Below are 72,089 nucleotides of genomic sequence, written 5' to 3' on the forward strand. Positions count from 1 at the left end.
GGTCCTCATCCCCGTTGGGTACGTAGGTCTGTGTCTGCTGTCAGGGATTTCCCTCCCGGCTGCGGTCCCAGTTCTTCCATGATGAGACCTCCGGTATCTCCTGTGGCCCCTAGTGGTACTTCTTCACCGATCCCTTATCATGTCCATAGGGCGGTGAATACTTCCTTTATCAGAGATCAGAGTCCAGAGTTTGCTGCCCAGTTGGACCAGGTACCTATTGCACCATTTCAGGGTATTTCTGCCCCTTCCCCTGAGGTGCGAGCCCGTGTAAGAGCATTGACCCAGATGGCTGTAGAGAGGGCTAGATCTGTTGACCATTTCATTAGCTCAGAGTTCAGAGCGGTGCAGTATCAGGACCTATTGAACTGGCTAGTGTTTGAGCTAGGTTCCATTGGTGGCAGTGGTAGTGGCTAGACAGAGCTGCTGTAGAGGGATGCAGAGCTCAGAATTGACATTCAGGAGTTCTGCAGTTGTTTACTTTGTATATGTACATTATGTTGTGATAGGTTGTAGTAGGCGAGGCTGTTATGACAGCCAATTTTGGTGTGTATTCGGATGGTTCTTTGTATTTGGATTTTCAGTTGTACTAGTTGGATTCTGTTGGTTACTGTAGTTCAGCTGCTTTATATTATTATTCAGTTTTTATATATTGTGCGTTGCTATTATTGTTGTTATTATTATTGTTGTTTCTGTTGCTGGCATTTTTAGACTATAATCATTCACTTAGGATGGATCCAATTATAATGGGGGATGAGAATATTGTCTTAGTGGCAACGCTCTCCTGATGCATAAATATAAACTGCTGGAGCAATCCATTTTCTTATATATGACTATTATGTTTCAGGAGATGCCACCAAAGAGAAATTCTCAGCCCAATAACGGATCTGCTGGGGATCCTTCCATGAGTGATTTGATGAACTTGTTGTGTCAGCAGACTGTACAGCTGGCCCAACAGCAACAACAATTCCAGCAACAGTAGCAACAATTGCAACAGCAACAACAACAGAAACAGCAACAGCAACTCATACAGCAACAACAACAACAAATCCAACAGCAGCAACTACAAATCCAACAGCAGCATGAGATGAGAGGGGCAAATCAAGGTGTTAGTTTTAAGTCTTTTCAAGTAGTGAAGCCCCCAGAGTTTAAAGGAGAAGTAGATTTTGCCGCTGCCAGGATATGGTTAAAGGAAATTGAAAAGGCGTTTGCGCTCACCAAGGTGAGTGAGGATTTAAAAACTGATTATGCTAGTTATTTTCTGAGGAATGATTCGAATTATTGGTGGGAATCTACGCGAGCCCTAGAAGGAGAAGGTCCAGTTCCCTGGGCCAGATTCACAGAATTGTTTTAGAAAAAATACTTTCCAGCCTGTCTCCAAAGTCAAATGGAGATGGAATTTTTGGAGCTGAAACAAGGAAATAGGAGTTTCACGGAATATGAAGCAAAGTTTACGGAGTTGGCCCGTATAGCGCCAGAATATATGAGTTCAGAAGCCCAACGAACGAAGCGGTTTCAACAAGGGTTGAAGCGAGAAATAAGGGGTGGAGTTGTAGCCTTACAACTCAAGACATATACTTCGGTAGTTCAGGCTGCCCTGGTGATAGAAAGTGATCAAAAATTAGCTGCAAAAGAGCAGGGTTAGAAGAAAAGAAAATTTGAAAGTTGACCCGCTAGATCAGAATCAGGAATAGCGAGTCGGAAGTTTCAGCGTTGGTTTGGAAGGAATAAGAATAAAAAGTTTAAAGGGCCGAACTTTCCCCAAGTTAAGCCCGGTACAACATTAGTTAACTCTACCCTGACAAGGATGAGTAAGCCAGTGGTTGATTGTAAGACGTGTGGGAAAAAGCACAGTGGACAGTGCCGAGAGAATGTTAATTGTTTTAAGTGTGGACAGAAAGGTCACTATTCCACGGAGTATAAGTCTGAGATTCAAGGAGTTACTTATTTTAGTTGCGGCAACGTGGGACACATAGCTAGGAATTGCAAGTCAGTGACTCAAGGTAATGTTGGAAAGAGTGTGTCCCAAGGACCGGCAACCAGTACTGCGAGAGCTAGGACTTTTAAGATGACCCAGAAGTCTCCAGTTCATGATTCTGATGTGGTTGCAGGTACGCTTACTTTAAATTCCGTACCTGTTAACGTTTTGTTTGATTCGGGAGCGTCCAAATATTTTATATCTGTGAATTATGTAAATAAAATGCAATTGATGTTAGAAGACTTAGACAAATTTCTAACCATAGAAGTGGCTAGTAAAGATAAAGTACTTGTAAAACAATTTTGTCCTAGTTGTTCCCTAGAGATTTCGGGGTATATATTCCCTGTTGACTTAATACCCTTCGAGTTGGGAGACTTTGATGTTATTTTAGGTATGGATTGGTTGTCTCGATATAGGGCAAATATTGATTATAAGAAAAAGAGAGTTGTTATGTACATCTCAGATAATAGAAGGATCAGTTACCAAGGGCAGAGGCAAGATAAGAAGTTTCTCTCAGTGATGCAAGCAAGAAGATTGTTGAGACAAGGATGTGAAGCGTACTTGGCTCATGTAGTGGATACGAAGAAAGAAACCCCTATTTTGGATGAAATCCCTGTAGTAAGAGAATTTCCTGACGTTTTTCCAGAAGAATTCCCAGGATTGCCACTTGATCGTGAGATAGAGTTTTCCATTGATTTGATACCTGGAGCTGAACCAGTTTCTAAGACTCCATACAGAATGGCCCCGATGGAAATGAAAGAATTGGCTAAGCAACTTCAGAAATTATTGGATAAAGGAGTTATTCGACCCAGTATTTCCCCGTGGGGTGCTCCAGTGTTATTTGTGAAGAAAAAGGATGGAAGCATGAGATTGTGCATTGATTATAGAGAGTTAAACAAGTTGACCATAAAGAATAAGTATCCATTGCCACGAATCGATGATTTGTTTGATCAGCTTAAGGGCGCATGTTACTTCTCAAAGATTGATTTAAGATCTGGCTACCACCAATTGAAGATAAAGCCAGAAGATATCCCCAAAACTGCATTTCGAACAAGGTATGGCCATTATGAGTTTCTAGTGATGTCGTTTGGATTGACGAATGCGCCAACAACTTTCATGGATTTGATGAATAGGGTATATAAGGAATATTTGGATAAATTTGTTATTGTATTTATTGATGACATCCTCATACATTCGAAGAATCCAGAAGATCACGCAGTACATCTGCAGATTTCCCTTCAAAAGTTAAGAGACAAGCAATTGTATGCTAAGTTTTCTAAGTGTGAGTTTTAGCTGATGGAAGTACAGTTCCTTGGTCACGTAATAAGTAAAGAAGGTATCAAAGTAGACCCGGTAAAGATTGAAGCCGTATCAAAATGGGAGCAACCGAAGACACCAACGAAAATAAGAAGTTTTCTTGGATTAACAGGATATTATCGAAGGTTTGTGAAAGATTTCTCGAAGATTGCATCCCCACTAACCAAGTTGACCAGGAAGAATGAGAAGTTCGTTTGGACGGAAAAGTGTGAAGAGAGTTTCCAGGAGTTAAAATGAAGAGTAGTGACGGCTCCAGTGTTAGCATTGCCAGATGAGACGGGAAACTTTGTAATTTATAGTGATGCTTCTTTGAAAGGATTGGGATGTGTGTTAATACAGCATGACAAAGTGATTGCGTATGCCTCCAGACAACTAAAGCCTCACGAGCAGAAATATCCGGTTCATGACCTTGAATTGGCGGCTATAGTATTTGCTTTATAGTTATGGCATCACTACTTGTATGGCGAGAAATGCGACATTTATACAGACCATAAGAGCCTGAAGTATATATTCACGCAGAAAGATCTGAACATGAGGCAGATAAGGTGGTTGGAGTTGATTAAGGACTATGATTGTTCGATTAATTATCACCCAGGTAAAGCCAATGTAGTGGCTGATGCCTTAAGTAGGAAGGAAAGGCTGAATATGGTTAAGATTGCTGAGGAATTGGCACGAGACTTGGAAAGAATGGAAATTGAAGTTCGAGGATCTAACGGAAGTCAAGAGCAACTATATGAAATTACTTTCCATCCGGCCTTGATGGAAAAGATTAGAAGATGTCAAGAAGGAGTTATGGAACAAGAGTTGGATACTTTGACAGGAGAAGAGTTGTGTACTCGAAAAGATAGTCAAGGTTTATATAGGTTTTTGTCCAGAGTTTGGATTCCTGATGTAAAAGAGTTGAAAAACAAAGTACTGCAGGAAGCACATAACTCTAGGTTTTCTATCCACCCTGGTAGTACCAAGATGTACCAGGATTTGAAGAGAAATTTTTGGTGGCCAAGAATGAAGAAAGATATTGCCAATTGGGTAAGTAAATGTCACGTGTGTCAGACGGTGAAAGCAGAGCATCAACGACCGAGTGGATTGTTACAACCTTTGGAGATTCCCCAATGGAAATGGGAAGACATTGCTATGGATTTTGTAGTGGGATTGCCAAAGACGAGAGTGAATCATGATGCTATTTGGGTAATCATTGATAGATTGACTAAGTCGGCGCATTTCCTTCTGATTAATGAGAGGTATTCGTTGGAAAGGCTAGTGAAGTTATACTTGGATGAGATAGTTACCAAATATGGAGTTCCTGTTTCTATAGTGTCGGATCGAGAACCTAGATTTAATTCCAGGTTTTGGACTAAATTCCAAGAGTGCTTAGGAATGAAATTGAATGTGAGCACCGCCTATCATCCTCAGACGGATGGCCAAAGTGAGAGGACGATTCAGACCATAGAGGATATGTTGAGAGTCTGTGTTTTAGATTTTAAAGGTAATTGGGATGAGCGCCTACCTTTGATTGAATTCTCATACAATAACAGCTACCATGCCAGTATAGGGATGCCACCGTACGAAGCTCTGTATGGACGAAAGTGTAGATCACCGTTGTACTGGGATGAGGTAGGAGAAAAGAAAGTACTAGGCCCTAAATTGGTTCAGCAGACTAAGGATGCCATAGTGCTGATTCGGAAAAGGTTAGAAGTAGCTCAAGATAGACAAAGAAAATATACAGATTTACATAGAAAAGACATGGACTTCGAGATAGGAGCTCTGGTGTTGCTAAAGGTATCACATTGGAAAGGGTTAGTACGATTTGGTCAGAAGGGTAAACTTAGCCCTAAATTTATAGGACCCTTTGAGGTTTTGAAGAGAGTGGGAAAGGTCGCTTATGAGATAGCGTTACCACCGCAGTGGCAGCACATTCATAATGTGTTCCACGTGTCTATGTTGAAGCCCTATATTCCTAATTCGAATCAAATTATAGAATATGAACCGATTGAGCTTCAACCAGATTTGTCCTATGTAGAACAACCGGTTCAAATCCTAGACCGTAAGGAACGAGTCCTTAGGAATAAGTCAATTCCTATAGTAAAAGTTCTGTGGAGAAATCCTCGAGTAAAAGAGTCTACATGGGAATTAGAGACATACATGCTTGATAAATATCCTCATGTGTTTAGTTGAGTTAGATTCTGGGGACATAATCTTTTTAAGGGGAAAAGGATATAACGACTCGTGTATTTTTATTTTTATTTTATACTTGGAAGTGTAATAAAAGTTTAAGTAAATAAATAAAAGGTGTGTATTGATTTTGGCAGCGATTATTGATTGTTATTTAATTAATTATGATTTGTTGATATGTGGGATTGGAATTATGTGATTTATTGGTGAGTTATGTGATTTTATTTTGCTTGTAAGAGTGATTTTATTGTAATTTTAATTCCATAAATATTTGGGTTGTCTTTAAAATTGGTTTTCTAATTTTATAATTTCAATAATTATTTTTAGGACTTTATAAAATTGAGAAATCAATATTTCGTTAATTATTCATTTTTAAATAATTTTCTGAGTGTGTTAAATGCTAAAATCCATATTTAATTATGGGAATCTTTAAAAATTATGAAACTTATATTTTATTAAGTTCGTATTATTTTGCGAATTTTAAAATTATTTTGGAAATTTTCGGAAGTCGTTTTAACCGCGCGTTGATTCGTTTATTTGTTAAAGACGAGTATAAATTGTGTTTTAAAAATTCAAAAGTTATGTTTTAATTATTTCGTAGTATATCGAATCTTTTTGGATTGGTTGGAATCTATTCCAATATGTTATCAATATTACTTGGTTCGTTAAAAGTGTAATGTCCAGATATAAACGGGGTTCCGGGGATTCAGAAGTCCGGATTAATAATAAACCAACACGTATCCCATTTTCACAGGACACGTGTTGGCTGCAGTTGTTTTCTTTTGTGCCATTTCAGTCTCTCTTTCTCTCGGTCTCAATATCTCGCTCTCTCTCATCTCTGTCTCTCTCTCGCACTCCATCTCTCTCGTTCTCCCTCTTCTCTTCTCTCTTTCTCTTGATTATTTCCCTCCCCGTTTCCTGTTTTCTCTGTATTTCGGCTGCCCTGTTCTGTCGCCGTTCCTGTTTTCCGGCTAGTTACTCCGGTGAGCCGCCGCTTATTTTGGCTTGGCTGGTTCGATTCATATATATATGCATGTAAATGTGTACATGTTTATGTGTGTGTGTTGTGTTGTTGTGTGTTGTGTTGTGTGTATATGTTTGTGTGTGTGTGTGCTCTGCGCTGTGGCGCGTGCGTGTTGGCGTGGTTGCAGCCGTGTGCTGTGGCCGTGTGTGGTGTTTCTCTATGGACTGGGCTTGCAGTTGGGCTGAACATTTTGGACCTTACTGATTGGGCCTGTTTTTGCAGTTGGGTTTTTGTTGTTGGGCCTTGTTGGGCTGTTTGGGTGTTGTTGGTTTGGACTGTGCAGATTTTTAATTTAATTCCTTTTATTGCAGGGAATTATTGATTAATATTCGTGATATTAATTTTTCGTGTTGGAATTAGTTTTAAAATAATCGGTATAATTTATTTGGGAACCCGTAATATATCAGGCGCCAATAAATTGTGCCGCCGTTGACGATGAACTTCGGTGAGTCAACGATGGACGGTGATGACGATGTTCTGAGTCATAAATTCTATAACTAAATAAAATAAAATAATTATGTAAATTATGTTTGGATTTAAATAACTAATTTTGATTGGTATTGGGTTGTACGGAATAATGTTGTGGATTGTTGGGAATTGTTGACGTCAATTATAATCGACGGGTAGTCTTATAAATAAAGAAGTTGCTGCCAAAATTTTCTAAAATATATTTGTAATCGTACATAATTATGTTTTACGTGTTATCCCTATTTATGCTCGAGAAATGTGATTACATGATTATGTGTATAGTAATAATACGAGTCGGGTTGTCGGATTTGGGTTATTAGGATTTGAGGATATCAAGCATGTCGGTATAACTAATTAGGGTATAGCTATTTAGGGTTTGTAAAGCATTGCAAGGCAAGTACCCCTGACCATTCTTTTATGGTTCAGTGCATATGAATAGCTAAATGTTTAATCTCGTAATGGAACAGAAACGTTTTAAGTTACGTATCCCCTGTAGTTATAAAATCACTGTTTTTAAATTGTTTTGGGGAAAAGTAACTTCGAAAGGTACCTGCCTCAAATGAAATGATTTGTGAAATGGATTTTATATGTGTGCTGGTTAATTAAATGATTTTGAAAATGAGATAGGTACAAGTGTTTTGAAAATTGGATAAAACGGTCAGATATGGGATACATTGGGGCCAGAGTAGCCCTATTGAGGTGGCGTAAGAGGCTAATTCGGTTGCGCGCATTATAAAACCGATTGGTCCAGCAGGTCAGAGACCTAGCTAGTCTCTGAGTTCCGGAACAGGTAAATGGGATGGCAGTTAGAGCCATCTGGTGTTGATAGCCTGATCAGCTGTCTTCATATATCCGCTATGTATCTGATTGGGATTTGTGAATTATATGAAAGCATGATTGATTGATACAGCGGTTTTATAAAATGGTTAGCATGCTAAAATTGGACTCTGGTATTACGCAACATACTACTATGTTGTTTTCACAAAGCATGCTAATTAGTGATATCCAGTTACTTTGATTATCATTATGAAATGTTGATGTTATGATTATAGCTCTGTTCCCATTATTGTTATATTACTATTTTAATCTGTTATTCATATTTGGTACTGCTGAGCGATTATGCTCACCCTTGCAAACTGTTATGTATATTTCGCAGATGCCTAGAAGATCAGTCAGACCAACCCGTGTTTCCGCCCCTACTGGACCTGGCTCCTCTGAGGTAGTTTGTATCAGACCATGAGGTCTGAGGAGTTGCTGAATAAAGTTAGTGTGTCTTAGATATTGAATAAAGAGTTTGTAATAGTGAGAACCTGAATTATATTTGAACCTGGATCGGATCTTGGTTCGGGGTCAAGTTAGTATATTTTAACAATAATTCTATTGTTTATATTTTTGGTAATTGTGTTTAGTGACGTCAACTCCTGACCCCGGGGTTGAGGCTGTCACAACATAACCCGAAAGAAACCCTTCAAAAGGCGAAAGTACCAAATGGACGAGTGAAAGTAGTCTTCTCCTGATCTTCTAGAGCAATGCAAATTTGATTATAGCCAGAATAACCATCCAAAAGACAGTAGTACTCATGCCCAACCAATCTGTTAAGCATCTGATCAATAAATGGCAGAGGGAAGTGATCTTTTCTTGTGGCCTTGTTCAGCTTCCTGTAATCCATGCAAACTCTCCACCCCGTGACTGTTCGAGTAAGAATGAGCTCATTCTTCTCATTAGCAACGACTGTGATACCTCCCTTCTTTGGTACACACTGAACCGAACTTACCCAAGAACTGTAAGAAATGGGATAGATGATCCCTGCATCCAGCCACTTAAGCTTCACGACTTCCTTCATGATAGGGTTTAACCTTCTTTGTACCTGAACAATAGGCTTGCTACCTTCCTCTAGTAGAATTTTATGCATACAATAAGAAGGGATGATTCCTTTGATATCTGCTATAGTCCAACCAATTGTCGATTTAAACTCCCTAAGAATTCTCAAAAGCTTCTCCTCATCGCTACCTGAAAGGTCAGATGTAATAATAACAGGCAAAGTAGATGCATCACCCAAAAATGCATACCTCAAATGTTTAGGTAAAGGCTTAAGCTCAAGAGTAGGGGCTTCCTCAATAGATGACTTGAGGTGCTTAGGAGCTTTGTTAATCTCCTTTATTCCCAGAGATTTAAAAGGCATATCAATCTTCCTCTTCTACGGAGAAAAATTCAGAAATTGCAACTGCTCATCCCCTTCATCATCTTCACTATCGAAATTCCCCAATAAGGCCTTCTTTAAGGCATCAGACCTTAGCAATTGATCAAGTTCTAAAGTAACCACAGAATCAACCAACTCCACTTTAAGCACTCTTCATTTTCCGTAGGGAACTTCATGACATTAAACACATTAAAACTTACATCCTGATCCATCACTCGCATGGTGAGCTCACCTTTCTCACATCTATCAAGGTTCGGCCAGTAGCCAAGAAAGGTCTTCCCAAGATTATGGGAATCTTCTTATCCTTCTTGAAATCAAGAATTACAAAATCAGCAGGGAAGATGATTTTATCCACGTTGACCAAGACATCCTCCATAATACCTCGCAGATATGTAATAGAACGATCGGCCAACTGAAAAATCATATAAGTAGGCTTTGGATCAGGCAAGTCCAACTTCTTGAAGATTGACAAAGGCATCAGATTAATGCTAGCTCCCAAGTCACATAGACACTTGTCAAATGACACCTTTCCAATGGTGCATGGAATAGTGAAGCTTCAAGGATCTTTAAGTTTCAGAGGCAATTTCTGTTGCAGCACAACACTGCATTCCTCCGTAAGAGCAACGGTCTCTAAGTCATCAAGCTTCACCTTCCCAGAGAGAATACCTTTCATGAACTTTGCGTAATTAGGCATTTGCTCAAGAGCTTCAGCAAAAGGTATGTTGATGTGAAGTTTCTTGAACACCTCCAGAAACTTCTCAAACTGCTTATCCAACTTTTTCTTCTGCAGCCTCTTAGGAAAAGGAGGTGGAGGATAGATCTGTTTCTCCCCTGTATTACCCTTAGGAGGAGTGTGCTCAACAATAATCTTCCTTGGTTCCACTTCTGCTTCCTTCTGCACGTCTTCTTCTTCAGCCTCAACTTCAGATTCTGAGGTCTTTGCTTTTTCAGGATTCGCAACCTTACCAGACCTCAATGTAATTGCCTTAACATGCTCCTTAGCTTCCTTCTTACCTAGTACTTCAGTATCACTTGGAAGCGTGCCAGGTTGACGATTCAGTAATGCATTAGCAATTTGCCCAATCTGATTCTCCAAGGTCTTGATAGACACAGCTTGGCTCTTGCACATGAGCCTCAACTCCTCCAATTCAGATTTTTCATTAGCTTGCAGTAGCTGCTGAAGTTGAACTTATTGCCTAGGGGCATATTGCTGTTGCTGAAAACCAGGAGGGTTATACTGCTTTGCTGTGTATGGCTGATAAGATTATTGCACCACATTCTGATTTTTACTCCAGCTGAAGTTATGATGATTAAGGTTATTTGGATGATAAGTGGCTGGAGCTTGTTGCTGTGATCTCTGAAAGTTACTCACAAATTGAGCTGATTTGCTAGAAATAGTGCACTGCTCAGTTTCATGCGCCCCCGCATAGAACTCACCAATAGTAGTGATTTGATTAACTCCATAATTAGCCAAAATATCCACCTTCATCATCAAAGCCTTAAGTTGGGCAGCTATAGCAGTTACTGCATCCAACTCCCAAATTCCTGCTACTTTACCCTGAGTTAGTCTCTGAGAAGGATTCTGGTATTCATTAGCTGCCATGAGCTTAATCAACTCATAAGCTTCATTATAGCTCTTAGTCCACAAGGCTCCTCCTAATGCTGCATCGAGCATGGGTCTAGAAGTAGCACCCAATCCATTGTAGAAACAGTTTATAATTATCCAATCAGGCGTGCCATGGTGTGGGCACTTATTTAGCATCTCCTTATATCGATCCCAAGCCTCACACAGAGATTCTCCAGTTTGCTGTGCAAACTGAGTAAGAGCATTTCTAATTATAGCAGTCTTCGCCATAGGAAATAATTTAGTGAGAAACTTTTGAGCAAGATCCTCCCATGTGGTGATAGACCCTGGTGGTAGAGAATGTAACCAACACTTTGCTTTATCCCTCAGAGAGAATGGGAAGAGTCGTAGCTTGATAGCATCTTCAGTCACCTCATTGAACTTGAAAGTGTCACAGATCTCGATGAAATCCCTGATGTGCATGTTGGGGTCTTCTATAGGAGAACCCCCAAACTAAACTGAGTTCTGTATCATCTGAATCATGCTCGACTTGATCTCAAAAGTGTTAGCCGAGATGGCCGATCTGATGATGCTCGACTGAATATCATTGATCATAGGCTGAGAATAGTCCATCAAAGCCTTAGGAATTTCTGCTTGATCTCCCATCACTACTAAAGCTGGTTCCTCGACTTTCTCTTCTTCTTCTACTTTCTGTTCATCCTCAAAAACTTCCCTTCGAATCACTATAGCTTCTTCCTCGGCTTGATCCAGAGTTCTCTTACGAGCCCGCGAACGCGTATGCATACACGCTCGCTAGAGTACCTGAAACACGACAAGGAAAAGAATAAGTAAGTAACAATGTCCGAGTCAATGAACTTTAACGATCACTGATGAAAAACACATAAACTAAAAGTTAACACTGTGTCCCCTGGCAGCGGCGCCAAAAACTTGTTAGTCGCTAAGCACGCGCTAATTATTCACGCAAGTATATGCGATCGCAAGTAGTATAGAATTATTTCTAGTTCATTCCCACAGAGACTGGTTAAATTAACTATGTGATTTATGCACTTATGCAACAATGATATGGTTATTATTCAATGGTAAGATGAATAACAATTAGGGGTTTTGATTATACTATGATTAACTATTGAGAATTATACTAAAGAACATTAACTAAAGAGAGTAAAGAGAGTTGAATAATATATGACACAAACATGGGATTCCAACTTCATTATATACTTCATTCAATAGCCTTTTCGTTCCTAACCTTAGCATGTAATGGTGATGACACTAATCAGATAACATAAAACTGATAAACGCCAACTTTCGTTGCACGAATACCATACTACCATAAATCCATAAAAGAGATAGAAGCTGAATAGACACCATTTATATTGAGACCCTATATATCTATAGAATTTGACAACATAAGGGTTTAATGCACAAGTTATCTATCGTGATTACATAGGGAAAGTAAGATGGTTAAAATTACCTACGAATCATGCAAAACACTAACACATGAACCTATGCTAGCATGGCAAGTTCTAAATCCTTAAATTCACTTTTACTTCATTAAGAATTAACACGCTATCTTATAAGTTCGTGATGCTCATAAGACGAATAAGCACAACCAATACTAGGTTATCATACAATCACCACACACTAAGGCATCGAACAAATAAACTAAAAAAATCCATAAATAAATCCGCTAGAACCCCACGATAACGATTAGCCCATAATCAGACTCATCATCAACATGGGTTCCGATGAAAGCATGGTATAATAAATGTAGTCTTTATAAATAAATAATAAATAAAGTACGTAATCCTGAGTATTAGGTTCAACAAAATAAGAAACGAGCATCCAAGATTACAACTTAGAACAAAGATTCACAAGAATAAACTAGATCTTCTTCGCCTTCGTTGATTTGTGCTATAGGTCTTCTTGTCGTCTTCTCCTTAAGCTCCATTCTAAAAATGTCTTTTTATTGTCTATAAATAGCATCCCAATTAAGCCAAAAACCCAGAAAAACAGTCTTCTAATTGAAACAGGAAACTGGATTCCCGACCTGGCACGACCGCGTGCTTCACCAGCACGGGCGCGCTGACATTCTGTTTCTCTGGTACGGGCGTGCGCTAGCACAGCGCGGGCGCAGCGATCTTCTAGAAAAACTGGATTTGCCTTCTTTTATTTCTGCAACGAGCTGGTCTTTACGAGCCTTTATTCCTTGGACACCATCCTAACACCATATTAGCATCAAATTAATGCTAATTCACATGAATCCCGGATTAATGCCTGAAATGCAAAAACACTAGATACACATTAAAACACCAACAACTTGAGTAGAAATACACCAGTTCAAAGCTTAATAAAGCGTTATAAAGTGTCATAAATGCCACTCAATAGCTTTTCAACCTATTTGCCATGTGATAATCTTGCCTATCAGGCTTATACGTAGTAGACTTTCAGGTTCTGTGTATGCCAAGTCCTTGGTACTTCAAAACCATCTATAGTTTCCAGCTTGTAGGATCCTCTTCCTTGAACACTTTTGATCTTGTACGGTCCTTCCCAATTTTGGGCAAGCTTTCCTTTCTGCCCTACACCAGAAGCTTCCACTTTTCTTAGAACCAAGTTACCTTGTTTGAAGAACCTTTCTTTCACCCTTAAGTTGTAGTAGAAATAAGCGTTTTTCTAATATTCCATTATCTTGGCATTTGCCTCATCTCGTACTTCATCAATCAGGTCAAGGGCTAGCCTTTTTCCTTCCTTGTTTTCTTCAGCATTGTATGTTTGGATTCTGGGATATGAGTGTGATTTTCCACAGGAACAACTGCCTCCGCTCCATATGCCAACATAAAGGGTGTCGCTCCGGTAGTGACTCTACAAGTAGTCCGATAAGCCCAAAATATTGGGAGTATTTCATCCACCCAATAGTTCCTGGATTTTTCAATCCTCTTTTTCAGCCCATCTAGAATTATACGCTTTGCCACTTCCGCTTGCCCGTTGGCTTGTGGGTGAGCTATGGAGGTAAATCACAACTTGATCTCATTCTCCTCGCAATACTTCCTGAGCTCTTCATTGTTGAACTGTGTTTCATTATCGGTGACCAAGATACGAGGGATTCCATATCTACACATGATGTTTTCCCACATGAATTATGCAACTTTCTTGGTTGTGATCTTGGCTAAAGGTTTAGCTTCAATCCACTTAGTAAAATAATCTATAGCTACAATCAAGAACTTCCTTTGTGCAGTGGCCATGGGAAAAGGCCCAAGTTTATCCATTCCCCACATGGAAAAGGGAATGGGTGAATTGATGGAAGTCAGCATCTCAGGGGGCTGTCGAACAACCGGTGCATGTTTCTGATAACGATCACACTTCTTCACATATTATTTGGCATCGATCATCATCTCTGGCCAATAAAATCCTAAACGAGTTATCTTGCGTGCCAAAGCTCTGCCCCAAGTGTTGACCACAAATGCCCTCGTGAACTTCTTCAAGAGCCAAACGTGCCTCATCAGGCCTAAGACATCTTAAGTAAAGAACCACATAAGACATCTTGTATAAAATTCCATCGATTAAGGAGTATCTCAGGGCTCGCACGACCAACTTTCGGGCTTTAGTTGCATCATTCAGGAGCCAACCAGTCTGATTATGGGCTTTGATGGAATCTATCCATGACGCCCCCGACCATATAGGGAAAACAAGTTTAACATCAATACTCCATATTTTCAAAATACGGAAGTACATACTACCTGAACTTTTCTCTATCTCCGATGAAGTGAACTTAGACAACGCATCTACCTTAGCATTTTCCTCCATTGGGATGTGCTCAACGTGACACTCGTCAAACTGAGTCATCACAGCCCTCACGAGACGTACATACTTTACCATGGTTTCGTCTCTTGCCTCGAATTCCCCCTTGACTTGGGATATTACAAGCTGCGAATCTCCACAAACTTTCAAGTTCTTAACCCCCAATGTTCCCACCAGGCCAAGCCCAACTATCAAGGCTTCATATTCAGCTTCATTATTCGTAGTTGGGAAATCTAACTTCATAGCATATTTGATCAGAAAACCATTAGGGCTTTGTAAGACCAGCCCAACTCCACTTGAATTTGTTTTTGATGCTCCATCAAAATATAGAACCTTCATTATCCTCTTTTCCCTCCATACCCTGAGGTTCAGTATCTTCCTTCCCCCCAACTTCTTGGTTGGGGATGGTATATTCAACTACGAAGTCAGCCAAGGCTTGGGCTTTTATCGTCGTTCGTGGCTTATACTTTATGTTGAATTCTCAATAGCCCATTTAATCATCCTTCCACTGGCTTTAGGACTGTGGATGATGTTTCTCAAAGCTTGATTTGTTAGCACTTCAATTTTATGAGCTTGGAAGTAAGGAAACAACTTCCTAGAAGCCAGCACTTGGGCTAAAGCAAACTTTTCAATAGTCGAATAATTCAACTCAGCTCCATGCAGAATCTTACTGACACAATATATGGGTTTCTGGACTTTAAATTCCTTCTTAACCAATACGGCGCTCAAGGCATTTTCTGAAACGACCAAATATAAGTACAAAGTTTCATTCAGGGCTGGTTTGGCCAACAACGGGGCTTGAACCATATAATTTTTCAATCCTTCAAATGCCTCATGACTTTCCTCAGTCCATATGAAATCTTTTACTTTCTTCAAAAATTTGAAGAATGGAAAGCACTTGTCTCCGAATTTGGAGATGAATCATCCTAAAGCAGTGACCCTTCCAGTAAGTTTTTATACATCCTTGATAGACCGTAGAGGCTCCATGTCCAAAATGGCCTTTAGCTTATCAGGATTTGCTTCAATTCCCCTCTTGGAGATAATCAATCCCAAAAACTTTCCAGATCCCACTCCGAAAGCACACTTTACATGATTTAGCATCATTTTTGGTATCTCAGGACCTCAAAAGCTTCCCTCAAATGGGTTATGTGATCAGTCTTCACAAGACTCTTGACTAACATGTCATCTACATAAACTTCCATAGTTTTTCCAATAAGATCTTTGAAAATCTTATTTACCAACCTTTGATAGGTAGCTCCTGTATTCTCAAGACCAAATGCCATAACACGATAACAAAAAACACCAAAGTCAGTGATGAATGATACATTTGGGATGTCATCCTTATGCATCTTCATTTGATTGTATCCACTGAATCCATCCATAAAGCTTAGCATTTCATGACCAGCGGTCGCATCTATCAATGTATCTATCCTTGGCAACGGGAAACAATCCTTCGGGCACGCATCGTTCAGATCAGTGAAATCTACACACGTTCTCCATTTTCCATTAGCCTTCTTTACCATTACAGGGTTTGTTAAGCATTCCGGAAATTGTATTTCTTTAATAAAACCAGCCTCTAAGAGCTTCTCCACTTCTTGCTTAATCACTTCCTGCCTCTTAGGGGCAAAACTCCTTTTCTTTTGTTTCACGGTCTTTTGATTGTGATCCACTTTAACTTGTGGGTGATTAGTCCCGGGTCTATACCGGGCATATTAGCTGCTGACCCTGCAAACACATCATTATTCTCTTACAAGAACTTCACTAAACTTTCCTCTAAGGGGCTCCTTGAAAGATGCTACAATAAAGGTCACCTTCTCGGGGTCTTCGGGAGCCAAAGGGACCAGAATTAGGTCTTTTGTCGGCTTCCCTCGTTTCTCATCATTCTCTCGAATATCCAAATCTTCAATAGGTAAAACCTGCCCCCCGCACCATCTGCCCTAAGGGAGACCATGTAAAAATTCCTTACCATCTTCTGGTCTCCTCTCTCTTCTCCAATCCCGTTTATGGTAGGAAACTTCATTATCGAATGGTAAGAGGAGGGGACTTCTTTAAAAGCATGTATTCCCATTCTTCCTATGATTGCATTGTAAGTTGATCCAGCATTTACCACTACAAAGTTCAATATCTGTATTACTTGTCTTGGTTCCTGATCTATAGTCAGAGGAAACTTAATTATCCCTTCCATGGGGCACTCAACTCCAACGAAATCATATATTAGCATATCAGTTGGGGTTAGTTGAGAATAGTTGTAACCCATCCTTATGAAGGCATCATGGAGTAAGATGTCCATCGATGCCCCATTGTCTACGAGGACTCTCTTCATCGGGATGTTCCCTATTATTGGTGTTATGACCAGGGGGTCATCATGAGGAAATTTGACACCCTCTAAGTCAAAATCATCAAAAGTCATTGTCACTCCGGTCCTGGTTCTTTTCGGAGCTTCCCCCACTATGTGCATGACTTCTCTGGCATAGGTTTTCCTTGAGTTCTTAGATAATCCGGAAGCAGTTGGTCCTCCAAAGATCGTGTTTATTACTGGGCCTCGGGGTTAAGGTCCTCCAAAGATTGTGTTTATCACTGGCCCCCGAGGTTGGGGGTTTACCCCTGATCATCCTGATCCTTTCTACGATCATCCAAGTTCCTTCTTCCATTATTACTCCTATCTCCTCCATCTCCAGTATACTTGCTCAGCCTTCCTTTTCAAATAAGGAATTTAATTTCATCCTTCAGTTGTTCACACTCATCGGTGTCATGACCAGCATCCTTGTGAAATCTATAATATTTGCTCTTATCTAGCTTAGCAGGATCAACCTTCAAGGGTTTGGGCCAACGAACATCCCTATCTCTCTCATCTCGATTTCCATTAAGATCTGGCTCCCAGGGGCATTCATCTTAGCATATTCAGTAAACTTTTGTCCAGGCCCCCCTTCCTTGGGGTTGAATCAATGTCTTTCACGGTTCTAGGATACTTGTCCATAGCATTATATTCCAGATCAGTCTATCGCTTCTTTCCACCAGCGGGCTCGTTATTCACCACCGTCTTCCTCATACTTTCCTCCACCTTGATATACTTCTTGGCCCTATCTTGGAGCTGTAACATGTTTTCAGGGGGGGCTCTTGGCTAAGGACATCTTGAAAAACTCATCTCCAGTTCCTTGCTACAGCACTATCGTAGCTACTTTGTCATCAAGGTCTGGAACCTTCAAAGCGTCCTTTGTGAACGGTTCAGATAGTCTCTCAGGGACTCCTTTGCTCCTTGCACAATGCTTATGAGAGATGCTAAACATTTCTCATGCACTCTTCCATTGATAAATTGCTTGATAAAAGCTTGACTTAGATCTCTGAAGGACCCAATAGAATTTATGGCAAACGACTGTACCATCTTTGAGCCATTCCTGACAGGGTTTGGGGAATGGACCGACACTTAATAGCATCATTCACGGGTTGTAACAACAGTGCGTTAGAAAATGTTTTGACATGATTAAAGGGATGTCCTGTACCATCATATGCTTTGATGGTGGGCATTTTAAACTTCCTTGAGATGTGTAAATTCATTATTTCTTCAGTGAATGGTGGAGTTGGATCATTAGGATCTCCTAAAGGTAGAAGATCACTTGGATCAGCTCTGGGGACAACAGCCCTTCTTGATATTGGACCATCCAAGTCTATGATTGGAGGAGGGTCTCTCCGCCTCGGTGGAAGTGGGGGTCTTGGGGTCAGGTGCACCTCTAGATCGCGCTTCAACCTTTGGATCTCAGCTTTATGAGCCCTGATCCTCTCCTGTACTTCTTGGGGATTCATCCCTCGGGTGCTCCTGGGACGATGATTAGCATCAGGCATCAGTTCTTTACCAGCACACTTTCTTCTTAGAGCCACATCATCATCCAAAGATTTGGAGTCTCTTTCAGTGTAAGGCCTAGAAAATTCTTGATCCTTCGGAATAGGAGTCAAACCACGTATGTAATGGGGCTTCTGCCCTTGTGCTTCACTCCGATTGGAGTGGACAACCTCTGGGTATAAGGGCATCTCGTATGGGGGTAATGGTCATAATTGTTGAATACTCATACCCAACGGGTTGAGGATTCACAGGTGCTTGTAGCTGCTGAAATTGGGGATTCATCCCTTGAAGAGTAGGAGTATTCGTCCCTTCAGGTTGTGCCTCAGTTGTTCGCACCAGAGTTCCTCCTTGGGTGGAGGCATAAGTTGAATGCGGGGGTATCTCTACTACTGGCAAAATTGGTTTGGTTGTCCCAACCGGTGTTCCTTCAGGGGCGTTGTTTCTTCTCCGTGTGTTTACCCTGGTTGTTGTTATGATCTTCCAACAGACGACGCCAAATGTTATGGATTAAAAACAAGGTCGTATTTATTGCTAGGGTTCGTGAGCTTCGAGGTTCGATTTAACTGCTCTCCTGTCTCGTGACTCAATCTGCCTTCACAAATGCCTACGTAACTTGCTGTTTGCCAAGGATCAAGTCAAAAATGTAGTTCTAATTTGTGGGGTGAGACCCCTTATATAGGCATGGGATGCCTTGAAATAGATTAGGGTTAGGAGACTTGGTGAACAAGTCTCAGAATAAGAGCGAACTTTAGAGTCCTAGGAAGTAGGAAACTGATTCCTTATCCTATAAGGCCTCTTGGAGGCTGATCCACAAGGACTCATATCCTTTCTAGGACTTTTAATAATAACTGATTTTTCCGATTTTTATTAATTATGAAAATAATTAATATTCAGGGCTTTTGGGCCTTCATAAATGGGCTTTATTGTTGGCCCAACCTGGGCATAATTAATGTGATATTAATTACGTAATCAGGGTTTATTTTTCTCCCTATCAACTAGTGGATCATATTTGACTCAGATCCGATGGATCACAAACTACCCGGTTCGAAAAAGGAAAATACGATACTGGCTCATATTCGGTTTGGATCCGGACTTCCAATACCCGAGATCGGTTTGTATCCGAATAAAACGATACTGGATCCAAATCTGGACAGTACGAAAATAAAATGATCCAAGACTTGAGCAAAAGGAGACCTGGTATATCCTGGATCATTTTACACCCCTATCTATTTATGCTATCTTATAATAACAAAACATTAAAAATTTGGTTGGTTGATTGGTCGGTGGCTCATTCTAATTCTAATTGATATTGAATTCAACTTCCTCTACAAATTAAAATTATAATTTAAATGAACTCTTTATTATATTTGATATTAAAGTTAAGTTTTCAATAAATTTAAATTCTAATTTAAATTAATATCTATAATATTTTAATTGATACTGAAATCAACTTATTCTACTAATTTATTTGTTTTGTTAATTTCTATAACAATCTTTACTATAACAAACAATTTAAATATTATATAGATATTATAGATATCTATATTGATACTATCAAAATTTAATTTATCAAAATATAATTCGACTAGCTAAAAAAATCATATATACTGTTATGGATTAAAAACTAAGGTATATTAATTGCTGTATTTTTTACTAAGGTTCGGGAGCTCAAGACCTTTAATGGCTGCTCTCGTGTTTCGTAGCTTAACTATGCCTTTACGAGATGCCTACGTATCTCTGTGAATTAGAGAATCAAGCCAGAAACGTAGTTCTGATTTATGGGGTGAGACCCTTATATAGATGTTGGGAGTCCTTGAATTGGACTTGGGTTAGGAGACTTGGTGGGCAAGTCTCAGAATTAGAATGGACTTTGGAGTCCTAGGAAATAGGAAACTGATTCCTTATCCTATCAGGTCCCTTGGGGGCTAATCTTCAAGGATTTATATCCTCATTGGGACTCATCTTGACAGCTGATTTATCCCTTATTAATTAATTACGAAATTGATTAATATTCAGGGTTTTGGGCCCTTTCTAATTGGGCTTCGTTATTGGACCGTATCTGGTCTAATTAATTTTAACACCAATTATATTCCTAGGCTATTTTTGGCCCCTATCAAGGGTTTTGGGCCTCTTCTAATGGACTTAACTGTTAGCCCAATGTTAATATAATTAATGCGATATTAATTACGCAATCAGGGTTTATTTTATTTCCTATCATATACTATTTGTCTGGGTTAAAACAAAATTATCATATTGAACCGGGTTTAAAAAATTAAGATTAAATTAAAATAATTAATTGAATTTTATCGGTGTAATTAGGCTCAGGTTAAAAACCAATAGTATAAATCATTGATTCAGGTTAAAATGAAGTTAATATCAGACTTTATATATTATTGATCAAAACTAAAACTTAACTTTTAATTAAAATATAATCATTGTTTTGTAAGAAAATCGTAGAAATATCAATAAATCTATATCGTTCAATAAGTATTATAATCTTTTTCAAACAACTCTTATTAAAAAAATTATGAACATATACAGATATTAATATATTTATCACGATACCATATTATTTAAAGAATTTAATTGAGCAAATTTAAAAAAATTTCAATTCAAATTAATTTTTTTAAAAAGTTACATAATCTTAAAAAAATCTGTGCATTACACGAGTTTTAAAGTAGTATAATATAATAGCCCAACATGATAGAATTAGTGAGACATTTTATTAACATAAAATGATTGATAGCAGGAATTCTACATATTAGTTCGCACATTGCAATACCACTATACTACTATATCTTTTACATTTTCAATTAAGCACTTAATATATTGGTTTAATTATAATTTAGCCCTTAAATTATAACCTGATGTATACATCAACCCTTAAACAAAAAAAATGTATATATTGACCTCTTAACTATAAATTTTGTACACTTCAATCCTTTTTCTAAAAATTTCCAATATTACCATTAAAGATTGTATACTTTGCACCTAAACTATGAGTTTTGTACACTTTAACCGTTTAATCATTTTTTATATTCTTGTTTTGATTCTTTCAAAAACATTTAAAATTACTTATTATCTAATTTTTTAATAATAGTATTTCTCATATTAATTAGTTTATACAATCAAATAAGTTTTAATTTATATTAGTTATTGTTTCGTATTACCTGAGATATTAATAGTATATTATAATTTTGCATGTTTTTATTATAAGTAAAATTTATAATTCTAGTAAGTTTTAACGAAAGTAAAATAAAATATAATAATACGTACTTAATTAGTATATTATATATATTATATTATTTAATAAATAAAAAAAATGACAAGAAAATGATTGGCAAACAATTTTGCCCTTGAAGTATCTGATTATGGATACAATAACCCTTGAGATTAAGGGCAATATTGAATGAAATTCTTACAAAAGGATTAAAGCGAGCAAATCTCATACTTAAAGGGTTAAAATAAATGACTTTTTTCTTTAGACATTAATGTGTACAACGTGTGATACTTTAAGGGTTAAGTTATAAGTAACCTAATATATTTGTGTGTCGCTAAATAGTAAAATTTTAGGTTTTTGTTGCAATTCATGAAATAACATTTTTAATAATGTTTTTCCTTTCATGTATATTGATTTACTTAGCTATATATTTTTAAATAATTAAATTTGTAATAAAAATAATAATTTAGATCAATATTTAACATATAAAGATAGTCATTATACGAATAAATAAATAAATTAAGACATGACATGTATTTAGTAAATACTGTAAAATATTTTTAAGTGACCGTCTTATTAAAGTCACCATATTATATATAAGAATTAATTAACAACGTCAACTAATCATATTCACACTTATACAATAAATAAATAAATAAAATTTATAATGCGTGTTTATTCAATAAAAAATATATTGTTAGAAAGTATGTGTAATATAATTTTAAGAAAAATAAAATGCTAAATTAAAATAATATTTTTAAATAAATTAAAGAAATTTATACCTGAAAGAATGTTTCCGATTGTCCATCTTCTTCGATATTCTTTTTAGCAAGTAGTGTCTCATTTGTGAGTTAACAGGGTATTGTAGCTGGATTTTTAACCAGCAGGACATGACAACTTGAGAGCTCGACAACAGAGTTGACTATTGGTACTGGCCATAAAACGTAGGGCTGAGCAAATCCGAACCGAAACCAAAAAACCGAACCAAACCGTGCTAATTCGGTTCAGTTCGATCCTGATTTTTCATAAATTCAGTCTATTCTGGTTAGGTCCGGTTCTTGTAAAAAATATTTCAGTCCGGACCGAATAGACTGGATACGCCAAATTATAAATACCATAATTTTATATTATATATTTTATATATATATCTTAAAAGTTATAATCATTATTATTAATTTGTAATTGTATTTATAAACTCTTTGAACTCTACGTATCACCTTACTTTAGTTATATTTCAGATTTTATAATTTTTGGTTTAAAAGTTTAATAATTTTTTTTTAAAACTGCGGTCCATTCGGTCCAAAACCAGACCAAATTATTTCGGTTCGGTTCGGTCCATAATATAATTTTGGTCCAATTCGGTCCAAGAAAAAATGATAATTTGGTTTTTCGGTGTATTCGGTCCGGTCTAGTTTTGGACCGAATGCTTAGCCCTAGTAAAACCTGTACAACAGCTGTATGACATGAAGACCTGTATGACATAAAAACCTGGTCATTACCCTCCCATGAAAATAGGGCGAATAGTTGAACTCTAATCCCTACTTTGTAGCAACTTACACCAGGAGTAGAGGTTGGAGAACAAAAACCGTGGGAGCTGCTAATGAGTATATAAATAGATAAGATTACTTACACGAGGGGGGAGACATATCTACACAATACATAATACCCAGGTTATCTTCTCCATTCAAAAAACTCTCTCAGAACTCATTCAATACTACGTCTACTCGCTGGAACATTAACCACTACAGAGTGACTTTAATCACCTATAAATACACGCCAAAGTGAAGAAAATACATCTCTTAGCTGATCTACAACATACATACTTGGATAGACTTCTGCAATAACCCAAACACTCGGCCAAATGACGAACTCAAGATGGAAGCCAATTGATCAGCATCACATATTTCCTCAACACTGAAGATACAGTCTATGCACTCATCTTGCTCAATGATGGATCTATATACCTCATTTTGTTATCATATAGTTGATTATAACCGCTTAGATTCATCCATATATCATTATAGTGGAGCTATTTCGGTCGGGTACCGTGTCACCCACAGTTTTTTCCCTTTTACGGGGTTTTTCACATCATCATTTGCTTGTGTCGATTAATTTTATCGTTCATGTTCTTACTTTCTTTCTTTGATTACTTAAACACTAAATCGTATTAGACTTAGCTTTTAACCCGCTAATTTTGGTAAAAATAATTGGCGCCGTCTGTGAGAAATTAGCTAAGAATTTATACGATTTACAATGATAATGACAATATTCAACGCAGTGAGGCTTCACATCAAGTGGATAACATGAATGTAAATATGGAGATGATGACATCTCTCAAAAACTTATAGTTAGTCATGGAGGTACTACAATTAGAGAATGAGACATTGAGAAAAGAATTAATTACTGTCAAATTGAAGAATAACGTGATATAACGACTAGACATGGATGAATTATAATATATGGGGAACAACGTGAGATTGATAGATGGAATATGATTATCATGGGCAAGAAGCAAAAATCTTAATGAGTGAAACAAGTAATGAAGATCAATACAACGAGGATGCAGAAGAAGGACATGATACAAACTGTGAGAAATCAAACACAAAGCCAAGGCATGGAATCTTCAGAGTCACAAAGGCATGATCAAGAGTATGATCAGTGGAAACAACAAAAGATGAAGAATATAATATAAGGATTCACGATGCTCTAAAGCCCTTAGAAAAGGCAACTCCTGCAAGCTCTGTTGTTTCTCCATTTTACAGACGACATCATCCTGATCAATCTACCGTATGCAAGAAGTCAACGGTTTGAGAAGGCGACAAGCAACCTGTATCGTATTGTCCGAATTTATATAGAACATCTACGCCAATACTTATCAAGATTCAGCGAAAACAAGGTGACAATACACAATTGTGACATGGTTACGACTATAGAGGCGTTTTGACAAGGATTAACAAAGGATTCACCCCATAATGAAGAGTTAATTATGTACTCCTAAAATGCAATGAAGGACATACACATAAAAATTATTTTACAAATCAGACATGAAGAAGACAAACATGAAGATTCGGACAACTACTCTCATCTTAAGAAGAAGTAAACGACACACAAGTCAAGAGACTACAAACCCTAATCTAGGGGAAAACGAGAAGAGGAAAAATTAGTTCTATACAAGTTGTACATATTGTTATGGCATATTCACGTATTAACAGGACGTACATCCAGAAATGGACGTATCCAAATACATTGGCTTATTGATAGATGCACACATCGACAAGATGGTCGATACTACGCATGCACATGAGTTTCTTACACTTCTGGAAATGTTAGACAACTTCAACCTGATTCGACTATAATCTGCGTATAAAAACAAGTTAACAATTACAATATAAGAGGATGCAAATTGATGACTTGTGATGTCTTATAATGACAATATGAGTTTTGGGAACACGCTGATCATATCGATCACTTAACAAAAGCTTTTGAGCTGATATCTCCAATATATGTCGAGGACTTAACATCTCCAAACAAGTTGTGAGAATTTGGAATACAACCTAGTACCATATGGAACGTTGTTAGGGTGGAAAACACACGCTAATAATGCACGCAAGTATACGCGTTCGCAAGTAATATAGAATACTTTCTAGTTCATTCCCACAGAGACTCAGACAAATTATGCTCAATTAACACTTACTCACCAATATATAATTACTTCTCAATGTTAAGACAATAATACATAAAATTGATTAACTAATTATTAACTAGAATTAACTACGAGAATTGAACACTTAACAGACACTTGAATTAACAATATTAAACACACATGAGATCATAACTTCATTACTACTTCCTTCAATAGCTATTGTTATTACCCTTAGCATGTAACAGTGATGATATTAATCGAACAACACTAAACTGATAAAAGCCAACTTTCGTTGTATCAATACCATTCTACCAAACATCCACAATTAAGATAGAAGTTGAATAGTCATCAATTATGTTGAGACCCTATACGTCTACAGAATTTGACAACATAATGATTTAAGCATAAGTTATTCCTTATGATTACACAGGGCAAGTAAAACGGTTAGAGTTACCTACGAATCATGCATACACATTCATGAACCTATGCTAGCATGGCAAGTTCTAAATCTCAAGATCCACCATCGCTTCACAAGAGATTAACACCCTATCTTATATGTTCGTGACGCACATAAGACGAATAAGCAAAACCAAAACTAGATATCATACAATCATCACACACTAAGGTATTAAACAACTAACTAAAGAATTCCATAACAAATCCGTTACGACCCCATGATTACGATTAACCCATGATTGAACTCATCGTCACCATGGGTTTATATGAAAACATGATAATAACACACGAGAATAATTAATAAAACTACTTATATTAAACCAGAGTACGTCACAAGAGTAAATAGGTTCAAAGTAAAGAAAACTAGCATCCACTGTTACAACGAATAAAAGAATCACAAGAAACTATGCTTCCTTTTCGTTGCGGTGTGCTAAAACGGTCTTCTAAAATGGTCTTCTTCCTTATCTCCTTGCTCCTCGATTAATACCACGATTCAATTCACGTGAAACATCTCTGAAAACTACTTATATAGAAGCCCCACAAAACCCAGCCATCTAAGAAGTCAGAAGTCCAACATAACAAGAACTCTAAAAATCATATTTTTAATTCGTGCCCCTGAGCGGCCGCCCAGCTATCCTGAGCGGGCGCCCAGCATCATGAGCGGCCGCTCAGCCAGGCTGAGCGGGCGCCCAACACCTTTCTGGAAAATTAATGATTTTGCTCTCGTTCTCTGCTGGCTGAGCGGCCGCCCAACACCTTTCTGGAAAATTAATGATTTTGCTCCCGTTCTCTGCTGCATTCTTCTCCTATCTTCCCACTTGCAATGCCAAACACATACTAAGGCTTATTTTTGATGAAATCACCCCACAAATACAAGTAATACCCTGAAATACACAAATACTAGAAAAACGCATCAAATACACAAAATACTTGATTTCAAGACATCAATTCAAGCCATTATAAGACGTTCTAAGTGGTAGAAAATGCCACTTATCACACCCCCAAACTTAAATCGATGCTTGTCCTTAAGCGTCACAGACTCAAAAACAAAACAAAAACATGCATGAATGCAATCTATATGAAATGCAGCGATCCCCCTCACTATGACCAAACCAACCAACTTATTATATCTCAACAAATGCAATTAGGCGAATAAAGATCAATCAAATCATGCAAACTAACATCCAACCAGAAATGTGGTGTGTGCTGATGCTTAACAGATATGCTTCGAAACTATATCAATTATCATAACTCGACTATCCTCAAGGTAATCACATGATTATACTAAGAATAAATTCTAGGCACAAAATGACTTAAGCACTTCAAGATTAGTGGAGCTTATTACGGAATCATGCTTTTTATTCAACACAACAACAAATGCTTATTTGACCGTGCAATGAGTGAGGTCCACAAAAGACTTATACAATGACATCCATTTAGCAAACGTTAGGTTAGCGGATCCTAGACTATAAAAGCCTTAGGTCACATGGCACAAAGTCCCCTAAGAACTTAATAACTCGAATACCAAAGAGCCCACTCGTGATCAATTATGCATTAACTAATTATATTTTCTATTTTTTTCTTTTTTTCTTTTCTTTTTTTTTTATTCTTTTTTTCCCAAATTTATGAGCAAGTGCGTTTCGCTCCATCTTGCTCAACCCTAGACTACTCGCATAAAAATACGAGCCGGCTACTAGCCATTTGATGCCCAGTCACAATTAGCAATGAATTCCAAGTTTTACTCCAATTTTTTTTCTTTTCATGCCTTTTAACATTAAGAACCTATTATAAATTCTAAGCATAAACAATAGATTAACCTCAAAAAATATCAAACCATGACAACAATCTAGTCCTTAAATATTCTCTAAGACTTAGTGAAATTACAAGTATTTCTAGCATGCATGTCATCCTACAAGACTCAACATCACTCTAACGCTATCACTACACTCGCATCAATATCACAAATCAATTGGTAAAGCTACGCAAAAGGGATCAAGGTAAATGCATGAGCTAAATGACATGATATATAAAGCTATAAAATAAAATAAAAAACTATATGGTAAAAATATGCAATTATATGAACTAACTATCATGCACATGCAACTATATGACACACACACAAAAATATTCCTTAACTACCACCCCCAAACTTAAAATCTTCACTGTCCCCAGTGAAGGTAGTAGAAAGGAACACAGGGTATACCTACTCGGAGAAATCATCATCATCATCACCCTTACAGGGTGGAATATCAGGAGGCGGATAAGCAGAGTCCTCACCAAAAACGGGCCACTGGATGTCAGCTCCAAGGCCTCTAAAAGCAGTCCCAAGTGCAAGGGTGAACTCCTGAGCAAACCTACTCTGCGTCTCGTACATAGCGTCCATCCTCCTCGACAGCCTCCTATACTGGACATCAGCCATCCAAGCACCCTCCTGAGCTCTAGAAGAGCCTGCCTCATCATGCCCCGGCCTAGCCATGGTAGCACCAGCTGCTGGACGTCCTCTTGGAAGACGATAACCCAGCCCATGCTCCTCGGGCTCTCCACCCGTCCACTCCTATATCGCATTCAGAGTCCCTGAATCAATAGGAGCGGCCGGCATCTGCAACTGCTCGTGAGAAGGCCAATGAACTCCCACTGCTCGGCATAGCTTCATGAAAGTAGATGCATAAGGGATGTTCATATGCTTCGCTCCCCTCAAAAACTTCAGAATTCCTTGGTAGATGAACTCACTAAGGTCCACATAATACTCCTCATTCAAAATACCCCATAACAACCTTGCTCGCTCAACTGTAACCTCATGTGCATGTGAAGTAGGCAGAATATTAGCACAAATAAAGGCATTCCATGCACGGGCATACCTGTTCATCGCAATCGCCAGAAAAGAACGATACTCATTAGTCCCAGTCTTGAACTTCCAAACCGTGCCCGGTTGACAGAGAGTAGCACAAATCAATTCCAAATCAAACTCCTCAGAGGGCTTCTCATTCCAATTCTCCTCCGTGGGCTTCCGCTGTCGCTGCCCAATCACACGGCGAATCGCTTCAGGATGATAATCCATCGTTAGCCCACGCACAACAGAAAACCCATTCTTTTCAGCCTTTGCGTTCGCATAGAACTCGCGAACCACGCTCATCGGAACCGCCTCCGGCGACTCACAAAAAGAAATCCAACCCTTTTCAGCGATCATTGACAACAACTCACCATCCCTCCCCGATGGTAAGAATCCCCTCTCCTTCAAAATCGGCCTACCCAAAAGCCTAGTATACTCCTCTTCAGCAGCCCTATCAAACAAATGAGGTCTCGCAGCAGTACCCCTCGAAGAATCAACTGTAGGAACAGTACTGCTGCTATCAATAGTCCTGGATCTCTTGGGTGCTATTGAAACTGAGAAAAAGTGTTAAAGATTTGTGTTTTGGAATATGGGAGAGAGTTTTAAGGTTAAAAGTATATGGGGAAGTATATATGATAGTTGTATGTATATATAGGGTAAAGATTAGGGTTAAAATTTGATTAGGAGTGTGGTTGAGGGTTAAAAACGTGGGTTTATAGGAAAAGGATTCGTGTGTAGTGGGCTGTGTTTTTATTTTTTGGATTTTCAGATTTTTTTGGATTTTTATTAGTCTTAAAAAATTTCAGGCAGACGGGTTCTGAGCGGCCGCCCAGCTGAGCTGAGCGGGCGGCCGTGGGCGCCCAGCATCCTGAGCGGGCGCCCAGCAAGGCTGAGCGGGCGCCCAGCAAGGCTGAGCGGGCGCCCAGGTGGTCTCTGGAAAAATATTTTTTCTTGCCCTTTTTTATGATTTTTTTGTGTTTTTGGATAGGTTACTGACCTTTAAGGGTTCCTATAACAACAAATCTCGGGTTGTCTCCTAAGAAGTGCTTCTTTTACGTCATTAGCTTGACGTATTGTACCTTGCTCAAGTTGACAATAAAACGGCACTAACCACTTCCCGGTTTGTCGTGTCCCCATAGTAATGCTTCAAATGCTGACCATTAACCTTGAATGCTTGGCCCGGATCATTCTCAAAAATCTCCACCGCTCCATGTGGAAACACAGTTTTGACAATAAAAAGGTCCAGACCACCTTGATTTCAACTTTCCAGGAAAAAGTCGGAGACGAGAGTTGAATAAAAGAACTTGCTGCCCCGGCATAAATGACTTAGGATATAGCTTCCTGTCGTGCCACCTTTTCACTTTTTCCTTGTACATTTTGTTGTTCTCGTACGCTTGGAGTCGAAATTCATCAAGTTCATTTAACTGAAGCATTCACTTCTTCCCAGCTGTATCTAGATCAAGGTTCAACTTATTCAACGCCCAATAAGCCTTATGCTCAAGCTTCACAGGTAAATGACATCCCTTACCATAAATAAGTTGAAACGGGGACATCCCCAGTGGAGTCTTGTATGCTATTCTATAAGCCCAAACAACTTCATCGAGCTTTAAAGACCAATCCTTCCTTGACAGACAAATAAATTTCTCTAGAATGCGCATTATCTCTCTATTAGACACTTCCGCTTGACCATTCGTTTGCGGATGATAGGCAGTAGCAACACGATGATTCACATTGTAGCGCTGCATCATAGAAGTGAACTTACGGTTGCAGAAATGCGACCCCTCATCACTTATGATTACTCGTGGCGTTCCAAACCTTGTGAAAATATGCTAATAAAGAAAATTCAACACTACCCTTGAATCATTCGTCGGTAGAGCCTTGACTTCTACCCATTTTGAGACATAATCGATTGCCAGCAAGATGTACTGATTATTACAGGATAAGACAAATGGTCGCATGAAATCGATTCCCCAAACATCAAAGACCTCGACTTCAAGCATCACATTTAACGGCATCTCATCCTTCCTTGTAAGATTCCCCACTCTTTGGCAACGATCACACCTTAAAACAAATTGATGTGCATCCTTAAACAAAGTAGACCAGAAAAAACCTGCTTGTAGAATACGAGCTGCTGTCTTTTCACCACCATAATGTCCACCATAAACTATGGAGTGGCAGTCTCGTAATATCCCCCCCCGTCTCACAGAATGGGATACATCTCCTGATGATCTGGTCAGCTCCTTGTCTAAACAAATATAGTTCATCCCACATGTACCACTTCACCTCATGCACAAACTTCTTCTTTTGAGCTATATTCATATTAGGAGGCATTATATTGCTGACAAGATAGTTCACAATATCTGCGAACCATGGCTCTTCCTCCTGAACTGCGAACAACTGCTCATCCAGAAAAGATTCGTTGATCAATGTCTTATCATGTGAAGTAGAATCGGGATTTTCCAATCTAGAGAGATGGTCAGCTACTTGATTCTCAGTATCTTTTCGATCCTTGATCTCTAACTCAAATTCCTGTAGCAAGAGCACCCAACGAATAAGTCTAGGCTTCGAATTCTTCTTGGAAACCAAATAGCGAATGGCCGCATGATTAGTGAATACTGTCACCTTTGTCCCAAGCAGATAAGATCGAAATTTTTCAAAACCAAAGACTATAGCCAAGAGCTCCTTCTCAGTAGTGGTGTAGTTCATTTGAGCTCCATTTAGAGTCTTACTAGCATAGTAGACCACATGAAAAAGATTATTCTTGCGCTGCCCAAGAACTGCTCCCACCGCATAATCACTCGCATCACACATCATCTCAAACGGCTCTGTCCAATCAGGTGCAGTAATAACCGGTGCTGTTATCAAACTCTTCTTGAGAGTCTCGAATGCCGACAATCATTCATCATCAAATTTGAAAGGCACATCCTTCTCGAGCAAGTTGCACAACGGCTTAGATATCTTCGAGAAGTCCTTAATGAAATGCCGATAAAAACCCGCATGACCAAGAAAACTACGGATTCCTTTCACAGAAATAGGGGGTGGAAGATTTTCAATGACTCCCACCTTGGCTTTGTCCACCTCAAGACCCTTGATAGAGACCTTATGTCCAAGAATAATGCCTTCACACACCATAAAGTGACATTTTTCCCAATTGAGTACTAAATTAGTTTCCACACACCTTTTGAGCACCAAACGAAGATTATTCAAACATTCATCATACAAATGTCCAAAGACGGAGAAGTCATCCATGAACACTTCGACATTATTTCCAATCATATCAGAGAATATAACCATCATACATCTCTAAAAAGTGGCAGGTACGTCACATAAGCCAAACAAAACTCTGCGAAAAGTGAATGTGCCAAATGGACAAGTGAAGGTAGTCTTTTCTTGATCCTCTGGTGCAATGCAAATCTGATTATACCCCGAATAGTCATCCAGAAGACAATAATACTCATGACCGGCCAACCTGTCAAGCATCTGATCAATAAATGGAAGAGGGAAGTGATCCTTTCTCGTGGCCTTGTTCAACTTTCTGTAATCCATGCATACCCTCCATTCCGTGACTATTCGAGTGGGGATGAGCTCGTTCTTCTCATTTGCTACCACAGTAATACCTCTTTTCTTAGGTACACATTGCACGGGGCTCACCCAAGAACTGTCAGAAATAGGATATATGATTACTGCATCCAGCCACTTCAGAATCTCTTTCTTCACCACTTCTTTTATGATAGGATTAAGTCGCCGCTGTTGCTCAACAGTTGGCTTACTACCTTCTTCTAGCAGAATTTTATGCATGCAATATGAAGGGCTGATCCCTTTGATATCTGCTATAGTCCATCCAATAGCCGATTTGAATTCTCTCAAAATCCTCAAGAGCTTGTCCTCCTCACTACCTGAAAGGTCAGATGCAATACTAACAGGTAAAGTAGATGCATCACCTAAAAATGCATACCTCAAGTGTTCAGGCAATGGTTTAAGCTCCAAAGTAAGTGCTTCCTCAATAGATGGTTTCAGCTTTCCTTCAGCATTTTTAAGGTCAGAAGTACCAAGAGATTCAAATGGCATGTCTAGCTTTCGTCTCCAAGGAGAAGCATTTAGATATTGTAGTTGATCATTGCCATCCTCATCATCACTGTCAAACTCCCCTACTAAGGCTTTCTCTAATGCGTCAGACATTAGCATATGATCAAGTTCTGAAGTTACCGCAAACTCAATCAAATCCATCTTTAAGCACTCCTCATCTTCTGTAGGGAATTTCATCGCTTTGAATACATTGAATGCCACATCCTGATCCCGCACCCTCATAACAAGTTCACCTTTCTGAACATCTATCAAGGTACGTCCTGTAGCCAAGAAAGGTCTTCCCAAGATTATGGGGATCTTCTTATCTTCCTCGAAATCCAAAATGACAAAGTTTGCAGGGAAGAAGAGCTTATCCACCTTTACTAACACGTCCTCCACTATGCCTCGTGGATATGTAATAGAACGATCAGCCAATTGTAGAGACATGTAGGTGGGCTTTGGATCAGGCAAATTCAACTTTTTGAAGATAAACAATGACATCAGATTGATGCTTGCTCCCAAATCGCACAGGCATTTATCAAAAGACAACTTGCAAATGGTGCAAGGAATGGTGAAGCTACCTGGATCTTTAAGCTTTGGAGGTAATTTCTGTTGCATCACAACACTGCACTCTTCCGTTAGAGTAACGGTCTCAAGGTCATCCAGTTTCACTTTCCTTGAAAGAATACTCTTCATGAATTTCGCATAACTAGGCATTTGCTCCAGAGCCTCAGCGAAAGGTATGTTGATGTGAAGTTTCTTGAACACCTCAAGAAACTTACCGAACTGCTTATCCAGTTTTTGTTGTTGAAATCTCTTAGGGAAAGGTGGTGGAGGATAGAGCTCCCCTGTATTACCCTCAGGAAGAGTGTGTTCAACAGTAGTCTTCCTTGGTTCCGCCGCTTTCTCCTTTTGCTTCTCTTCATCACCAACTTCAGCTTCTCCGTCTTTTGCTTTTTCAGCATCAACAACTTTTCCAGACCTTAAGGTAATAGCCTTGACTTGCTCTTTAGCTTCCTTCCTTGCCTGGCACTTCAGTATCACTGGGAAGTATGCTAGTTGACGATTGAGCACTGCATTGACTATTTGACCGATTTGATTTTCCAAGGTCTTGATAGAAACATCCTGACTTTTGCACAACAGCTTGAGTTCCTCGAAATCAGCACTAGAAGGTGGAGCAGCACCTCCTTGTTGAGGATTTGATTGCCTTTGAACATACTGCTATGGTTGCTGGAATCCAGGTGGATTAAACTGTTTACTTATGCCTTGCTGATATAGCTGCTGAATAGTATTCTGAGTATTGCTCCAGCTGATATTGGGATGATTTCTATTGTTAGGATGATAGCTACCCGGCATAGGCTACTGCGGATGCTGATAATTGTTCACATACTGAACAGATTCATTAACAAGAGAACACTATCCATAGCATGAGAACCTGCACAAAGCTCACAGACCATAACTATCTGATTGACTCCATAGGTGGCTAAAGAATCGACCTTCATAGACAGCACTTGGAGTTGCGTTGCAATAGCTGTAGCTGCATCAACTTCTAGAATACCTGCTACCTTCCCAGGCATCATCCTTTGAGTTGGGTTTTGATGCTCATTTGCAGCTATAGTTTCAATAAGATTATAAGCCTCAGTATAGCTTTTGGCCCACAAAGCGCTTCCAGCCGCTGTATCGAGCATGGGCCGAGATTGGGCCCCCAAACCATTATAGAAACCAGTGATCACCATCCAGTCAGGCATACCATGATGTGGACACTTTCTCAACATCTCCTTGTAGCGCTCCCAAGCTTCGCACATAGATTCTGTTGGTTGCTGCGCAAACTGAGTAAGAGCACTCCTCATAGCTGCAGTCTTCGCAATTGGATAAAACTTTACCAGAAACTTTTACGCAAGATCTTGCCAAGTAGTGATGGACCCAGCTGGTTCAGAATGTAACCAGTCCTTAGCTTTATCCCTCAGAGAGAATGGGAAAAACCTCAGCTTGATAGCCTCATCAGTCACACCATTATATTTGAAAGTACTACAGATATCGACAAAATTCCTGATGTGCATGTTGGGGTCTTCAGTTGCAGCACCTCCAAAAGAAACAGAATTCTGCACCATCTGAATAGTGCCCGACTTGATTTCAAAAGTTTTAGCCTGAATAGCCAGATGTGGGATGCTTGACTGAATGTCGTCAATTTTAGGCCGAGAAAAGTCCATAAGAGCTGGATCTGTCGGAACTATACGATCACCCATGATTACTGGTTCTTTCTACTCACTCTCTTTATCTGAATCTTCAAAATCTATCTTATCCAGAATATCAAGAACTGAGTCTATTTTCTCAGCCGTATCTAAAGTCCTCTTGCGAGTACGAGAACGTGTTTGCATAAACGCTCGCTAAAGTACCTGAAACACAACCGGAAATAATAAGTAACACGTCTTAATCAATGAGTCCTAATGACCACTGATGGTAAGTACATAAACTAAACAAATACGCCAAGTCCCCGGCAGCGACGCCAAAAACTTGTTAGGGTGGAAAATACACGCTAATAATACACGCAAGTATACGCGTTCGCAAGTAATATAGAAAACTTTCTAGTTCGTTCCCAAAGAGACTCAGACTAATTATGCTCAATCAGCACTTACTCACTAATGTATAATTACTTCTCAATGTTAAAACAATAACACATAGAATTGATTAACTAATTATTAACTACAATTAACTACGAGAATTGAACACTTAACAGACACTTGAATTAACAATATTAAACACACATGAGATCATAACTTCATTACTACTTCCTTCAATAGCTATTGTTATTACCCTTAGCATGTAACAGTGATGATATTAATCGAACAACACTAAACTGATAAAAGCCAACTTTCGTTGTATCAATACCATTCTACCAAACATCCACAATTAAGATAGAAGTTGAATAGTCATCAATTATGTTGAGACCCTATACGTCTACAGAATTTGACAACATAATGATTTAAGCATAAGTTATTCCTTATGATTACACAGGGCAAGTAAAACGGTTAGAGTTACCTACGAATCATGCATACACATTCATGAACCTATGCTAGCATGGCAAGTTCTAAATCTCAAGATCCACCATCGCTTCACAAGAGATTAACACCCTATCTTATATGTTCGCGACGCACATAAGACGAATAAGCAAAACCAAAACTAGATATCATACAATCATCACACACTAAGGTATTAAACAACTAACTAAAGAATTCCATAACAAATCCGTTACGACCCCATGATCACGATTAGCCCATGATTGAACTCATCGTCACCATGGGTTTATATGAAAACATGATAATAACACACGAGAATAATTAATAAAACTACTTATATTAAACCAGAGTACGTCACAAGAGTAAATAGGTTCAAAGTAAAGAAAACTAGCATCCACTGTTACAACGAATAAAAGAATCACAAGAAACTATGCTTCCTCTTCGTTGCGGTGTGCTAAAACGGTCTTCTTCCTTATCTCATTTCTCCTCGATTAATACCACGATTCAACACACGTGAAACGTCTCTGAAAACTACTTATATAGAAGCCCCACAAAACCCAGCCATCTAAGAAGTCAGAAGTCCAGCAGAACAAGAACTCTAAAAATCATATTTTTAATTCGTGCCCCTGAGCGGCCGCCCAGCTATCCTGAGCGGGCGCCCAGCATCCTGAGCGGCCGCTCAGCCAGGCTGAGTGGGCGCCCAACACCTTTCTGGAAAATTAATTATTTTGCTCCCGTTCTCTGCTGCATTCTGCTCCTATCTTCCCACTCGCAATGCCAAACACATACTAAGGCTTATTCTTGATGAAATCTCCCACAAATGCAAGTAATATCCTGAAATGCACAAACACTAGAAAAACGCATCAAATACACAAAATACTTGATTTTAAGACATCAATTCAAGCCATTATAAGACGTTCTAAGTGGTATAAAATGCCACTTATCAAACGTCCTTGTAACTATTTCTCTTCAATAACTTCAGTACAATATGTTCCTCTATAGACTACTTTCTTCTTTATGTTTTAGTTCAATAAGTATGTAATATGTTTATATTCGATAATATATGATATCTTATTTGCAACCAATATGTCTTATGTGAAAGTATGTTTGATTATAATGTTCAATACAACATATGTCATATATGCTTATCTGTAATACCTTATGCACAATATTTTTATACATGTGCTGGATTTATTATGGATTGTTGTGCAAGACATGCATTAACATAACAAGACTAAGTCACATTGATAATCCTAAGATTTAGTTGACTTGTAATCTTATGTAATCTATAATGATATTTCTCGAGTCTGTAAATTTTTTAAAATAGACTAGACTGAAGTATTTTTCTGTAAGTAGCCAACAAGCTAGGAATGAATCTCTGGAAGAAGATCATGCCTTAGAGTGAAGATAAACTGCTTGGTGAAGAATAAAGATGTAGATTGAAAAAATTTCAAAGTCAAATGTCAAGATGTCACAGATCAATTTATATCGAGAAGTATACCGAGAAGTCAATTTGGCGTATAGAGAAGTTACCTCACTTATAGAGAAGTCACTTTACCTATAGATAAGTCACTTTACTTGTAGAGAAGTCAATCTGGCTTATAGAGAAGTGGAGATGTCGATAAGTCAATTTGACATGTAGAGAATTGGAGATATCGACAAGTCAAAAACACATGTAGAGAAGTGGAGATATCGACAAGTTAAAAACACATGTAGAGAAGTGAAGATATCGATAAGTCAAAATATATGTAGAGAAGTGGAGATATCGACAAGTTAGAATACATATAAAAAATTGGAGATATCAACAAACCATTTACACATTTAAAGAAGTGGAGATATCGATAAGCCATTCTATATCTCTATACAACATGAAGATCTCGATAACAACTTCAAGAATTACAGAAAGCATCAACCCTGAAGATTCAAGTTAATCTGTTAATAAACCATTTTATTATTAAACTGGAATGTTTACAAATGCAGCTTGAGAAGTGCAAGATCAAGGGCTAAGATAAACTTGACAAAGGAGGGTCACAGACCTAGAAGATTATATGTAGATTTATTGTACTTATAATTTAAATAGACAAAACGTCTTTAGAAAATGTGTTAGTCTATTTTAATGCAATCTTTGTAAACTATGCATCTTGATCTATAAAACATGTCACGGGTTCTTAGTTCAAAAGTAGCGAAACAGATCTAGAATTTCTTGTATTCTCTCAAGAAGTAGTCGTGTTCTAAAATATTTTTAGAACACGGATTTGTAGCACAGTCGATTTGATTTTTCATATAAAGATCAAGTAAGTTTTGATAATTGTTTTTCTGTGTTTTCTTTAGTGTATTAATTATCAATACTGTTGTGCAAGACATGCCTATGTAATAACTGAAAGGAATATGTCCTAAGTCCAATCATGAATTAGGATTTAGGAATAACTTCCTGTGTAATCTGTTTTGATTTCATTGATATTAATAAAAGACTTGTTTTGTTTTTATTACGGGCTCTATCTATTTAAGTGTTTAAATAAGATATACCATAGTTTAGAGTAAAGCTTTTTATGGATTATGATGAGATCATAATAGTGAGACCTAAAAGATGATAACTCTAAACTTAAATAGTTCCTGGTATAGGATTACTAACTGGTAATTAATAATCCACAGAGATCGGTACATACTATGCTTGCTTCATTATGAAGGATGTCTGTTCTCATAGATATTTGTGTGGTGACACTATAGCTAGTATGTATGTGCTTATTATAGAATAAGTTAACTGAACATGACTCGCACAGTTGAACCACTGATGGAGTTCACTCACGTGTCAGCAGTTGTTCATATAGTGATAGTTGTACAAGTATCCTTAGACTTGAGGTCATCATAGTCATCTTGTATACACTGAACTATGCTTTGGTTTAGTTCTTAGTCTCCAGGGACAATTATTAGGGCTCTACTGGGTATAGGAATTTGTACACGAAGATAGTGTATGATCAATATAGGATCTACCCCTTTCAGTGAAGGAAGCGAATGTTCAAGGCTGATCCACTTATGCTAGTTCAGGAATCTCTGGCCAGAGTGAATGAAATTAGAAAGGAGTTTCTAATTTGCAAGAACTACGCATAGTAAATGGTAAGCAAGTGATTAAATTAGATAGGCTTGACACGAGATCCATGCCTTATATTTAATCGGGACATTGTAGGGTAGAAGGAGTTTATTGTACGGTAACTATTCACTGAATAGGTTCTTGGTATTCTTAGCAGTGAATTCATATTATCCGGATAGTCGCGATATGCTGAGAAGTATCCCTCACGATGTAGAATAAATGTGATTAATTAATTAATCATATTTAATAAATTAGAGAATTTATATAAATAATGATAAAATAGTTTTATTATTATTTATTTCTACTACCGGCTTAATATTGAACCTACAGGGTCACACCATAAAAAGAGAATGATTTAATGGTGGAGGAATTAATTAATAATGACTAATAATTATTTATTTATGAAATAAATAATTAATTGGCAAATTTAATAATTGATTAAATGAGATTTAATTGATTATAAATTAATTTAGAAAAGTTCTTAATATTATTAATTAAGGATTTAATTTTTGGAAATTAAATCAAGAGAGAGAATTATTTCTAAAGTGTTTAGAAAAAGGATTAATAATTAAAAGGTATTTTAATTATTAATGAGAATAATAAATGGGATAATAATAATAATATTTATGGGAAAATTTCAGCTGAAAATTTTGCCTATAAATATACTATTATAAACCCTATTTTCATTCGTACCCAAAAACCCAAAAGTTTTAGAAAACCAAATTCTCTCCACCTCCTCCTCCTTAACATCGTTTTCTTGGTGGATACCGGTGGAGTGCTTCACGTTTGAGGAGCAGCTGCTAAGGATCTCCGATCGTTGCTCTTGGATCGCATATTAAAGGTTAGTAATCGATCCCTCTTTTTTTACCACGATTTATATGCTTTTATTTGGATTTTATATGTGTAAAAGTGTTTTACCATGCCTCCGCTGCGATTAAAATCCAACAATAACAAGATTAGATCACATTGAAAACCCAAAGATTTAGTTGTTTGATTATTAACTTTGTGTTTTGTATTGTGTTACTTGAGTCTGTAAAATGGTTAGAAGATTAGTCTGGAGTGTTTTTCTGTAAATATATTCAAGCTAAGGAATAAACTCTGAAAGAAGATCAAGCCATAATCATGCCTCAGAGAAAAGTGAAGAAGCTTGGAGTTGAATAAAACTTTTTTATGAAAAATGTTTTAAGTCAAGATATCGACAAGTCACAGATCAAGCAATATAGAGAAGTCATTCGAGAAGTCCAGAATAACTTATCGGGAAGTCCAAAAATGGCTTATAGAGAAGTCTCAAAGATATCGACAAGTCAAATGAAGATGCGAAGATTGGAGATATCGACGAGTCATTTCTGCATTTAGAGAACTCAGAGATATCGACAAGTCAAAATGAAGATGTGAAGATTGGAGATATCGATAAGTCAATTTCTCAGAGATATCGACAAGTCAAAATGTATATAGATAGCTCTGAGATATCGACAAGTCAATTCTACATGTAGAGATCTCAGACATATCGATAAGTCATTTAACGTGCAAATATCAAGAGACCTCGACAAGTCAAACATACCTATAGAGAACTCAGAGATCTCGATAAGTCAGTATACTTATCGAGATGTCATTTCTCTATAGAACAAACTGGAGATCTCGATATGCCTCTCAAGTATAGAATGCAAACAAATTCAAGATTCAAGATTATCAGTCAACAAACGATCTATCAACTAGATTGAAAAGTCTACAAAATAGTTGGAGATAATACAAGATCAAGGGCCAAAATTAACTAGACAAAGGATGGTCACAGAAGTGCAAAATTCTGTACAGATTTCCTAAGCTAGATATTGAAATAGAAAAAGTTGCTTTAGAAAAGAGTTTGGTACATTTGAGTGCAAGTTTTGTAAACCTGTGCAGCTAGTGTATAAAGCATGCAATGGTCCTTAGTTTGGAAGCAACAAACATATTTATATTTTCTTGTATTCTATCAAGAAAGAAGTCGAGTTCTTGTATTTTTAAGAACATAGAATTTGTAGTAAGATAAACTTAATTAATACAAATTAAGTGAGTTTTGAAATATTGTGCTTATAATTTTGTTTCTGTTGAACACAATATCTTTACAAATCATAAACTGTTTTGTTCATCTAATATCCAAACTTCAAAAAGGCTAAAAATTATAAGAAACATATTCACCCCCTTTGTGTTGTACTCAATATCTAACAAGTGGTATCAGAGCAAAAATTGAAAGTAAACAGATCAAGATCTTAGAAGTATGAGTGCACAAAAGATAAGCAGTATCAAGATACCAGCCTTTGATAAAATCAACTACACACTTTGGAAAAAGAAGATGATGTTGTTCATAAGGACGACCAACCCATTATGTGGCACCCTCCAAACCCGGGTCAGAAGTTTGGGGTCCACACCACACACAATATACATACACCTGTATAAGAAATATTATTTATAATGACCCTGCTTCACAAAACCACGGATCGCAACAGGTTAAAGTATGAAAACAAGCCACAACCTTAACTTTTATTACAACGTACCAAATCCCAACTAATTTAACTTACAATTGATAATAAAATCATTCTTACAATCTGACTATCTCTATATCGCATGAAACTTCTGCTAGCTTGATTCAACTCACTGGAACCTTAGCCCGCACTTTGGACTGAGGAACTTTACCATCATCCACATTCTTTTCAACTATAAAATATATAAAAGAATCGCAAGGGTGAGCTAACTAGCTCAGCAAGTCATAATAGTGATAACTGAGGTTAAACAATGATCAAATGAGATGATTCAAAGGAATCAAGTTGCTTTTTAACTCATCATTAGAATTGGATATTCATTTTAAGTTTTAAAAACCAAGGTTAGGCTGCTGATCAGTCACGCACTAACCCCGAGCAAGCACACAACACTGCTCTAATTACTGGATCCAAGGCACACATTGGCCTAACTTGACCATTGGTATGGTCTGACCACGAATCTGGTCCACATATATATAGAAACTATCAAATCCTAAAGCAGTTCAATTTGATAAACGATATAATTCAATAAAACAAGTTCATAATCAATGATAGTTAAACACTTGAATAAAAGCATAAGGAGGCTTATGGATATCTCAAGGGGATTTCAGGGTATGTATAAGAAATGGTTTTCAATTTGTACCAGCATCCGGTATTAGGTCAGAAATGATTTTTCAAAGTATAGTTCTTTGATGTAATAAAGAATGGTCGCAGTATAAAAGTTTCTGTGTTTTCAAACAATTTAGTTTCAGTGTTTGGTGTTTGGTAGTTATACCTTTGGGGAGTAGTATCATATTGGTGTGATTTGATATCTGAAGATCAACAAAGGATGGTTTCCAAAGAATAAGGCTTACAACTCAAGATCAAGAAAGAATCAGGGTTCAAGGTTTAGTAGTTTAAAGCACTTGCAGTATAAACAGGAATTATTTTGATAATTAGCAACATGTTACGAAACAATTCGAAAACATTGGTAATATATCTTGAAGAAAAGTTTAGGAATACTTGCCTTACAAGGCTTTACAACTATTACTGATCAATTCTGGGCCAATTCTACCGCTTAGGGTTTTATGTCCAACCACTATATCATTCTGGATTCAACTTCAACACTTAAGTCCTTTGATTGAGACCTTAATGAGCTTTTTGACTCACCATCAACTATCTTTCGTCCAATTCCAATTCTCTGGCATTCCGACTAGAACCTACAAGGTCGGAATATCCTAACTTAGACATTCGATTATGCTTGACATATCCTCGCTAACAATCTACCCGAACATTAACAAAATCCGACTCGTAACATACTTCATATAATAATACACGTATCACTTAGGGCTCACGTTCTCGAAAATCGGTTCAGTGTTCGTTTTCAGAAAATACCCATACTCTTTATTTTATGAAATCAGGGTTATCGATTTAGAAAAATATTCCATCACATTGTACAATCAAGTTTTGTATAAAACACACACACACACACACACACATATATATATAGTCATTCAACATCCCGATAATCATCGAATACATTCTCGTATTTACGTAGTTCAGTTTCCCGGAAATTGAGCAGCACTTCCTTTATTTATCGGACTAGCCCGTCGAACAATTCGACGTCACTTCACCACAATAATTCACAACAACCAATATTCACAATATCCCAAACGTCAATTCAATACTATTATTATTCGCATTTTACATTTATTTGCTAAATTAGGACTCAGAATATAATCATCATAGTCCACCGTCGGCTCGCCGAGGCTCATCGCCGACGGCGGTAAAACTTGCGGGTTCCCGTTTATAACGGACATCCGACACGAATTTCACCAATTAATTAAAATTTTCCGCACGAAATTCATTTTTTTATATCACGAATAATACTCAACACAACCTACAAAATTATAAGAAATCAATTTCAGCAACAACCGAGTCACAATCGCAGCCAACAGAAGCAACGCGAACAAAATACAACGCAACCGGAAACATACAGACATAGTCGGAGATAAGCCGGAAAGAATTAGAAAAAGAACATGGGCGACAACAGCACACCCCTCCCCAACTGAACACACACACCCACATACACTTTACACACACACGATCCAATACATACACACACAACTGTAACACATGCATGGATAGCATGTCACGCGCCACCACCTCACCGGAAAACGGCGAAGGGCGGCGGCTGAAACAAAGAAACGGGGGACCAGGGAAGAGAACAACGGCAAGCCTGAGAAATTACCGAAATATGGAGGAATAGGCACGTGAGAAGAAGAAGCAGAAGTCGGGGAAGGAAGCACAACAAAAGAAAAATATTGGGGGAGGAAAGAAAAACGAGAGAGAGTAGGTGAGATGAAAGAGAGAAGGAGATGGTTGTGTATATCTGTTTTAATTTATTTATTTCGCAAAGAAACCAGCAAGGAACACGTAGCTATGTAATATTCTTGCTCCTGCTCTTGGCTGCCACGTAGTAAAACAGGATAAATATTAGTTCCCTGGATTCCAATTTTTGTCCCGCATTCCCCATTTAATGAACCATCGCGCAAATAAAATAATCTCGAAAATTTTCAAATAAATTTTTAAAATGTCACGAATAATTTAAAGTTATAGAAAATGAAATTTTCAAAATTTTTAAAGTATTTTTAAAACACAACTCGTACTCGCATTTCATGGTTAACGAACCGGGCTACTCTTAAAACAAATTCTAAAAATCGCGAAAATAGTCTTAAAATATTAGAAATATCCCGAAGTAAATAAAAACGTAAATTTCGAAATTTAAAATAATTTTTAAAATACACTTTATACCCGCTTTTAACAAATAAACGAAACAATGCGCGGGTAAAATTAATCCCGAAAATTTCCAAAATAATTTTAAAATTCTCGGAGTATTCTAAACTCAAATAAATATAAGTTTTATAATTTTTAAAGATTTTCTGAATTAAATATAGATTTTACAAATAAATACAATCAGTAAATCATACAGGGTTAAATAATTGATGAAATATTGATTTTTTAATTTTATAAAATCCCAAAAATAAATATTGTCATTATAAAAGCATAAAAACAATTTTAAAGATAGTTCCAGTATTTATGCAAATAAATTTGCAATAATCCACTTTTGAAAGTGAAAACAATTCAATACGATCCCATAATTAATCGCACGGACAACCCGTTACACTATAAATCACATATGGATAATAATCAAACAACACATAGCGGTCAAAATCAACACACATATTTTATTTAATAATTTCCATAATAATCACATATTTAAATAACTCAAAAATACACAAGTCGTTATATCCTTCCCCCCTTAAAAAGATTCTGTCCTCAGAATATGGTCTAGTTACACAAGTGAGGATATTTGTCAAGCATATCTGACTCTAATTTCTAAGTAGACCCTCCTACTCGAGGGTTCAAACGTACTCACAATAGGTATGCATTCATTTTCAAGGACTTGCCTTTGACGATCAAGAATTTGGATTGATCACTATATGCAGAATAACTTGGACAAGAGCCCCCATTGGCTCCTGATCAATCACTTAATTCAAACTCAATACTTATCACTTTAACATTGACAAGTAAAATACATTAGGTGTAAACACAGGTATGACGGTCATATCATTTATGAACAACTTTATCTATATTTATCAATACCTCGAATGATTCACAAATTTTAGGATTTAGCTTGTCCCTTCTATTCAAACTTATCCAATATCCTTCAAGACGACACTTTTACTAACACTACTGGTCCTATTTCTATACTCATACTTTCTCTCAATACAATTTCGTCTTCTTTCTTTGTCTACTTCGAGCTGCTTCAACTAATAGCACTACGCTCTTGGTGTGCCGATTTAACTTAGAATTTAACAACTTTCTTTTTCCCACTTTATTCTAATAGAGATGGGAACCTACACTTGCGTTCACATGAAGCTTGATACAGTGGCATTCCAAAGCTGACATTGCTGATAAATGATCGTTCCAGTGTTTCTTTAAAACTTCACCTCTCAACATATCTTACATTTCCTAAATCATTTCCGTACTTTGACTCTCCGCATAAGGATGTTAGACGGTGCTCGTTTTCCACTTGGTTTCTAAATGTTTAAGCATCTCTTATCTTTTTTCATCAGTTAAGGCTGAAAAGTAATCTTATATATTCACGTATTATTACCTTTAAGTATTTAAGCTTCAGATTCCACTATTTCCCATTCGTCTATTAATTTCTCGGTGGTCTTAATTATACCCGATCTTCTCTGTCGGCATAATGCATCTGTTACCATACAGCTTTGCTTAAGTAGTTGTTAATGGATTAATTCAGACTCTCTTATTCCTTGAGTAACTGAGGATGTTATCAATAAATACAGTTTACTTACCCAAATACTCCTTATACACCATATTCCTTAATTTCTTATAGCCACTTGATACACTTGTCATTTCACATAATATCATCAGAGCTTGCAATGCTCTGAACTCACTTTAATCGTAATCTCTGATATTTTCTCAGGTCAGATCTTAAGTTAATTCTCAATACATAACACACTTTTTAAATTAGGTCTTATAAGTAATCAATTCTTTATAGGGTCTCACTTCTTCTTATTCATTGTTTTGTTAAACTCCCAATAATCAGTACATACTCTTATAATTTCATTCCTTTTCTCCATGAACATCACTGGTACCTTTCACGATTCATTTCTTGTAAAACCATTCCCTGGATCTGTCTTATCCATTAGGCCTCCAATAGTTCACCTTAATTCTTTGACATGCCCCACACTTTCTAATCCATTTTGAAATATCCTTCTTATACCTGGTTATCACTATTTTTCTTTAATTTCCATATATTTTGGCATCTCTTTAATAGAGTATATACTCTATATTATGAATTCCCTGTGGCATTTCATTTCTTAATTCTTCTACTTGTAACTTTCAAGTGCTGGAAGAGAACCTGGGGTTATCGTGATCATTCTCCTGGACGCATAAATTTCCTCTCACTACTGCTAACATCTTGATCCATTATCTTCTTTTGACATCTCATTGTCTTTCTCTTAACAACTTTGACTGAAAGGTCATACTATTCATCCTTGCTCTTATTTGGATTATAAACTCTGACTCCCAATTCCAACTTCAAAAATTCCATGGAAAATTCTTCCGGTATAGTTTCTATGTCCGTTATTGCTTTCCTCTATCTTTGCTTTTCCTCGTGAATACATACTTCAACCTCTTATGGCCCATATAGATCTTACACCTTTCTCCATACATATCATGTTTCCCAAATCTTTCAAAACGAATATTATTATTACTGTTAATCCCAATTTATGGGTAGGATACTTCTGCTCATCAGGTTTCGGTTGTTTGGATTCATATACAATAACTCTATTGTGCTGCATCAACATACATCCTATTCCCTAATGAGAAGCATCACTATAAACTACCAAACCTCCTTGATACTTTTAAATTGATAAAATAGGTGCTGAAACCATTCTTTCACTTAACTCTGCAAAACTTTCCCTTCATCCTTCTCCATTTCACAAAACTTCTTGCTTTTCCCGGTTAGCTTCGTCCAAGATATTGCAACTTTTACAAAATCTTGCACAAATTTCCAATAGTAACCGACCCATGATAAAACTTCTTACTTTTGTTGGTGTTTCTGGTCTTTTTTTTTTCATAGTAATTTTAACTTCTACTGAATTCCTTTTGATCTTCTCTACATTGACTATTTATACTAAGAACTATATTTCATACAACTTCTTTCTTCTCCAACTTCCCAGTCATCATTAAATGTTTTGCATGGTCCTCCATTGACTTTAAGTATCATAATTATAGCTTACTCGGATATTCCTTAAAGGTGCTGTCCATCCAGTTCAAATATTACTGGTATATTGGTTAATATAAATGACAATACGAGAACAGTACTTAGTTCTGAAAATTATCCCTAATACATCCATAGGTTTAATCTTCAATTGGTGAAATACCAAGTCTTAAATCAGTCTTATAAAAGTACTTTACTTCCTTCGTTTGATCAAACAAATCATTGGGTCAAGGTAACAGATATTTGCTCTTGATAATAAACTTGTTGAGCTCTTGCTAGTCGACGCATAATCACATACTTCCATCTTTCTTATTAACATTTAATACCGGGGCACCTTATAGGGTACCCTAGGTCTAATCGCTTCTTCTTCTAGCATTTCTTGCATTTACTTTGCTAACTCCTTCACTTTAACTGGCGCCATTCTGTGCGGGGCCTTGGACACTGGCTTCATTTCAGGTGCTAAGTCAGTCATGAACCCAAATTTTTTGTATATCCGAAGGAAATATTGATAACTCATCCAAAACATATATTGAAACTCCTTAATTACTATAAAATCTTCATACTTTGTTTGCTTCCGACTTTTATGTATTCCATAATCACCATAATGCTCATATCTTGATCACCGTAATCATCATTAATAAATTCGTTACCTTCTTTCATCTTCTGAACCTCCTCACCTTCCCATTTGGCATCCTTAGAATTATCCTTTCATCACGACGGTCTGTTTGGACATCACGCTTTAGTAGTCAATCCATTCCTTAGGATAATATCAAATCCTCTTATCTTCCATGATATCAATTCTTCACAACTTATTTCCAGGAATCTCAATTTCACCATTAGTACTTCCTTATTCAATACTTTCACATTCTTAACTTGTTAATCCTTTGATCCTAATCTTATCAACAAAACCTTGAGAGATAAACCATTAAGTTTCTCTCACATCTTTTAATATTTTAACGTATAAGGTATTCACCCTAATCATCCATGTCATCACGTACGTATTATGAATAACATATTTCACAAGAAAATCGCAATTTCTCGTTCTCGGAGACGTATTCCTCATTGGAGTAGATTTCTTTGACTCTTAGTGGATTCTTCACTGAGGCTAGTGATTTGTAATCCTCGTCATATGCCCGTGTTTCCTTTCCATGCATAAGAGGTAGATGGAACTTTGTCCACTAATTGGCTCTGTATCAATGGAATCTCATCAAGGGTTATGATATCAAGTGAACAATGAATTATGATTTAGAATTGGATATTATATTTTAATTTTAAAAACCAAGGTTAGGCTGCTGATCAGTCACGCACTAACCCCGAGCAAAGCACACAGCACTGCTCTAACTACTGGATCCAAGGCACACATGATTAAGGATACGTTGATTTCTGCTTGAAAACCTCTTGCAAAGAATGACAGTACAACGAAGCAACTAGAAGGATTCACAATTCAACAAAATTAAAAGTTGAAAAGAAAGAAGAAACAAGGATTTAAATATGAATGAGACAACCACATTGGTACTTAAGATGGTCAGTCTTTCATACCATATGACATACAACACATGATTAGGTGGCGTCCCACCCGACTCTTCGTCATTCTGACAAAGTGTTTCACCATAACACTGTTTGTCCCAATCAGAAAGCAAAACTTGAGGGAAACAAATAAATTTGAAAGGAATGGAATATCCTCCTTTTCGATATCATAGAAAATAGTTTATTTGAGAAAAGAAGTTCATACATTTTTAAGAATTGAGAAGGAATATACGCTGTAATATTGAAGACAAGAACGATACCGTTGGTTACCATCCATATTTCATTTGTATTCACTTTTCGAGCTTGTTCGATCATATCCCAATTGCATCATATAACAACTTTAGAAAGTCCGCTGAAATGTCTTCGCAAATTAAGCATTATGGTAGATTTCTACTTGTCACGTCTTGCGTCTTTAATATCGCACCCACACGGATAATACTTTAACAATTCTATCATAATAGCATTCCTACCTGGTAACTTCGAGATTCCTCTTTTAATTTAGAATAACCACGTACCATTTGACATAACGATCCTTTGTTAATAATATTCTACTTTTAGAGAGGTCTGGAAATTTTTTCAATCTTCTTTGATCACGCTCCGGCTTCTTGTTAAATCAATGAATTCTTCGAACTCTGATAGTCCTAGTAATTGAATGTATAGTTACTCCGTACGCTGATTATGTTGTAAATTTTATCATACAATACTTGCACTTACTATTAGGAATAATCAACTTCTTCAAAATCATAGGTTACTTCGTTCTCGGAATTATCAATACTAAGTCTAAAACAACATCCTTCTAAGTAATCCGGGCTTTCCAACAAACAAGAAACTCAAGTAGTAATTTGACAACCAATATTTAAAAATCATTCTATTCGAAAAAGCTTTTAGAAATTTGTAAAGAAAAATCTTTTTCGAAAACTTATTTTATAAAGTTTGGAAAATCACAAACCTGGTTGTCTTTACTATATGAGTTAGTTGTTATCCTTCCGACCTATAACAAGGTACCAAACTCATGGAACGATCATATAAAGGTCCATTCACTTCAATCTACCTTTTCTCCTTCATCGTGTCCCTTTACCTTCCTTAATCGACGAAACTTCAATTGTTGTCGCACATTATCTTATTCGTAGTTTCACATCAAGGCTCCCATACTGGTGATACTGCCGACATTATCGTTGTAGTAGTTAAATAGAACAGAATCCAATAGTCCACAAGTCTATTTCATAGAACAAAGTTTACCCGTATCACATCACATCACTACTTTACATATCGCATTTATCATAACACCATCATTTAATTTCACAAAAATCCCAGGTTTATACTTTTTTTCTCTTATTCTTTCAAAATTCATCTAGTTCATCCCATAATTATTCACGGGTGGCTTAGTCACTAATGACTTCTTTTAACCCGATAACAGCTATCCTCTGAAACACTTAAATCTTTTCTCTAAACTTCTTCTCACCTTTATTTATCTCAAGCGCTCACCATGTATTGTAACTCTCGAATCCACCCTCATAGGTACAATCGCTTCATAGGACAAGTTCTAAACTGGGGGTATAGAACAGGATGTAGGGTAAACTAAAGAGACATACTCAAAGCCGAATGTCCAGTGAAACAAGAATAAACAGATGGAGGTTCTTGAATAGGTAATCTCATATCAAGAGGTGGAAAAGTAGAGTAGAATAGCTTGAAGAAGTGTTCTTTATATTAGGGCGAAAACACGCGCTAATATTCACGCAAGTATACGCGTTCGCAAGTAGTATAAGATATAAATCAGATTCGTTCCCACAGAGCCTGGTTTAGGTTAAGTTCAATTTATGTACCTATGCAACAATGTATGGTTATTATCCAATGCTAAGATAAATAACAAGTTGAGATTGTTTATAACTAAGAATTAAACTAACAATTATAACTAAGAGAATAAGAATGGTTAAATTAATATATATGACAAACATGGGATCCTAACTTCATTAAATACTTCATTAAATATCCTTTTTGTTCTTAACCTTAGCATGTAATGGTGATGACACTAATCAGATAACACGAAACTAGTAAACGCCAGCTTTCGTTGTACGAATACCCTACTACCAAACATTCACAAAAGAGATAGAAGTTGAATAGACACCAATTATGCTTAGTCCTTATATATCTATAAGGATTGAAAATATAACGGTTTAATGCGCAAGTAAGATGGTTAAAATTACCTACGAATCATGCATAACAATAACACATGAACCTATGCTAGCATGGCAAGTTCTAAACCTCAATATTCACTGTCACTTCAATAGAGATTAACACGCTATCTTATATATTAGCTACACACATAAGACTAATAAGCACAACCAATACTAGGTTATCATACAATCACCACATACTAAGGTATCGAAATAATTTAGTTAAAGAAATCCATAAATAAATCCGCTAGAACCCTACGATAACGATTAGTTCATAATCAAACTCATCCTCACCATGGGTTCCAATAAAAGCGTGATAATAAACAATATAAGAGTACTAGGGTTCAAAGACAAATCGAAAACAAGCATCCAAGTATCGCCTAAATCAAAGAAAACAAAAGTCTTCTTCTCCGTAGCCGTCTCGTGCTCTCTAGGTCTTCTTATTGGTTTCCCAGGTCTCCTTGGTGTTAACAACGTCTCTTTATTGATATATATAGGCTTTAGGATGACCAGGACTCTTAATATCTTCAATTTTTACTAAAATAAGGATTCTGGGGCAAAAATCGGGGCGGGGAGGCCGCACTGATGGCGGGGCGGCCGCGCTGTTTTGGCAAAAAGTCAGCGCGAGCGCGCTGGTTTCTGGGGCGGCCGCGCCTGACTTCTTTACTTTTCTGCTGATTATTCTTTTGGCCATATCTTGAGTTCTACTCATCAGAATTATATGATTCAACTGCCCACACGAAGCTAAAGAGATTCTCTACAAATTGAGAATGTCTTAGGCTTCCAATTCTGATCTATTTTCAGCATATTTACTTGAAAAGCTCCTTTCTTCATTTAACTAATGCCTAAAATGTAATAACGCAAAAACACATCAAAAATACCAACAACTTGAGTCCGAAACCCCAACTTAAGATTCTAATGAAGCGTTCCAAGTAGATATAAAATCTACTTATCAAAAGGAGAATGCTCAATTTTCAGCAAAAAGACTAGTGATGTTGCTTTGAAAGGAGCAAGAAAGGGTAGCTTGTTTGTTGCAGATTTATACTCAGCAAATAAGGATGGAATATGTTGCTTCTACACAAGGCATCTGTTGAGAAAAGCAAGTTGTGGCACAAAAAGCTCTCTCACCTGAATTACAAAGCAATCAATACCTTGGTGAAAAAGGAGTTAGTGAGAGATATGCCAAATTTGGAATTTGCTCAAAATGAAGTTTGTGCTTGTCAAAAAGGAAAAATGAAGAGGTCTAGTCAAAAGAGCAAAGCTGTGAATTCCATAAGTGCACCTTTGCAACTCATTCACATGGACCTGTTTGGACCAGTTAATGTCTTATCTATTTCTAGAAATAAATATGCACTTGTAATGATGGATGTTGATATTAGGCCCTTAATCAACTGTAGAAGAGGGAGGGGGTGAATACAGTTAATACAATCAATTCGACAAAGATTCAATAGAATCAACAATTTTTATATTAACTGATAAAAATTTAATACAAACATACACTCTGGAAAGGATGAACAAATATCCTTGAGAGCTGCTAGGTTATGCGAAAAATATAACAATGTCACAATGCTTATAACATGAACCTAACCTGTTCTTTATATTAGGGCGAAAACACGCGCTAAAATTCACGCAAGTATACGCGTTTGCAAGTAATATAAGATATAAATCAAATTCGTTCCCACAGAGACTGGTTTATGTTAAGTTCAATTTATGCACCTATGCAACAATGTATGGTTATCGCTCAATGCTAAGACAAATAACAAGTTGAGATTGTTTATAACTAAGAGTTAAATTAACAATTATAACTAAGAGAACAAGAATGGTTGAATTAATATATATGAAAAACATGGGATCCTAACTTCATTAAATACTTCATTCAATAGCCTTTTTGTTCTTAACCTTAGCATGTAATGGTGATTACACTAATCAGATAACACGAAACTGATAAAAGCAAACTTTCATTGCACGAACACCATACTACCAGACATCCACAAAAGAGATAAAAGCTGAATAGACACCAATTATGCTTAGTCTTTATATGTTTATAAGAATTTAAAACATAACGGTTTAATGCACAAGTTATCTATCATGATTACATAGGGCAAGTAAGATGGTTAAAATTACCTATAAATCATGCATAACAATAACACACGAACCTATGCTAGCATGGCAAGTTCCAAAACTCTATATTCACTGCCGCTTCAATAGAGATTAACACACTATCTTATATGGTAGCTACACACATAAGACTAATAAGCACAACCAATACTAGGTTATTATACAATCACCACATACTAAGGTATCGAAACAATTTAATTAAAGAAATCCATAAATAAATTCGCTAGAACCCCACGATAACGATTAGTTCATAATCGAACTCATCATCACCATGGGTTCCAATGAAAGCATGATAATAAATAATATAAGAGTACTAGGGTTCAAGAACAAATCGAAAACGAGCATCCAAGTATCAACTATATTAAAGAAAACAAAAGTCTTCTTCTCCGTAGCCTTCTCGTGCTCTCTAGGTATTCTTATTGCTCTCCCAGACCTCCTTGTTGTTAAAAACGTCTTTTTATTGGTATATGTAGGCTCCAGCATGACCAGGACTCTCAAAATCTTCAATTTCGACTAAAATCAGGATTCTGGGGCAGAAACTGGGTGCGGGCGCGCTGCTACAGGGCGCGGCCGCGCTGAAATAGTGTTTCAGCGGCGCGGGCGCGCCAACTCTTGCGCGGCCGCGCTGACATTTTGGAAAAATTCTGATAATTCTTCTTTTGGCCGTATCTGGATTTCTGCTCGTCAGAATTAGGCGATTCAACTACCCACACGAAGCTAACGATATTCTCTATAACTTGAGAATGGCCTAAGCTTCCATTCTGATCTATTTTCAGCATATTTGTTTGAAAAGCTTCTTTCTTCATTTTACTGATGCCTGAAATGCAATAACACAAAAACACATCAAAAATACCAATAACTTGAGTCCAAAACCCCAACTTAAGCCTGTAATGAAGCATTCCAAGTAGATATAAAATCCACTTATCACACCCCCAAAATTGAATCGATGCTTGTCCTCAACCATAAACAGACTCAAAACTACAAAACAAACCTAATGCATGAATGCAACTACGTGAATGCAACTAAATGATAATGTAATTAATCCCCTTAGAATAACCATAACCAAATGAATAAGCCAATGTCTTTTTGAATACAATGACTCAAAACAAAGCTTGAATAAATCCCAAGTTTATAACTAGAATAGACGTTAAACGCATAATGACTCACAACTCCTCCTTTCTACTAGAGTTATACAAGGATTCATGCTATTATTGAACACATAACAAAGATGCTTACTTGACCATGCAATGAATGAGGTCCCAAAAGACCTATATAATAATACCCATGTAGGGAGCGTTAGGTTAGCGGATCCCAGACTATGAAAAGCCTTAGGTCACTAGGCACAAAGTCCCCTAAGAACTTAATAACTCGAGTATTAAAGAGCTCACTCTTGATCAATTATGCATACACACATACCTTTTTTTCTTTTTTGTTTCTTTTCTTTTTTTCAATATTTTCTGAATGAGTGCGTTTCGCTCCATCTCATTCAACCCTAGACTACTCATAAAAATATGAGTCGATGACTAGCCATTTGACGCCTAGCCTTATTCACAACTAGCAATGAAATCCAAGTTTTTCTCCAGTTTAAAATTAGTGTTCTTTCAGCGATTAAGAGAATACAAAAAAATCTAGATATAAACAAGTGATTAAATCTCAACAATTAAACAAGTCTGATCATGATCTAGTTCAAAAGCAATCCTATAAGACTTTGTGAAAATTTTTGTTTTTGGCATGCAAATCAATTCATTAAGACTTAAAAATCCCTCTATTCGTCATCACCACACTCAAATCAACATCAACTTATCAAATAGCATAGTTCATCTTAAGGGATCATGCTAAATATGCACTAAATGCAACTATATGAAATCACATAAAAAAATATGTCCTATATGAACAATCATGCAACACTACGAATGAAATACAACTATATGCAACATGAATCTATATGAACTATATGGACACACACAAACTAATCCTTACATTATCACCCCGAAACTTAAAATTTTTAATGTCCTTATTAAAGGTAACAATAAGGATTTCAGGCATACCTAGTTGTCGGAAAGATCACCCTTCTCAGGTGGAGAATCAGGTGGCCAATCAACCTCGACACCAGTGGCTCGGAAAAGAGTGCCCAAAGCCTGTGTTAAATCTGCAGCAAAATGATGGTGAATGTCGTGCATGGCCTTCATACGCCTAGTCACTCGCTTGTACTGCTCATGACCCGCACCAGTCTTATCAATTACCTGTTGCACATGAGAAAAACCCTCTGTAGGCACGAGAAGATCCGTCCAGCCACTCTCCACATCATCAAAAATATATCCCAACCCCTTATCATGGGGTGCCCCTAAGAATGAATAACTCAAGTGATCTGGCAGTCGATTGAGCTCAAGTGTGGGAGCTTCTTCAATAGATGCTTCAAAACGCTCCTGAGATATTTTCAGCTCTGCTAACCCAAGAGAATCGAATGGCATATTCAACTTCCTCTTCCATGGAGGTGCATTCAAATCCTGCATTTGCTCTGCTCCTTCTTCATCTTCTATAACTGATTCCCCTATTAAGGATCTCTCTAAGGTAGCTGACTTCGGTAATTGTTCAAGCTCTGAATTTATGACAGAGTCGACCCACTCTACTTTAAAGCACTCCTCTTTAGCTGTGGGTAACTTTATTGCCTTGAACACATTAAAAGTGACCTTTTGATCGAAAAACCTCCATCATAAGCTCTCCTTTTTGCACATTGATCATAGTTTGGACAGTAGCTAAGAATGGTCTCCCCAAGATAATGGGAATCTTCTTATCCTCCTCAAAGTCAAGAATTACAAAGTCAGAAGAAAAGATAAGTTTGTCCACCTTGACCAACACATCCTCCACAATGCCTCGTGGACATGTAATAGAACGATCGGCCAACTGCAAGGACATATATGTCGGCTTCGGATCAGGTAGACCAAGCTTCTTGAAGATAGACAAGGGCATCAGATTGATGCTAGCTCCCAAATCACACAAACACTTGTCGAACGACAAGTTTCCGATGGTGCAAGGAATAGTGAAGCTTCCAGGATCTTTAAGCTTCAGAGGCAACTTCTGTTGCAGCACAGCACTGCATTCCTCCGTGAGAGCAACGATCTCTAAGTCATCAAGCTTCACCTTCCAAGAGAGAATACCTTTCATAAACTTTGCATAGATAGACATATGTTCAAGAGCTTCAATGAAAGGTATGTTGATATGAAGTTTCTTGAACACCTCCAGAAACTTCTCAAACTGCTTATCCAATTTTTTCTTCTGTAGCCTCTCAGGAAAAAGAGGTGGATGATAGACCTGTTTCTCCCCTGTATTACCCTCAAGAGGAGTGTGTTCCACAGTAGTCTTCCTTGGTTCCACCTCTGCTTCCTTCTGCACATCTTCCTCAGCTATAACTTCATATTCTAGAACTTGAGATTTTTCAGGGTTTGCAACCTTCCCAGACCTCAATGTAATTACCTTAACCTGCTCTTCTGCTTCTCTCTTACCTGGAACTTCTGTATCACTAGAAAGTGTTCCTGGTAGACAATTCAATAAGGTGTTAGCAATTTGCCCTATTTGGTCCTCCAGAGTCTTGATAGAAACAGCCTGGCTTTGGCATATAAGAGCCTGGTTTTTGCATATAAGCCTCAACTCCTCCAATTCAGATTTTTTATTCGAATATTGACCTGCACCTTGAGTTTGTTGTTGAAGTTGGAGTTGTTGTCTTGGTGCAAATTATTGCTGAAAACCAGGAGAATTAAATTGCTTGTTTCCAAACTGCTGATAACACTGTTGCATTGCATTCTGCTTGTTACTCCAGCTGAAGTTAGGATAATTCCAGTTGTCAAGATGATAAGTGTTTGGAACTGGTTGCTGCGATCTCTCAAAGTTGCTCACAAATTGAGCTGATTCACTAGATATAGCACATTGCTCCATCGCATGTGAACCTGCACAAATCTCACAAACACTCGACCTCTGATGAACTCCATATTTAGCCAACGAATCGATCTTCATAGACAACGCCTTTAGTTGAGCAGTGATAGCCGTAGCTGTATCTACTTCAAGAATTCCCGCTACCTTGCTCTGTGGCAATCTCTGGGTTGGATACTGATATTCATTAGCAGACTTCAGTTCAATTAGATCATAAGCTTCATCGTAGATCTTAGCTCATAAGGCTCCACCCGATGCTACATCGAGCATGGGTCTGGACTGTGCTCCCAAACCATTATAAAAACAATTGATGATCATCCAATCAGGCATTCCATGATGAGTACACTTCCTAAGCATCTCCTTGTAGCACTCCCAAGCTTCATATAAAGATTCTCCTGATTGCTGCGCAAATTGAGTAAGAGCATTCCTGATTGCAGTTGTCTTTGCCATAGGGAAGAATTTAGTGAGAAACTTTTGAGCAAGACCTTCCCAAGTAGTAATCGAACCAGCTAGTAGAGAGTGTAACCAACTCTTAGTCTTGTCCCTCAGAGAGAATGGGAATAGTCTCAGCTTCACAGCATCTTCAAAAACACCGTTGAACTTGAAGGTGTCGCAGATCTCAATGAAATCCCTAATATGCATATTGGGATCTTCCGTTGGAGAACCCCCAAACTGGATTGAATTCTGCACCCATTGAATTAATCCAGGCTTGATTTCAAAAGTATTAGCCGAGATGGCTGGTCTGACAATGCTAGACTGAATGTCATTAATTTTCGGTTGAGAATAATCCATCAAAGCCTTCGAATTCGCTGCTGGTTCTCCCATTGGAACAAAAACTTCTTCTTCAACTTTTTCCTCAACAAAGACACGAGATTGAGAACGCATTCGAATACACGATCTCTAGAGTACCTGAAACAAAATAAGTACCCGTGTAAGTAAAATTTCTGAGTCACTGAACTTTAACGATCACGGATGACAAGTATATAAACTAAATAATTAACAACACCGAGTCCCCGGCAGCGGCTCCAAAAACTTATTAGGGCGAAAACACGTGCTAAAATTCACGCAAGTATACGCGTTCACAAGTAGTATAAGATATAAATCAGATTCGTTCCCACAGAGATTAGTTTAGGTTAAGTTCAATTTATGCACCTATGCAACAATGTATGGTTATCGCTCAATGCTAAGACAAATAACAAGTTGAGATTGTTTATAACTAAGAGTTAAATTAACAATTATAACTAAAAGAACAAGAATGGTTGAATTAATATATATATGACAAACATGAGATCCTAACTTCATTAAATACTTCATTCAATAGCCTTTTTGTTCTTAACTTTAGCATGTAATGGTGATGACACTAATCAGATAACACGAAACTGATAAACGCCAACTTTTGTTGCACGAATACCATACTACCAAACATCCACAAAAGAGATAGAAGCTGAATAGACACCAATTATTCTTAGTCCTTATATGTGTATAAGAATTGAAAACATAACGGTTTAATGCGCAAGTTATCTATCGTGATTACATAGGGCAAGTAAGATGGTTAAAATTACCTACGAATCATGCATAACAATAACACATGAACCTATGCTAGCATGGCAAGTTCTAAACCTCTATATTCACTATCACTTCAATAGAGATTAACACGCTATCTTATATGTTAGCTATGCACATAAGACTAATAAGCACAACCAATACTAGGTTATCATACAATCACCACACACTAAGGTATCGAAACAATTTAACTAAAGAAATCCATAAATAGATCCGTTAAAACCCCACGATAATGATTAGTTCATAATCGAACTCATCATCACCATGGGTTCCAATGAAAGCATGATAATAAACAATATAAGAGTGTTAGGGTTCAAGAACAAATCGAAAACGAGCATCCAAGTATCAACTATATTAAAGAAAACAAAAGTCTTCTTCTCCGTAGCCTTCTCATGCTCTCTAGGACTTCTTATTGCTCTCCCAGGCCTCCTTGTTGTTAAAAACGTCTTTTTATTGGTATATATAGGCTCCAGGATGACCAGAACTCTAAAAATCTTCAATTTCGGCTAAAATCAGGATTCTGGGTCAGAAACCGGGCGCGGGCGTGCTGCTACAGGGCGCGACCATGCTGAAATAGTGTTTCAGCGGCGCGGGCACGCTGACTCTGGCGCGGCCGTGCTGACATTGTCGAAAAATTCTGACAATTCTTCTTTTGGCCGTATCTTGAGTTCTGCTCGTCAGAATTAGCGATTCAACTGCCCACGCGAAGCTAATGAGATTCTCTACAACTTGAGAATGGCCTAAGCTTCTAATTGGGATCTCTTTTCAGCGTATTTCTTTGAAAAGCTCCTTTCTTCATTTAACTGATGCCTGAAATGCAATAACATAAAAACACATCAAAAATACCAATGACTTTAGTCCAAAACACCAACTTAAGCCTGTAATGAAGCATTACAAGTAGATATAAAATCCACTTATCAATAGAGGACAACTACACAATGTATAAGGAATCATATTCTATTAACAACAAGAAAACCTGTACAATGCTTCTGAGATAAAGTCCTACACCGCCTTAAATTCATGTTTCCTTTTCCTTATCGAAGATCAACTGATGTGACAAATACTGATTACATTGTCCATTGACATAATCATCCGTCGATATCATTATTCATTGGTATCATCATCCATTGATGTCATCATTATCCGTTGATAAGAGTTCTGATGTGAACTTCTGATACTTTCTGCTTGATATCATCAATTGCTTCTAACAATCTCCCACAACTTGTTCATTATGGAAATATGGACAAGTTCCAGTTGATGATGTCAAAACTATCTAAATGCAGGAATCAAGTATGCATATTCAATCTTGCTTTAGTGAACATCAGACTTTACTCTTCTATCTAAACTGCTTCTTTAACTGGAGCAATATCATCGGTTAATTCCAGTTCTTCAGCTCAGAAAGCTCCATAAATTTTCCTTCTTTTATGAGCTTGGCTGATTTCTTCTTCTTCTTCTTTATATTTTTCTTCAATATCATAAGCTTGAACTACTGTATATATTGGATCTATCAATATTTGAGATTTAGTTTCCTTAGATACTATTTTCTTCTTTGCAACAACTTTGGCTTTAGACTTTGAAATCTTTGACTTCTCTCTTATCTTCTCTTTTCCTTTAAGCTTCACTTCAGCAGTTACAGTATCTTGTGATTTAAAATCTTCATCCTGATTGATTTCCCTTATAGCTATACCTCTAGTTCGTCTATTAGAAGGATCATCTTCATAAAGTACTTGAGAAATAACAACAAAATCAGCATTTGCTATCTTCATGGAATTTTTGAAGTCTTCCTCCATTTGCCTTAGCTGTTCAAGATCAACTCCAGGATTTTCTCTTGCAAAAATTCTTCTACTCACCTCAGAGTCAAATAATTGAATCTTTGTATCCTTATAGAACGAAGTTGTCTTTCTTCCTTTAACCTTCAGATTTTGAAGATATTGACTTGCTTCAGCACTAGTTTCTATCTCCAGAATTCCTTGGTCTTCATTAGAAGCAGTTGTGACTTGTGAAGATTTTTGCATTTTTGTAGTCATAGTTAAATCTTCTACTCTTTTTTATTCCTCTTAATTTCTCCACCTTGTCTAGATTGAAATCTAGTGATTGTATTTGATGAACCACTAATTCCAACTAGCTCTTCACCTCTTCTCCTTTCACTTTCCTTCTGTCACCCCTTATTACCTCTATCAAGATTTTCAACATCAGTATTTATCAATGTCAGTTGCTTGCATTTAGATTAAAATTTTCTCCACCTTTTTGGCATCATCACCAAGCAGTAGAGAAAGAATCAACTCCATTGAAATCTATACTTCTGTAAGTTGATAAGACATTTGAACTTGTTTAGCTTCCAATCTAGCTTGACTAGTGTTAGGATGAAAACACACGCTAAAATTACATGCAAGTATACGCGTTCGCAAGTAGTAGAAGATATCAATCAAATTCGTTCCCACAGAGACTGGTTTAGGTTAACTTCAATTTATGCACTCGTGCAACAATGGTATGGCTATCGTTCAATGCTAAGACAATAACAATTTAGGCTGTTTATAACTAAAATTAAACTAACATACAATTAACTAATAGATTGAAAGGTTGATTTAACTATATGAGACAAACATGGGATTCTAACTTCATTACTACTTAATTCGAAGTCATTGTTCTTAACCTCAACATGCAATGGTGATGACAACTAATCAGATAACACGAAACTAGTAAACGCCAACTATCGTTGTACAAATACCCTGCTACCAGACATCCATAAAAGAGATAGAAGCTGAATAGACACCAATTATGTTGAGACCCTCCATGTCTATAGAATTTGACAATATAAAGGTTTAATGCACAAGTTATCTATCGTGATTACATAGGGCAAGTAATATGGTTAAAATTACCTATGAATCATGCATAACAAATACAAGAATCTCTGCTAGCATGGCAAGTACTAAATCTCTATATTCATTGTCGCTTCAATAGAGATTAACAACCTATCTTATATATTCGCGACGCCCATAAGACGAATAAGCACAACCAATACTAGGATATCATCCAATCGCCACACACCACGATATCGAAACAATTAACTATAGAAATCCATAAGTATATCCGTTAGAACCCCACGATAATGATTAGTTTATAAGCGAACTCATCGTCACCATGGGTTCCAATGAAAGCATGGTAAATAAATTAAGTCTTTATAAACTGAATAATAATAACGAAGTACGTTAACAAGAGTATTAGGTTCAAATAACAAAGAAAGCAAGCATCCAAGATTACAACTTAAGCAAAAAATCACAAGTAAAAACTAGATCTTCTTCTCCTTTGTTGTATTGTGCTAGTAGGTCTTCTAGCTGCTATCTCCTTCCTCTTCTATATGATAAATGTCTTTTTATGAGTCTTTATATACCAGCCCAACAGGTAAGGAGTCCAGCAAATCAGTCTTCTATTAGCATTAGGATTATGAAAAATTGACCTAGCGCGGCCGCCTTGAGATCCCACGCGGCCGCCCTGAGATCCCGCACGGCCGCCCTAACTTTCTGTTAAACGAGCACGACCGCTCCCACGTGTAGCGCGACTGCCCTGAGCTTCTGGAAAAACTGGTTTTTTCTGTTTTCTTGACTTCAATTGCTGGTTTCTTTCGCGCAATCGACCGAGGCTCCATCCTAACACTCTTCTAAGCATAAATCATGCAAAATTCATCCCTTCTTTCGAATATGCCCTGAAATACAAAACACTACAAAAACACACACAACTTGAGTATAAAACACCAATTCGAGCCTTTATGAAGCCTTCGAAGTGGATATAAATGCCAGTTATCACACCTTCAAACTTGAATCGATGCTTGTCCTCAAGCATAAACAGACTCAAAGTACAAACAAAAATGCATGAATACAACTAACATGAATGCAATGATCCCCTCAGAATAACTAGACCAATCAATAAGCAACATCTCAATGAATGTAATTATTCGCACAAAGTTCAATCAAATCCCACAAATCAACTCACAATCCAAAAACGTGTGTGTGCGCAATTTCTTAATAGATATACTCTCGAAACTAGATCAATAATCATAACTCACCACTCGTCAAGACAATCACAAGGCTATAAACATAATAAACGATAAACTCAAAATGACTGACAACATTTCAATTTTATCATAGTTATACACGAATTCATGCTTTTATTGATAACACATAACAAAACACATATATGCTTATTTGATCGTGCAATGAGCGAGGTCTACAAAAGACTTATGTAATAATACCCATGTAGCGAGCGTTAGGTTAGCGGATCCTAGACTATATCCCCTAGAACTTAATAACTCGAGTATTAAAGAGCCCACTCGTGATCAATTATGCATAACACATATTATTATTTTTTCTTTTTTTTTCTTTTGTTTTTTTCAACAATTTTTGAACGAGTGCGTTTCGCTCCATCTCGCTCAACCCTAGACTACTCATATAAATATGAGCCGTCTACTAGCCATTTGACGCCTAGCCACAACTAGCATTGATATTCAATGTTTTTCTCCAATTTTAAAAATCCATGTTATTTTATCACTAAGAGAATAACATAAATTCTAGACATAAATAAGTGATTAACCTCGACAAACAACAAGCCATGTTCATGATCTAGCACTCAAGCAACCTATAAGACTTAGTGAAAATTTTATTGTCTTTAGCATATAAATCAAATTGGTAGGACTTAACATTCCTCTATACGACATCACTACACTCGAATCAACATCACAATTTAATCGGAAAAGCAACCTAAGGGATCATGATATAATGCCAATGCAACTATATGCAACATAATAACATGATAACAAATATGCAAAAATAAAAATAAAAATAAATAACTACATGACAAATATGTAAACTATATGAACTAAACTATCATGAATATGCATCTATATGGACTCACACACAAATATTCCTTAACTACCACCCCCAAACTTAAAAATTTCACTGTCCTTGGTGAAGGTAATAGCAAAGAATCAAGGCATACCTAATCGAAAGAAGAATGATCATCACCCTCCACGGGTGGAGTGTCATGAGGAGGGTACACATAATCCTCTCTAAAAAATGGCCACTGAATGTCAACCCCCGTGGCTCGAAAAGCTGTACCCAATGCCTGAGTAAGATCTTGTGCAAACCTGCTCTGGATGTCATATATCGCATCAATCTGCCTCGTCAAATGCCTATACTATGCCGAGCCTAAACCAGCACTATCCCACCTCCTCCTGCTGCTGCTGCGAACTAGCCTCACCCATCTGATGTTTCCAAGCTGCTCTGCGTGCCTGAGTTGAACGACCAGCATATATCTGATCAGCTAGCTGACCACCTGGTAAATGATCATAGGTGTACCCAAGTCCTTTCTCATCAACTTCCCACCATACCACTTCTGCATGCTCAAGATCGTAGAACTGTCAATGGGGGCGCTCGGTAATTGAAGTTGCTCGTGTGCGGGCCAATGAACACCCACCGCCACACAAAGCTTGGTCACAATTGAAGCATCAGGGATAGACCCCGTAGTGCTTCCACACAAAAACCACAAAATCCCTTGGTGAATAACAGAACCAAGATCCATATAATCTCCCTGCAAAAATCCCCCATAACAACTTTGCACGATCCATAGTCACATCATCCTCATGAGAAGAATGCATGATATTCGCATAAATAAAAGCATTCCAAGCACGAGCAAACCTTTCCATGCATGAAGCAGGGAAATTGAGATACTCATTCGATCCCCTCTTGAACTTCCAGTGCATATTCGGGATACACAACATAGCCACAATCAAATACAAATTAAAATCCTCCCCTGTCTTATTAACCCATTCCTCCTGAGTAGGCCGTCTCTCTAATTGGTTGATAACCATGCGAATAGCCTCCGAGGTGTAGTCCACCGTCAACCCATGCACCACCGAATACCCATTCTTCTCAGCTTTTACCTTCGCATAGAACTCGCGAACAATACTCATAGGCACAACCGCGAGTGCCACATAAAATGAAACCCATCCCATCTCCAAGATCATCTCGAGAAGCTTACCATCCTTACCCAAAGGTAGAAAACCCCTCTCCTTCTCTATCTGCTTAGACAACAACCTTGTGTACTCAGCTTCAGCCTCCAGAGTAACAAACCATGGCCTCATACCCCTAACACTCGAAGAATCAATAGTGGCGGGGTTAGTGTTGTTGCTTACTTGAGTGCAAGCTCTCTTTGGTGCCATTGGAATTGATAAAGTGAGATAAGAGAGGTGTGTAGAGAGATTTAGGGTTTGAGAGAATAAAACTGATGAAGAAGGATATATATAGGTGTATGTATATATAGAGAATTAGAATTAGGTTTAGAATAGAAGTGGGATATGATTATGGGTTTAGTGGGGATAATGGGTTGTTTTGAGGGCTAAAAATTGGGTAGAAGTAGATTGTATAACTGTTGTGTATATCCCCTTTCTTTTTTTAATTTTCTGTTTTCTATTTTTTTTCTTTTTCTGGGCACCAGCGCGGCTGCCCCACCTGGGAGCGCGGGCACGCCTTGTTTCTATTTTTCAGCACGGCTGCCCCGCTTCCCAGCGTGGTGCGCACACTTCCTGTTGTTTTATTGTGGCCGCCCCGCTTTTTAGCGCGGGCACGCCTTGCTCCTGGAAAAGATGTCCTATTTTCTGATTTTTTTTTTGAATTTTCTTCTGGTTTTTCTTCCTTATATCTTCTATTCTCAACTACTAATATACAAAAAATATGGGTTTCCTCCCAAGAAGCGCTTGGTTTACATCGCTAGATTGACGTAGAATTCCGAGATCAAGTTGACAATAAAAAGACACTAACCACCTCATGGTTTGACTTATCCCCATAGTAATGCTTCAAACGATGTCCATTCACATTGAATGCCTGGCCTGGATCATTTTCAAAAATCTCCACCGCTCCATATGGAAATACAGTTTTGACAACAAACGGCCCTGACCATCTCGACTTCAATATTCTAGGAAAAAGATGGAGACGAGATTTGAATAAAAGAACTTGTTTCCCCGACATAAATGATTTGAGCACTAGACCCCTATCGTGCCAGCTCTTGACTTTCTCCTTATATATTTTGTTGTTCTCATATGCTTGAAGTTGAAACTCATTAAGTTCATTCAATTGAAACATCCTTTTCCTACCAGCTGCATCCATATCAAGGTTCAATTTCTTCAACGCCCAATATGCCTTGTGCTCTAGCTCTACAAGCAAATGACATCCCTTACCATAAACCAATTGAAATGGTGACATGGCTAGTGGAGTCTTGAATGCTGTTTGATATGCCCAAATAACTTCATCCAGCTTTAAAGACCAATACTTTCTTGATGGACATACAACTTTATCTAGAATACGCTTGATCTCTCTGTTAGATACCTCAGCTTGACCATTATTCTGAGGATGGTAGGCTGTAGCGATGCGATGATTCATATTATATCTCTGCATCATAACAGTGAACTTGCGATTGCAGAAATGCGATCCCTCCTCACTGATTATGACTCTTGGAGTCCTAAATCTTGTGAATATCTGCTTGTGAAGAAAATTAAGCACTACCTTCACATCATTCGTTGGTAAAGCCTTGACTTCCACCCATTTTGAGACATAATCTACCGCCAACAAGATATACTGATTATTGTAAGATGAGACAAACGACCCCATGAAGTCAATTCCCCAAACATTGAAGACCTCAACCTTGAGAAGAACATTAAGAGGCATCTCGTCCCTCTTGGACATATTACCTACACGCTGGCAGCTATCATACTTCAAAATGAACTGATGTGCATCCTTAAACAATGTAGGCCAGAAGAATCCTGCTTGAGGGATACGAGCTGCTATCTTTTCTCCACCAAAGTGGCCTCCATAAATAGTTGAATGGCAGTCTCGCAAGATACCCTCCGTCTCGCTGTACGGAATACATCTTCAGATGATTTGGTCAGCATCTTGCCGAAATAAAAATGGCTCATCCCACATGTACCACTTCACCTCATGAAGAAACTTTTTCCTTTCAGTAGAAGATAAGTCCGGGGGCATAATGTTGCTCACAAGATAGTTCACAATGTCTGCGAAGCACGGTTTTTCGTCTTGCATCCCAAATAACTGCTCATCGGGAAAAGACTCATTTATCAATGTATTTTCATGTGAAGCTGTACATGGATCTTCTAACCGAGAGAGATGATCAGCAACTTGATTCTCAGTACCTTTTCTATCCTTGATCTCCAACTCAAACTCCTGAAGTAAAAGAACCCATCGAATCAATCTAGGCTTCGAGTCCTTCTTCGAGACGAGAAAGCGAATCGCAGCGTGATTAGTGAAATTTATCACCTTCGTCCCAAGCAAATAAGATCGAAACTTCTCAAAACCGTAAATAATGGCTAAGAGCTCCTTCTCAGTAGTAGTTTAGTTCAGTTGAGCACCATTGAGGGTCTTACTAACATAGTATACCACATGAAATATATTGTTCTTCCTTTGCCCAAGAACCGCTCCAACTGTATAGTCATTCGCATCGCACATCATTTTAAAAGGCTCATTCCAATCAGGTGTATTAATGATAGGTGCCGTGATCAAGCTCTTCTTTAAGCTCTCAAAAGCAGCTATATACTCATCATAAAACTTGAAATGAACATCTTTCTCTAATAGATTGCACAATGGTTTAGAAATTTTAGAGAAGTCCTTGATGAACCGCCGATAGAAACCCGCGTGACCAAGAAAAATGCGGATTCCCTTAATAAAAATTGGAGGAGGAAGGTTTTCAATGACCCCACCTTGGCTTTGTCCACCTTAAGACCTTTACTAGAGACCTTGTGCCCAAGAATGATGCCCTGTTGTAATATAAAATGACATTTCTCCCAGTTGAGAACCAAATTGGTCTCAACACACCTTTTAAGAACTGCACCAAGATTTTGCAAGCACTCGTCGAAAGAATCTCCGAACACAGAAAAATCGTCTATGAACACCTCAACATTCTGACCAATCATGTCAGAGAAGATGGCCATCATGCATCTCTAAATATGGCAGGTGCACCACATAACCTAAAAGAAACTCTTCTAAAAGCAAAAGTACCAAACAGACAAGTGAAAGTAGTCTTTTCCTGATATTCTGGAGTGATGCAAATCTGTTTATAGACCAAATATCCATCCAGAAGACAGTAGTACTCGTGCCCAGCCAACGTATCAAACATCTGATCAATAAAAGAAAGAGAGAAGTGATCTTTCCTCGTGGCCTTGTTCAGCTTCCTGTAATCCATGCAAACTCTCCGCCCCGTGACTGTTCGAGTAGGAATGAGCTCATTCTTTTCATTAGCAACCACAATGATGCCTCCTTTCTCCGGTACACACTGAACTGGGCTCACCCAAGTACTATCAGAATTAGGATAAATGATCCCTGCATCTAGACACTTGAGAATTTCCTTCTTCACAACCCCCTTTATGTTGGGATTTAGCCTTCCAAGTTGCTCCACAATCGTCTTGCTTCCTTCCTTTGGCAGAATTTTGTGCATGCAATAAGAAGGGCTGATTCCCTTGATATCTGCTATAGTCCATCCTATTGCCGATTTGAACTCTCTTAAAATTCTCAAGAGCTTTTCCTCATCACTACATGAAAGGTCGGATGCAATAATAACAGGCAAAGTAGATGCATCACCTAAAAATGCATACCTTAAGTGTTCAGGAAAAGGTTTAAGCTCGAATGTAGGAGCTTCCTCAATAGATGGCTTGAGACGCCCCTCAGCATTTTTGAGTTCTGACAATCGAAGAGATTCAAAAGACATATCCAGCCTTCGCTTCCAAGGAGAAGCATTCAAATACTGCAACTGTCCATCACCTTCATCATCTTCACTATCCGAATCCCCCATCAAGGTATGTAAAATATCCGAGTTATTGAACTTTAACGACCACTGATGTCAAGAACATAAACTAAAAATTAACACCGAGTCCCCGACAGCGGTGCCAAAAACTTGTTAGGATGAAAACACGTGCTAAAATTAAACGCACGTATACGCATTCGCAAGTAGTATAAGATATCAATCAAATTCATTCCCACAAAGACTGGTTTAGGTTAACTTCAATTTATGCACTTATACAACAATGGTATGGCTATCGTTCAATGATAAGACAATAACAATTTAGGTTATTTATAACTAAGATTAAACTAACATGCAATTAACTAATAGATTAAAAGGTTGATTTAACTATATGAGACAAACATGGGATTCTAACTTCATTACTACTTTATTCAAAGTCATTGTTTTTAACCTCAGCATGCAATGGTGATGACAACTAATCAGATAACACAAAACTTGTAAACGGCAACTGTCGTTGTACAAATACCCTACTACCAGACATCTACAAAAGAGATAGAAGCTGAATAGACACCAATTATGTTGAGACCCTCTATGTCTATAGAATTTGACAACATAAAGGTTTAATGCGCAAGTTATCTTTCGTGATTACATAGGGCAAGTAATATGGTTAAAATTACCTATGAATCATGCATAACAAATACAAGAACCTCTGCTAGCATGGCAAGTTCTAAATCTCTATATTCACTGTCGCTTCAATAAAGATTAATAACCTATCTTATATGTTCGCGATGCCCATATGACGAATAAGCACAACTAATACTAGGATATCATACAATCACCACACACCAAGATATCGAAACAATTAACTATAGGAATCCATAAATATATTCGTTAGAACCCCACGATAATGATTAGTTCATAAGCGAACTCATCGTCACCATGGGTTCCAATGGAAGCATGGTAAATAAATTAAGTCTTTATAAACTGAATAATAATAATAAAGTACGTTAACAAGAGTATTAGGTTTAAACAATAAAGAAAATAAGCATCCAAGATTACAACTTAAGAAAAGAATCACAAGTAAAAACTAGATCTTGTTCTCCTTCATTGTATTGTGCTATTAGGTCTTCTTGCTGCTATCTCCTTCCTCTTCTATATGAAAGATGTCTTTTTATGAGCCTTTATATACCAGCCCAACAGGTAAGGAGTCCAGCAAATCAGTCTTCTATTAGCATCAGGATTATGAAAAATTGACCTAGCGCGGCCGCCCTGAGATCCCGCGCGGCCGCCCTAACTTTCTGTTAAACGAGCGTGGCCACTCCCAAGTGTAGCACGGCCGCCCTGAGCTTCTGGAAACACTGGGTTTTTTTTTCTGTTTTCTTGACTTCAATTGCTGGTTTCTTTCACGCAATCGACCGAGGCTCCATCCTAACACTCTTTTAAGTATAAATCACACAAAATCCATCCCTTCTTTTGGATATGCCCTGAAATGTAAAACACTACAAAAACATACACAACTTGAGTACAAAACACCAATTCGAGCCTTTACAAAGCATTCTAAGTGGATATAAATGCCACTTATCAACTGACTTCAATTGTAGTTTGTCTGGAAACTATTGGTGCAATTTGTTTCTGAATTTCCTAATGAGTAGTCAGCTTTGAAGCAATCAATGATTCCTTGATCTGATTAATTTGAGTAGAATTTGCTTCTTGAGCTGTTTGTAAAGATCTGACAACTAAAGTTGATGCTTTCAGATAATTGAGCATATCAGGATTTGTTATCTTCCGTTCTGCTGTTTCCAGATGTGCAACAGCTTGTGTTCTGGAAATAGGATATGTATCATCTTTCCAATGAGCATTCCAGAGATTATCAAAATAATCATGCTTCTTCTTAGCATCTAACTCTTTTATTTTCTGTTATCTCACATGCATAGGCATATCTTTAGGGAAGAAAATATCATCCTCAAGATTTATAATAGCATTAGAAATATTAGCTTTTTCCACCATCATTAGATTCTTCAATATAAATCGGATTTTGCACTAATTGCTGAACTTCTTCACCAGCTTCAGCATGTAGAATAGAATTAGAAATTGGTGCAGTATGTGATTTAGTAGCTTCAAAAGCTTCCACACCTTCAGTAGTTAACTCCACTGTTGTTCCCTAACAATCTAACAAAGAATTACAGAAGGGGGGTTGAATGTAATTCTTGCTACTTTTCAATTTTAAGAACAGTTCTATTACAAATAAATAACTATGTTTCATTTAGCAATAGTGCGAAATGAAAGTAGTGTAGAAATTAAAACATAAAGTATTTAAATACAAGTACTTAAAAACTTTCTGGTGGATTGAACTTTTCCACCATAGATATATATTAAGTAGAGAACTCTGTGTTACAAAATTGTATACAGCTGCTTACAAGTTGAACAACAAGAACAGAGAAATTCTTTACATATTTTCCTTATCTACTTCTCTAATAAATGCTTACTAACTTGGATACTATTCAACTTGATACCTTTGGTTTATATATCACCAAATTACATGATAAAAAGACAAGATAATAAGACAAAACTATTTCTAGTCTAATTTCATGCTGCTACACTTCTCTTTCCAGCATCTTTGAACATCTTCAGTTTAGCATGAAAGTGGAAATGCTTCTTTGTTCTCTAAAACCTGAATATGGCTGCCACATTCCATTTGCATACAACCAACGCATGTGACTGTCAAATCACTATCAACTGCTCTTTTAAATCTAATCATCTGTTGAAACTCAGATTGATCATCCGTTAAAACTCAGGTTGATCATCCATCGAGACTTATGTTGATCATCAGTTGAAACTTTGTGAATCATCCGTTGAGACTGTCTTCTTGACATTTGACTCTATTTCATTTATACAAGATTACAAGGAAGATAATATTTATAATTAACCAACCTATCCTGCATATTAGTCTAGTAGTCAACATGACTTAAACATTCTACAACATCTAGTTCACTAAGTTACTTAAGTATGCATAAATGTGCTACTAATCTTATTGTTACATAAGCTACTCTTTCAACGGATGTTGAATTGATCATCTGTTGAAAGCTACAATTTCACTTAACTAAAATCTACTAAGTGTTTTGTTCAAGTTATCATCAAGTACACAACATATTTCTAACAATCTCCCCCAGTTTATGTCTACTTGAATTATAGCCATAAATTAAGAGAAACTTGATGATAACAAAATACTCTATGACTACAGAATGAAATAAAGTAGATTAAAATTAACAAGTGTTGCAGGTTATTAAAAAATCTCACAAAGAAAGATTTGTAGAGTGTCTTACAGATCATTTTCAAGGTGCTCATCTAGACTGAGCAAATTTAGATCATTTCCTTGATGGCCTTGACTTCTTTCCCAGCTTCACATCATTCTCTTTAATCAGATGTTGGAGTTGTCTAAAAAATTCTGCTTCATCCTCATTTGTTAAATCTAGCTTTTCTTGCATCTCCTTGAGAGTTTCATTGCTTGCAATCTTTAACTGGTCTTCCAATCTGAAGAATATTCTAATATATTTTTTATCCTTGAACTCCATGATCCAGTATGGCCTCAAATGCACCATATCTCCAGTAAAAGGAATTGTCAATACTCTTGGGAGTAAATTTGGTCCTCTCCATCTATTACTTATCTCATCAATTTTTTTAGTACCATTTTCTTAGAAACTATATTAAATCCAAAGTTTTTCTTGATTGCAGAGAAGATGGTCACCAAAGTGGAATAACCTTCATTGAGAATACTGTGAAGTGGCCATGTAATCTCTTTACCACCCTTGTACCTGAAGACTAGTCTCTCTGGAAGGTGCTTGTAGGAATAAATAAATCTGACTTCTTCTAGCTCATCCAGATAGAGGTTTATATCTGAAAATTCTTTGATGTCACATATGTAGAGTTGATCTCCCTTTTTGACATTATGATTGGGGTTGGCCACTTTCTTGGATTTAAGCTT

The 72,089-nt window shown here is 37.4% G+C and overlaps 1 protein-coding gene and 3 non-coding genes across 4 annotated transcripts; 3 read left to right on the forward strand and 1 right to left on the reverse strand.

Annotated features, from left to right (window-relative positions):
* The first annotated feature begins 10,889 nt into the window (after positions 1 to 10,889).
* Positions 10,890 to 10,996, forward strand: LOC141721954 (small nucleolar RNA R71). Its single transcript, XR_012574993.1, has one exon. It is a non-coding gene; the product is annotated as a small nucleolar RNA R71 (small nucleolar RNA).
* A 3,096-nt stretch (positions 10,997 to 14,092) lies between these two features.
* LOC141719712 (uncharacterized) lies at positions 14,093 to 14,875 on the reverse strand. Its single transcript, XM_074522084.1, has one exon. The coding sequence runs from the start codon at positions 14,873 to 14,875 to the stop codon at positions 14,093 to 14,095; it is 783 nt and encodes a 260-aa protein (XP_074378185.1).
* A 19,459-nt stretch (positions 14,876 to 34,334) lies between these two features.
* On the forward strand, positions 34,335 to 34,441 carry LOC141722684 (small nucleolar RNA R71). Its single transcript, XR_012575689.1, has one exon. It is a non-coding gene; the product is annotated as a small nucleolar RNA R71 (small nucleolar RNA).
* A 22,633-nt stretch (positions 34,442 to 57,074) lies between these two features.
* Positions 57,075 to 57,181, forward strand: LOC141723171 (small nucleolar RNA R71). The gene has a single exon (XR_012576160.1). It is a non-coding gene; the product is annotated as a small nucleolar RNA R71 (small nucleolar RNA).
* Positions 57,182 to 72,089: the final 14,908 nt, after the last annotated feature.

This window comes from Apium graveolens, chromosome 4 (assembly GCF_009905375.1).
Source record: "Apium graveolens cultivar Ventura chromosome 4, ASM990537v1, whole genome shotgun sequence".
Classification (NCBI taxonomy): domain Eukaryota; kingdom Viridiplantae; phylum Streptophyta; class Magnoliopsida; order Apiales; family Apiaceae; genus Apium; species Apium graveolens.

What these genes read in the sequence shown, in the direction of transcription:
- LOC141719712 (XM_074522084.1), bottom strand. Translation starts at nt 14,875, where the DNA reads ATGAAGGTTCTATATTTTGATGGAGCATCAAAAACAAATTCAAGTGGA.